Source organism: Epinephelus lanceolatus, chromosome 1 (assembly GCF_041903045.1).
Source record: "Epinephelus lanceolatus isolate andai-2023 chromosome 1, ASM4190304v1, whole genome shotgun sequence".
Taxonomy (NCBI): Eukaryota; Metazoa; Chordata; class Actinopteri; order Perciformes; family Serranidae; genus Epinephelus; species Epinephelus lanceolatus.
The window spans coordinates 51,320,559-51,392,647 of record NC_135734.1 but is presented as its reverse complement, the minus strand read 5'-3'; the positions used below and the strand labels follow the sequence as shown (position 1 = coordinate 51,392,647).

The 72,089-nt window shown below is 42.8% G+C and overlaps 1 protein-coding gene across 1 annotated transcript; it reads right to left on the bottom strand.

Annotated features, from left to right (window-relative positions):
* Window positions 1-54,737: 54,737 nt before the first annotated feature.
* Window positions 54,738-63,314, bottom strand: LOC117257266 (uncharacterized). The gene is made up of 10 exons (XM_033627313.2): window positions 63,236-63,314; window positions 63,039-63,129; window positions 62,713-62,898; window positions 61,493-61,645; window positions 60,285-60,328; window positions 59,484-60,155; window positions 59,274-59,370; window positions 57,771-57,962; window positions 57,405-57,557; window positions 54,738-55,687 (listed from the first exon to the last, which is right to left on the bottom strand). Exons 1-10 carry the CDS (start codon window positions 63,270-63,272, stop codon window positions 55,648-55,650), a joined length of 1,665 nt encoding a protein of 554 aa, XP_033483204.1. The 5' UTR covers window positions 63,273-63,314; the 3' UTR covers window positions 54,738-55,647.
* Window positions 63,315-72,089: the final 8,775 nt, after the last annotated feature.

Here is a 72,089-nt window from a genome sequence, read left to right as displayed (position 1 = left end):
GCAGACCAAATGTGGTGAAATTCTGACCACTGGTTCTTGAGGAACGTATTTTTCGTTGGCCTCTTCCCAGCCCCACTCTTAATATACCTACCAAAATGTATGATGATAAAATACTTTGTTAATAAGTTACGGGCATTTTTGCGATAAGCCCTGCCCTTTCAAATTTTCATTTGTTGATTACGGCCTTGTTTTTGGACCAGTTTTGCTCATTTATGACAGAAAGTTGTGTATTCATTCTAAGATGGTTCATACCAGTTTTGGTGTTGATACAAAATTTATCAAGTTCTATTACTTTAACTGTTTTTCAACAGTTTCAAAATGGTGGAAAATCTGGTCAGGCAGAGCTTAACGGTCAAAGAAGCTTTTCTGTAGAGCACGTCGAGCTGCATATGTGTGCCAGATTTTGAGTCAGTTGGAGTTATGGTGTAAGGGGCGTGGCCTTTTGTAAAAATATAAGTTTCTGACCTAACCTACACTGGACCCTACGCCTTAACCCGACATGCACCCCCCCAGAAATATAACCACACATCACAGTGACGCAGACCTCCTGTCTGTCTCTGTAAAATGTTTTTATTTACTTTAATTTCACAGATAAGAAACAATAAATTGTGAAGACAATAAAGCCTCCACAAAAATAGCATTTAAAGTCTTGTGTGTGATTTATCCTGGCTTCATATGAGCAGAGGAAATCTCTGCTCGTCGCTAGGCTAATTAATACAATGTAAAATGCCATAGACTTGTGCTAATAACATTAGCATGTTGTATTTGTGGGGAAAATGTGTCCAGATAAAGACAAGTGTTTGTCTGTGAATGCTGCGAGTTATAGTGAAGCTGGTTTGTGTTTGAGACTGTCTCTATGAAGCCATGTTTAATGTGTGTTTAATGTGTGTTTAATCTGTGATTAATGTGTGATTTGAATCAACAAAACGTTACAGCACTTCACAGAAACACCACCACTGGCTAGTGTGTTAGAGGTGTAACTGCAGAGTGACACAGACACACCAATGCACAAGTATAAATGCTCACAACGGCGAATGTGCGGAGGCTCTGCTGAGAGCTGTAGAAGTATAAATCTGCATTACGCAAAATAATAATAATAACAACAAATCAGCACAAACTCAATATGGTTGTAGCTCTTCAAGCTTCAACCCTAAAAAAATGAAATTAAGTACAAAGTCCTGTAAAATTCTTTTACATTTTAAATGAATAAACTGTACACTGTGGAAGACCTGCTACACACCTACAGTTATTCTGATCCTCCCAGGCTTTCTCCACATAACACGCTAATCTGAAGGTCTCATATGTTTAATATCAAGTATGTGAAGCCAGCGTCGACAAAACTGCAAGAGTGAAGACTTTCTGGAAGCGAGGATGGCGTGGACGGGATATGTGTAAGTGAGTCAAGAGATTTGGGGAGGTGAAGTCAGGGAGCTGAATGCTGGACTCTGTGGCGTTTATACTCTCCCCTCTTAAACACACACACACACACACCCTTAGACCACCCATACTGCAGTGGCCGGCCTGGAGGCTAGTCCTGTTGGCACCTGGTGTCACCTTCCTTCTCCACCACGTCTCCTTCTAAACACGTATTTAACACCCTGAAGCCCCTCCCACCTCCACACATTCTGCCACACAGCATGTGCAACACACCCGCTCATGCACATACATGGATGCACACCAGTGTACACAAATGCAAAAATACAAGCAAGTATTACACACACACACACACACACACACACACACACACACAGAGTCTCTGCAGTGGACTTTAATGAGCACCGCAGTCAGACAGCAGTTAATAGTCATGCTAATCTCTAAGCCGCTGCCTCCATCCCTCCATTCATTCAGTCTCTTCATCTTTTGTGTTGTCTCCCTGCCTCTCTGCCCTCTCCCTCTCTCTCCCCCTCTGTCACTCTCTGCTCACCCCTTCACTCTCGCTTTCCTCCTTCTCCCTGCAGTTATTTCTATGTCTCCCCCTCTCAGGACTCCTGCCTCCCCCTCTGTCTCCACCTCCTTTCCTTCAGCTGATGTCCTCCCTCCCTCTCCCTCCTTTGTTTGCTTTCCCTCTCTCTCATTCACTTTCGCTCTCCGTCTCCTCTGACGCGTTTCTCCCTCCACTCTTTTTTCATTTTCCTCTCCCCTCTTCGTCTCTCATCTCCTTATAGACAAGCACTCCTCAGAGGCCTCTCTGAAACACAGCCTCAGCTCTTCAGCACAGACACTGTGTGTAAATATGAGTGTGCATAAAACACACAGCTTGGCTGGACTGTTAATTGTGTGTAGCTCGTATACAAACCACTTACTGACCTCATCCGAGGCAATCTGGAGAGAAGAAGAAAGGGTAACGAGACTGGTGGAAGGAGAGATGTAAAGCACTGGGAGGAACAGATGGATTGACACAGAGGGGAGTAAATAAGGAAAGAAGAGAGGAAGAGATTGAACATTAATGACAAGTGATCAGTATGAAAGGAACAGAGAGGGGTTAATTATAATGCATACTAACGGGGCTTCTCAAGGGCTTCATACATATTAAAGTCAACATTGACAAAGCGCGTCACATGTTGTGCTTTTGTTTCCTGTTGGAGCAGCTCATGCAGAGTGGAGGAACAACACTGGAACAGCTTTTCACTCAGGTTAAATCACTGTGCTTTAAACAATCAACATGTTTTAATGGATCCTCACACTCCTGATGCTGTGGTGGTACAAAGGCCACATAAACATGGGCGGATTATGAGACAATGGGCCCCTGGGCACAGATATACAAAGGGCCCCACCACCTCTACCACACAGGAGCACGACACATTGTTTTGTGTCTCTTTGTAGTTGTTAATGCTTTTATTTGTTGGTTTGTGTCTCTCTGTTGAAACTTTGAGTCCCTTCCTTGTCAGTACATGTTAATTTGACTTTTGACATTTTGCAAGTGATCACCAGGGGGCCCGACACTTTGGGCCCCCTGGGTATGTGCCCAGTAATCCATCCACGCATATACATGTAGCTCCTCACACACTAGAGACAAGAGGATACGTTCACACCGACAGCTAACGTTGCCAGGTGGGAAATGTAGCATTATCGTACCAGAGACTCAAAATTATCGTATTTTGAGGGAAGTTATCGTACATCCGTCATAACCAAAATAACAATCCTACTGATGTGCTATAGGAAAATATAGTCACTGTAGTGTTTACTTTTTTGTTTTACTTTTTTTCCATTTTCCTTGCTTCTGTTTTACCTCTTCTTCTTCTGTTTTGAATCTCATTCTCGCTCGACTTCCTGACGGGTCCTAGCGCCTCGTTGGGCGGGTACAGCTGACCATTCAGCCAATCATGCTCATTGTTCAGAGACAAACATCACCCGTATCTCACGCTAAGCAAAGTGCGATTCGCTGGAAACATGTCACATGGGAACAGATGCCTTCAGGGCCAACAAAAAAACTCTGGCATACTGAATACAACCACACATTCATGAAATGGTCAAATTATCGTACATTTGGCCTTTTTTGGGATTATTGATCGTACAGAGGGCCAAATTATCGTACAAATACGATAATTATCGTACACCTGGCAACGCTGCCGACAGCCTCAGTGTTCAGTTCAGATTTATTCCTCAGATCTGATTTTTTTTTGACTGTTCATATCATTTTTTAAACGTGGCAAAAATCAGATTGTAGCGTGAACTGGTCACAGGAAAGAACAATAAGTGAAGCCCTGTCTATACATGTCCAGATGTTTTTGTAAACTGATATTTTCCTCTACGTTTGGGCTTCTCGTCCACACAAACAGTTTCACGAATCTAAAAGATATTTTTTAAAAAGCCCCCTGAGGCAAAGATTTATCAAAACTCAAACTGTGTGGACGTGTAAAACGCAGCGTTTGTGGTTCTGTTTATAGAAACTACATCTTGTTATATCGCGCGATTATGCGTAAATTTGCAAGATCTCGTGGGTCCTCATGACTCCCACTGTCTGGCGGAGCTGCACCGCGCACAGCAAACACAGTCAGTGGGTGTTGATGGACGCTGGAGCACGCAGTGGATAACCAGCACAGCTGTTCCACAACAGACACGCATCCAGTGGAATTCCGGCTTTAAACTCACCACAAACAGAAACATCTCTTTTTACTCCACCTCAGCATCTGTGATTTAAAGTCCACCAGAACCGACAGGTTTTCAGGACTGGTGGGACCAGCTGTTGACGAGGAGTGACACAGTTTCTCAGCAGCAAATAGACAGTTTTGATGATCATATTGACATCGTACCATCTTTCACTACAGTTTCAATGTTTATATCTGTCACAGACACAAAAAGTATTTAATTTTGACTCAACACTTTCCGTTTCTGTTTCAAAATCAGATTGGCCTCAGACATCACATGCAGTACGCTGTCGTACACGGTCAACGAGTAAACACGGAGGCCTTTTTGGGATTATTGAGGCTGAAATGTTTGATTTCATGACTGCTTTTCAAATACATAACAATGCATGCTGCAGTGATTTAAGGTGAGTTTTTCTGCAATGAAATTGTGGGGGCAAATGAAAATTACAAAAATAGTTATAATCCTTTCTTGGACTCGCAGCCTATCATTATTTTGAACAAACAAGTCTTAAAAATATACAAGGAAAAACTCTCTAGTTGAAACCCATTGTTTTATCCATAGTATTTTTAACTATAGTCAGAGTGCCTTTGATGCATTTTCAGACTCCCTGCCTGAACCATAGACTTCAACACTGAGTGAACTGGCCAGCCGTTGTTTTTATCTTTATGTGACTATTCAGCTTTGTACAGTCATCATGAATGTTGAAATTAGCTACAGATACCAAAACAGTTTTTTGCACCAGGCTGTAAACATGTTTGTTTCTGCTGTAAAGTTGGACATTTTAACATGGAGGTCTGTGGAGACTGACTCGCTTTTGGAGCCAGCCTCAAATGGACATTAGAGGAACTGCAGCTTTTGGCATTAAATCCTAGCTCACATTACACAATTTTCACCGCAATTTTGATGTCGCAGAGGATCTTGAGAGCCATCTTGGGTCGGAGGTGAGTCGGCAGAGTCTGCCACGACAAGTCCTCATGTGTGAACAAGCCTACGAGCAAGTCGCCCCCTCGTCTGTGACTGGGACTGGATATCTGGCATGCTAGAAAACTGGAGAAGTCTGACATGACTGACAAAGAGCATCAGCCAATGAGAGGTGGGATACGTCCCACGTCAGCACGCAGGAGGACGGAAGAAATGTGAGGAGGACAAGCCGCAGGGTTGCCAGGTCCACTTATTAGCCACGACTTTGGGCTTGTTTCTAAAGTGGAGCTGTTTATTTGGGCTTGCTCTCTAAACGTCACATTTCTCTATATATATCCGTCGCTTCTTTTGGGCTTGTTTCCATAGCCCTGGTTGCTTGTTTCTCTCCCAAGATCTGGCAACACTGACAAGCCAGCAAGCCAAGTTAAAAAACGTAGTTTGGTGACGTCACCACGTTATCTGGGGCTCTGTCGGCGAGGGCTCAGCGGAGAAATCTTGTGGTGTGCACACACAGGTCGCAACACAGTTGGCGAGACTGCTGATGACAGACAACACGTCGCCAGGTATGAACACTCAAAAGATTACGATAGTCTCCGCGACGCAAAATCTGGGTGAAAATCGTGTAATGTGAACTAGACTTTACCCTTCATTTCTCAGCCCTTGAGGTTGCCGCTTGCTCTTACGGCAGATAAAGGAACAGGGGAGGAACTGCCATTTTTGGCTTTTTCACATTGGCTTCATTTTTCAACCCTGGAGGTGACAACCTGTGACAAACACCATCCAGGAAACACCATCCAGGCAGAAATGTAAGCAGCAAAACCATCCAGTAGCACATAAATAGAATCTCTAGGAGGCAGCGTTGGTGGTCATTGCCTGCTTTGTACCTGTCACTGTAAAAACAACTTTGAACTACATGTAATCAGATTACATCTACTTTTGGAAAACTTTCACAGCATCCATTTTTCATGTGAATAAACACATGCATCCCTTTCCTGTCACCTCCTCTGCCTCCTGCTCCTCTTCTCTCCTCCTCGCAGTCACATTAAATAACTGAGTCAGCACAGGGAAGTCGCTCTCCTCTCTATCTCTCTCTTCCTACACTTACATGCATAAAAAGACTCGTCAGAGGGGGGGTGCACAGTTATGACATTTGTTGGAAGCTTTAATCCAAAGTGCCTTACAACACTTAGACTGTCACTATACAGAACATCTGAACTGGAGTTTGGTTCTCTCTGCTGCCACACTCTTATCACTGAGCTCCACAAGGCCACGGGGAGCATCACTGTCTCCTCATCAAAAAAATAAAACAACTTAACTCAACTATTGGCCTTTTTTTTCTCCACAGAACAAAGCAGCCTAATTACTGGCCTGAGCTCGCTCCCTCCGTCTCATCCCCCTGGAACAGACTCAACATTTGACTTTAATCTCTCCAGAAATCAGCGCCAGTAGTTGTGACTGAAGCCAATATTGCTCTTTAAAGCCTACAGCCCTCGGTGTAACCTCAGCTTTAATAGGTAGTGAGTGTTGACAGCTGGAGGGATTTGGTGCTTGGTCTGAATGGTTATAGTCTGGGGAGAGATCAGTCTCTGTGATGAAGCTAAACGGGGTTCCTATTACGATAAAACCCGTTAAGTAGCGCTGACGACAAAATAAATGAGGCCATATGGATTGATTTTGGTTGTGTAATTCCCGACCCCTCACATGAATTAAACAGAGAGTTGAGTATAGGAGGGGACCAATACAACTCCCACTAAATGGCCTTTGCTGTGATTTAAGTTTGATTAACAGCAGAGTAATGACTGGGGAGAAACCTGTTTGCTGTTGGAGGAGATCGTCACAGGTTTTCTGATGGTTCCTGCGCTGCTCTGCTTTGGTGTAGAGTTAAGATGCTCCAGCAGCTATTTAAGGGTTATATCCAGGTCTAAAGGTGAAGCTAAAGTGTCTTAAACCTGCATTCTGTCTAGTGGCCAGCAGGGGTGACTACACTGGGTGCCAAAAGAAATCCGACTGTTTAGAAGTCTAAGGATGTGTTCAGTAGGGTGACCATATTTTGATTTCCAAAAAAGAGGACACTCGGCCGGCCACGACATAGCCTACTTAAATGATACTCGCAGTTTACTCAAAGATGCCTTATCATTTTAATATATTTAAAGTTTATATGTATGGATAGAAAATTCAGTTATATTACAAAATAATATCTCTCAAAGACAGAAATTCAGATAGGCCCCAATAGGGGACACATACACACACTAGAGTGTGGCTACCCGATCCGAGCCCGACGGGTCCCGATGGTAGGCCTACCCGACGGGTCGGGCCGGGTTCGGTCAAAAATGTATAAATTGTATTCAGGCTGGGGTCGGATTCGGTCAGCTTTCAGTGAAAATGTAGTGTAAAAATAAATAAAATCCTATTGTCTGTCCTGTTTATTGCTTGGGCACTGTTATTTACGTGACAACACCTGAACACAACACACACACATTGGCTGTTTGTTTCTACCTCTCCCCTCGCTGGAGGCATCGGACCTCCAGCCGCCCGCTCCCGTCTCAAACACGGAGGTCTCCCTCTCTGCGGAGCACGCACGGTGCACGTCCGGCCTGTTAAATAGCCTGTAACCGTGACAACTGTGTGACACAAACTCAGTGCTTTAGTCATTAAATAATGTCGGGCTCGGGTCGGTTTCAGACATAACAAAACAGAATGACTGTCAGGTTCGGACAGAAATATGCAGCCCGTGCCGCACACACACACACACACACACACACACACACGGAAAACCGGACATTATCATCAATTTATAAACACCCCCCGGACGCCCCGGACAGGACGTGAAAAGTAGACATGTCTGGGCAAAAGAGGACGTTTGGTCAGCCTAGGTTCAGAGATACTCACTGCAAGTGCTGGAGTACAGTTTGTAAAATGGGAGCGCTGTTGGTATACTGTTCGGTGATTTAACACTCACACTCTTGGAGCAACAGAGCGCCAAGCGGAGTCAATGTGAGATTAACTTAATGGCTAAATGACGTGGAAATAAAACACTGTTTCCTCAAACAACAGTATTCTCATCCTAGTTTAGAGCATCAGACTGAATTTACAAACGCACTGTATGACTTCATTTATGTCAGCTTCAGTTCATTTTGCTTTCAGCTCAGCACCCATTGACCGCTAACCAACAAGTTACTTTTTAAGTCATTTTCGATGTTTTGAATGTCTCTGATTTTAGTTTTTGTTGGCTTTGCCAACAGACGGGTAGCCCAACCCAGTCTCACTTGGTCTGTGACTTCCATCATCAGACACCGATGAAAAAGCCGTCTTTGGTGTCAGCATGATACGCGACTGGTCATGGTTATTCTGAAATAATAATAATAATAATAATAATAATAATAATAATAATAATAGTAATCATAATAATAATAATAATAATATTATTCGGCAGAAGTCCGAGTAGGGTGGGAGGGGTGTTGGATCCAACAGCCACCGACTTTCACCCAGGAGGCTGGTGTTTGTTTACTATAAGATTGTAAAGCCAAACCCTGTTCTTCTGTCCTAAACCCAACCACGTGCATGTGTTGCCTGAACATAACCACGTGTAATTGTTGTTGAAGGAAAAAAACAGAAATTCATGGTGTTGTATCGACGTAGTGCTTTTATTTTGAAAGAGACTGTATGCAAACTGTACATTTCCTGTGAACAAGTCCATGACCAAAAGTCAATATGTGGAGAGGTCGGAGTGAGAATATGTTGGCCAGCTGTGATGCTGAAACACTGCCCACAGTCCACTCTCTGCTCTCCGCAGGGTAGTTAGCCTTGGCTGCTCCGCACTGCACACCGCATGGGCTCGGGTGGGAGCTAGCGAGCAGTTCCACTAATTACATGATTACTGCTGGTAATGCCGTCCTGACCCATGGTGGTGGAACAGTGTTGCTGCTGAAACATGGTGGCCACCCTACAGTCTCCCTGCAGACTGTTTAAACTCCATGTAAACATGTTAGTCGGACTGAAATTGTACTGAATCGCTGTAAAGTTGTCCACCATGGTAGCAGTTAGCTGCTAGCTAACCGTAGCTAACTTGTTTGTCCATTGTTTGGTCTGTGACGTAATAGGTCAACAGGAAAAAGGTCCTAACAAGCTGAAAGGGGGCATATCTCCACCTATCGTAGAGGAGTCGCACATACTTGGCTCAATAAATGGATTAGTTACTATGAGCTAATTACCTGCAGGTGCGATGCTCACAGAAGTGAAATAAAAATAACATTCGGCTAAATCCTGACAAAGTATGGTACAGAGCAGAGAAGTAAAGAGCTCATCAGGAGAAATAAAAACATTTTTCTTCACCTTCACTCCTCCCTGCGTCTCTCCCTCACTTCCTCTTCCTTTATCCTTTCTCTCCAAATATCCTTTTTAAAATTTAGTGAAGTTAATGTCTTTTTTTTTTTCACGTTTACGCTCTTAATTATCAATGCTGTCTGCCGGTGCTCATCCCCTGCAGTGTACTGAGAAGTTGGGCCATTACACTCAGAGATGGAGGGTGACAGAAAGAGAGATGGCGAGAGAAAATGAGGAGGATGATGCAGAGCGAGGAAGAGAGGGAAATGGGGAAGGTAAGAATGGACAGGGAGGAGGGAGGACAGGAAGACAGAGAGAGAACATGCCGTGTGCTTTACTGCATGGATGGGAGCTGGATGTGCTGGAAAATTCCCAGAACAGCCCTGCAACACACACACACACACACACACACACACACAGGTGGCAAGGGAAGGAGAATGTAATTAATAATCACAGTGGGAAGCGTTTCACAGCTAAGTGAATGCATTTCCTCCCTCGACTCTGCATGTGAATGTGTGTGTGTTTTGTGTGTGTGTGTGTGTGTGTGTGTGTCAGCTGTGCACACAGTAAAATGTTAATATGTGTGCATACTTGTGAATGTGGGCTCTCCATGTATGACATTTAATTCACGCCAGTCAGCGTGTTCTCAGCTCTCTAACTGGTCCCAGGTGTTGCAGCAGACGCAGAGGGAACCAATTACTTATAGCTTATTAAAAAATACTCCCTCAGGGACTGTAATATAGTGTCCTACAAACTAGATTTAGTTTGGTGGATGGTGGATCCTCTTGTCAGATTTGCCCAGAGTATCAACAGCTGGTCACCATGGTAACCAGAGGAGGAGGAGTTATCCGCAGCTCCATCAAATGAATTATTATGAAATTTTAGGACAACACAAAATTAAACTGATAAGAAAGACATCATTCGATTTTCTTTGAAGGTACTGTATGTCACTCTGTACATGTACTCATCATTATTATTGCCAATATGGAAACAGGTTGTATCATAACTTAAAAACTGAGACCTTCCCCAACATCTGCTGCCTCGCAGCCCGTGGATAGCCTCACCTCTCCTTTACTCCACTATAGTGCTAAAAGTGTGCAACACTAGCTAACCTAGCTAACAAATGCACACACACACACACACACACACTGTGTTTCTGTTTTATACATTTGGCAGTGGTAACCCGGCGGAGATAAACCTTTACATTGCGTCCTGTTGCAACTCGAATTCAGTCAGAGAAAGACCGAGCGCTGTGGGTCTGACATCAGTCTGCCCTTCTGACTGCCACGAGTCCTCAAAGCTCCTCGTTCAGCAAACTCTCTGTAGCTGCCGACTACAAACTGATTTTAAACTCCATTTTAAATAATCTTTTTATCTTTGCATGTTGCACTTTTGTTATCTTTAATGGTGATTTTTAAAAAAAAAATCATAAATCAATCAGGAATTAATGATGTTTTATATTTTTTTTCTTGTCTCTTCTTTATTGTAAATTTGTGTCCTTTATCATGCTTTATATTCTATTGCTCTGTAAAGCACTTTGCATGAAATGTGCTGTTCAAATCAAGCTGCCTGCCTGCTGCCGTTACACAGGTTAGACCCAGCACTGCCGAGGCTGGAGTTTGTGTTGGCTGTATCTGAGTTGCTGCAGCAGCTAATGGAGGCTTTCGTCTGCTCTCCTCTTGAGAAAGTAGTGTCCTCGTGGCGGGGAGTGAGGCGGAGGGTCCAAGGGCTGCACTAGCTTGCTAATTCATGTTTTATTTGTGGTCTGAAACAGTAAATCTGTCACATTCACTGCCCCATATCACAACTTCAGAGCCCCAAGGACAAAAAAATATCCCAACGTTAGAAGAAACACTGATGTGAAATAAATTGTGGTTTAGCTGGCTAATGTTAGCTAATGTTAGCTTGCTTGGTAACCTGGACAAACTGCTGGCTAGCTAACGTAGCAAATTACTGTCTTGAGTAAGTCCAGGGCTGATCTGACTGGTACGAGTTCCTGCAGCTTAAGGCCAGTTAGATTAAGACTTCTAAAGACTTTTAATGCCACTCAGAATAAAATTTAACACCAGATTTACAAAAACCAAAATTGAAAAAGATTAAAAGTTGAACAGACATCAATTACTGAGCAACAGGCACAATGTTTGATTCCCATCGTACTGTTCACATAAGGCAAAGTGCCTTCTATGCATTACTTTGTCCTGATTTCAGCCATGACACCAAATCTCTTTCTGTTGCTGCTCTGAAACTTTGGAACGACCTACCTTTGCACATCAGACAAGCCCCTCACTGTCCATTTTTAAAACGTTGGTAAATTGGCTAGCTTGCTGTTTTCAAATTACTTCATCAGCGAACGTTACGAAGCAACCAACACCAGATCAATACTGCGTAGCTTAGTTACAGTAGTTGTACAGTAGTGTGAATAGGTGAATGTGAGTCATCATGTAAGGGCTCATTTATGCTCAATGTTAAATACTGATCTGGATACGGACGGAGCCTTCTGTCCGTGCTCTGCGTTCATTTCGTCCGTATTTCTGCACGTTTCCATAAAGCTTACGGATACGGGCCAAACGGAGCAGTACCACCGGGAACCGTGGGGGCAGTGTTGCTGTCACTACCCGATACGTAGCTCTAGTGAGACACGAAGAAGAAATAACAATTCAGTTTCTCTCATCGGCAGTACTAGAGAAAAGAATTCTCCGTCCTCCAGTCGCGATGTATTTAACGGCCTCACCGACCACCGCCTCCTACAACGCTGCCTCTGTTTTCGTCTTTTATGCAAGAGGTACATTATCAAAATCTCCTCCACAGTCGCCATGTTTGTTTTTGAGTTTGTTGTTGTCATAAACTTTTGACGCTGGGCTGCCCCCTGGTGGATATATTGGTTAACATCCATGCCAACGTAAAGGGCGCGTGGAAGTATGTGGGCAGTGACGGTAACATCGTTTGAAACAGACGTATACATGTTCGTACGTAAAGGGAGCATAAATGAGCCCTAAAAAGTGCTTTGAGTGGTCAGAAGACTAGAACGGCGCTGTACAAGTACAAGTCCAAAAGTATGGATTCTCTGAAAATTACAAAAAGAACCTGAAATGTTTCAAACAGGGGAGAAGGAGGAACTTATTCTTATTTGAGTACAATTATGTGAGTAAAACTACTTTTAAAACTGGGACTGTCGTTTGACCATTTTGAATATTCATCATTGCCAAGAGGTGTAAACACAGTCAGTCCGACCCAGCTCAGGAACGTTTCTCACACAGTAAAGCCAGAGATGCTTCAGGGATGATGTCACCAAGATGATGGAAATGGAATTAAATGCAACTTTTCTGTATCGTGATCTGAATAAATTAAATGAAATTCAGTGATAATTTTGGCCTGCTATCATGGTGGCAAACAATAATCTGCAAAACAAAAAAAAAAAAAAAATCCCATTTTGGGATCTGGCTGCTGTTTCAGCTGGCACGCCCGACGCTAACCAATAAACAAACTGACACAGCAACGACAGCTAGCAGCCAATTTGGCAACTGCACGGCTGCTGGCTGCTTAACGAAATGAGGTTTCAACAGTTGATCACATACGTGAGGTGACTCTGGTCATCTAGCATCGACTAACTTTAAATGTTGTCTGTGCATCAGTGGATTGTGGGAAATGGTGTATAGTCTTTTTGTAGTAGTTGATAACCTTTTAAGAGAAGCATGATAAAAATAAAAGTTTCTTATGGAGCCTTGTTTAAATATGTCTTTCAGACCAATGTGGTGAGGCAGGTCATCTGAGCTTTGCAGCGCAGCTCTTAACCCAAATTTAACACGGGTCTGACAGAGCTGGACGCTCACATGAAAAGCTGAGCACTGACTTCTTTATGGGACTACTGTTATTTTACTGTGGAGTCATTACAGGATTATAGAATCTTTTATAGATCATTTGTGGTGACTTTTAGCCTCTCACAACCACGAGTGCCGCTTTTAAAAACACTTCTTGTTAATAATCATAATGTAATAACCATTACATGAGAGTTCATTGGCCGACTAAATAAAGAAAGTTCCCATTAAACACTCTGCGACAGTTAAACCTTCAGCCCTGTTGAATCTTCACTATATCAACTCAGTAATGAACTGAGAGCTGAAATCTCTGTTAAACAAATATATGTCAGTCTGGAAACTGGGTCACGCCCAGAGATGACCTCATGGCAGCAGTCTGGTATGAATGGATGAATGTGCTGAATGTGCTCACTATCTCATATCTATAATGTCTTTATAATGACATCAAACACATACAGACCACAGACAGCCAGATGGATGGATGGCTTCCTGTTTGACTGACCAACCCACCTGTCAAAATAAATATTTTAATAAATATAAATAATAAATATACACTATATTTTGCATGTTATTATGTAGTGAATATGTTGATACTTTACGTTTTAACAAGACTCATGTTTAGGCACAAAAACCACGTGGTTATGTTCAGAAAAAGTCATGTTTTGGCTTAGGCCTAAAAAGAAAAAAAGAAATGGACCTCCTGCAGACGGCTGTTGTTTTCATGATCTTTTTAAAATTGATCTAAAATAAAAAAACCCACTGTAATAGAGAATTTCTTTCTTTTGCTAAAGAAAGCTAAGACTTCTGTCTTTCCTGCCATCATGTTGTCCATGTGCAACAACGTGATTACGTGATGCTACAGGTGGTCCAAAAGACGGTAAAAATGCATAGTAACACCACAATATTGTCCCATCATGAGCACGGAGATCGTTGTTTAAATGATCCTGTTTAAAATCGATCTAAAATAAAAACTATTACAGTTACAGCATTTATTCTTTTTGTAGCAAAAAGCTAAGACTCACACTGTCCACTAGCGATGGCGTCATTACGTTTTGCGACATGTGTTCCACAAGATGGTGAAAACAACGCGGTGGCGCCAGAGGAGCAGAGAAACAGGTCGATAGGAATGTCTGTTGTATTGTTTTTTAATTCATGACACAGTTTCAATACTTTTATCAATCATTATATTTTATTGACGTACATACGTTTTAGCTCTTAGGTTGTACAGATTTTAGGGGAACTTGGGAAACATTTCTACTGCAGATGAAACTATCAAAACGCCTTTGCACTCTGCTCATAGAAATGAGCATTTCTCAAAAACTAAAAAATGTTCTCGTTCATGTTTTGGATCAATATGTTAATTATTTTTTCTAAATTTATGACGTAATTTCAATACTTTAGGTAATTATTATAGTTTGACTCACGTAACCTTTTAGCTTTTAGCTTGTACAGATTTTAGGGATATGAAGCATTTGAAAATACTCCAAGAAATTACATCACAATGGAGGAGCTGAAAGGGTTAAAATACCTGGTTTTGTAGGCACAATCCCGGCTGGAAGAACAGTGACAGATCCCTAAATGTCGCCCACATTTGTACCAAGAAGCCGCAGGAAGCAAAGTGTAAACTCACTTTTTGTTGTTTGTTAGTCTGAACAGTGCTCTGCAGCTTGGTGGGTGTTTCACATCAGTGATGCACCATCTTCCATCCCCTCCACCTTCTGATGACAAAGTCAGCTCATATACTACATCACTTTAGAAACGCTGATACGGTGCAATGCCATATGATAAGGTAAGACAAGACAAGACAAGACACGATACGGTCAGCTCATGGACCCAAATGCAGGACAGCAGACAGGTGAGATCAGAAGAGACACTTTTAACTGCAGATAAGAGACTTACAGGCAGACGAGATGAATACCAGGTGGGGAGGCAAACAAGCAGGAAAACCAAGAATTCAGGGAACCCCAAGGGAACATGAGCACATGATCCAACAAAGAACAAAAGGAACTGGGCAGGTATGAGCACAGGACACTGATTAGGGAAGTGACAACAGGTGAGTCGACAGCAGGACCAGTGAGGGACAGGTGAAACTAATCAGGGCGCGCCACATAATCAGAAAGGCGGGAAAACACACACAGACAGGAAGTAAAAGCAGACATGACACTGAGGGACAATGAGGGTGAACCTACAAAATAAAACTGGAAACAGAGTGAACATAAAAGAATGTTTGAAACAAAGAAAAACAGGAGTCCACCAGAGAAGAACCAGGATCCTGACAGCTCAGATACGACGTCACTTTAGAAACACTGATATGAGACATTTGACTGACACAGTTCGAAGTGCACAGCAAGTTTGACTCTTAGCGCTGTGTTTTCATGAACTTGTCGGACATATTTTTTCACCTCTTCTACAGCCAGCATTGACTGGACTTGTGGAGGAAATACAAAACGAGGAATGCGGTATGAGAGGGTTTGTTGAGTGTGCTCAGAGCCACAGCACAGGACTCCACTTGGTTTTACTATAATTGGTCACTTTACAGAAAAAAAACTTTTTTTTCTCATCATGAGAACTCCTTAGTTAAATGTTTCTCAATTTTAGAAATTGCCTGGTGCTTCAGTCGCTCTGTGCTGTGCCTTTTAACAGTGGCCACTTTCCATCAGCCTCTACAATGACTGTCATTAAAAACAGTGCCAGCAATTTGAAAACACGTGGATGAGTGTGAACAAACTCAGTCTGTTGTTGTCTTTCTTTCTCTCTACATGCAGACGTTATGGCGTTGGAATGGAGTGGTCTGTTGATGACGTGTTGGTGTGAGACATTAGAGGAGAACGACAGCAGGTTCCTGCTCTGAGCGCCGGTGGTTGTTGGATCCGTCCACCACCCCTCCTGCCTGCTCTACTCGGACTTCTGCAGCCTTAACTTTTGTTTTTGTCCTGCCGTGATCACCCCTGATGCTGCCGGGCACCATCCATCCATCCATCCATCCATCCATCCATCCATCCATCTACATCCGATTATCTGAGACTGTCGCAGGGGCCAAGCAAAGCACCCCAGACGTCCCTCTCCCCAGCAGCACTTTCCAGCTCCTCCTGGTGGACCCCGAGGTGTTCCCGGGCCAGATGAGATATGTAATCCCTCCAGTGTGTTCTGGGTCTGCCCCGGGGCCTCCTACCAGTGGGACGTGCCCAGAACACCTCCAGTGGGAGGCGTCCAGGAGGATCCTGATCAGATGTTGAACCACCTCAACATGAAGGAGCAGCGGCTCTACTCCGAGCTCCCTCCAGATGTCTGACTCCTCCCCCTATCTCTAAGGCTGAGCCCAGACACCCTACAGAGGAAACTCATTTCAGACGCCTGTATCTGTGATCTTATTTTTTCAAACACTTCCCAGAGCTCATGACCATAGGTGAGGGTTGGGACATAGATGGACCAGTAAATCGAAAGCAGTTACACAATAACGGCGACTATCAAGTATCATGCAAAGGTGAAAAGACGGCTTTTTTCATTGGTGTCTGACGCCAGAAGTCACTGACCAAGTGCTGGATTTCAGTGACTTCAGAGTGAGACCAGGTTGGAAAGGCCTTCTGTTTGCTCTCTATAAACCGTATGAAGAACTGTACTCTATACACAGTCGGGTATTTAATGATGTTTTTTATGTCATAGAACGAAGCATGAAAGTTTCTTCAGCTTAGGTTAATCACAGACCTCATTTCAGACATTTAACCAAAAACCCATTAAAAAAACCCACTGACTTCAAGTTGAGGGAACCAGTAGTGCTAACATGCTAACTCATTCCAGGGTTTTAGGACTCATTCCTGGTGCACTCTGTATTATTATTATGATCTTCATCCCAACTACTCCTGTTGACATTTTTCCCGTCCTGTCCCGGTCACGTGATGCATGGTGAAATTGATTCTGACACTGTGGGAACCCCTCAGCCTCTGCTGTCAACAAGTCAATGAAAAAGTCACGTGCATGTTTCAACCAGTCAAATCCACAGATCTAACAAACCTGCTTCATTGTTCATTTCTTGCTCCTTGCCTTAGAAAAAACCTTGATGCAGTTTTTGGTCTCACTGTTCTGACCTTTGCTGTTTAGGGAAAACAAGGCGAATACAAAAAAAGAGAAACTCTTCCAGAAAAATTCAGTTTACTCTGAATTCAGCAAAATGTTGGAAATATACCCCAGTGTAAAGTTCCTGCAAAACTTTCACACCATCACTTTGCTAAAAAGCAGGACTTGGCACTTTTTTATGACCCTGCCCAACAGGCAGAGGCGGTGCGCACGTGCGTGCGTGCGTGTGTGTGTGTGAGAGAGAACGAGAGAGAAACCATGCAGATTAAAGAGCCAGTTTATATGTTGTAGTTACTGAGCATGCAGGTGTGCATTAAGGATGGTTTGTGTGAGACGGATACACAGTTGCCTTGGTGGTTTTGCACTGCACTGCACTCAACGTGTGTGTGTGTGTGTGTGTGTGTGTGTGTGTGTGTGTGCACATGTGTGTGTGTGTGTGCGTGCGTGAGTTAGAGCAAGAGCTGCAGCTGAAGAGTAATGCCTTCTATCTCTGGAGGCAGACTGTCTGAACAGTGAATATCTCTGCAGGTATACACAGCCTGCTCTGCTCTGTCTGCACAAAATACACACACACACACACACACACACACACACACACACACAGGCCAGACACCACACTCAACACACAACACACACCCTCTCTTGCTCTGTTACATCTTTACAACTACACACACATTCCCCTTCACTCTGCCTCCCAAACTGTTTTACATCTGTGTCTCTACACACACACACACACACACACACACACACACACACAGACTGTACATGTATGTCCGGCTGAAACATGGCGGCAGCCTGAGGCAGTGAGCGCTGTACAGCACGAGCGAGGCCGAAACAGAGGCGGGGCCGGACAGACTCTAGTGCAGAGTTAGGACGACTTTATTGTCTCTGGACAGAGTGTTATTGATGAGGTCTTCCTGTTCGGCCTCGTGAAGCGCCCAAAGACTCAAAGACGGAGTCCAGAAACCACTAAACCTGAGCTCCAGCATCAACAGCCATTTTCAGACCTTCAGTTTTTTACATGGTTTAGTTACATAAACGTTTCTCAGAGGCAGAGCTCTCCTGGAGGCACAAATGATCTCATCTGTTGTTTAAATCTCAACAGGTGATGTTATCTCATGTTAAGGACGCTATTCTGCACAGTCAACAGACACTGTCGACAGAAACACAATCAACTACCAGCACTTAATAAATCAATAAAACCCTCAGTTCATGTTCTTCTGGTGCAGTGTGAAGCTTGGTGAGACAACAGCGACAGGTTGCTAAAAAACACCCACGTTTGGTGAATAAAAAGCCACAGGAAACAAAGCAATGACTCACTGAAACTAGGAATGTAGGGGCATCGGTGGCTTAGTGGATAGAGCAGGCACCCCATGTACAAGGCTGTTGCCGCAGCGGCCCAGGTTCGACTCCAGCCTGTGGCCCTTTGCTGCATGTCACTCCCTCTCTCTCCCCCCTTCACGCTCATCTGTCCTATCGATTAAAGGCTTAAAAATGCCCGAAAAAATATCTTAAAAAAAAAAGAAACTAGGAATGTAAACGGTTAACCATAAATCCGCCACAGAAATGGCGTTTACAGCTGTAATCACCGAATGAGCAGCGCAGCTAGCTAGCTAACGTTAGCTCCCTCCTGACTGGAGTGAGCCAATATACCAGTGGTGTTTGGGCAGTGGGCATGTTTCCAGATGTTAATGAGTTAGCCTCACTGGGTTAGTTTAAAGAGAAAAACAGATAGAAAACATCAGGACTAAAAGTTTAAACTCTTATTAACTAAAACTAATGAACATTTTCAACTCAGGTTGAGGAGGAGCAATGTGGTTTTCGTCACAGACGCGGAACCGTGGACCAGCTCTTTACCCTCGCCAGGGTGCTGGAGGGGGCGTGGGAGTTCGCCCAACCAGTCCACATGTGTTTTGTGGATTTGGAGAAGGCTTACGACCGTGTCCCCAGGGGCATCCTGTGGGGGGTGCTCCAGGAGTATGGGGTTGGTGGCCCCTTGCTAAGGGCCATCCAGTCCCTGTACCGAAGGAGCATGAGTCTGGTTCGCGTGACCGGCAGTAAGTCGGACTTGTTCCCGGTGAGGGTTGGACTCCGCCAGGGCTGCCCTTTGTCACCGGTTCTGTTCATTACTTTCATGGACAGAATTTCTAGGCGCAGCAGAGTGGTGGAGGGTGTCAGGTTTGGTGACAGGAGGATCTCGTCCCTGCTTTTTGCGGATGACGTGGTCCTCCTAGCTCCATCGAACAGTGACCTCCAGCTCTCGCTGGGATGGTTCGCAGCCGAGTGTGAAGCGGCTGGGATGAGAATCAGCACCTCCAAGTCTGAGGCCATGGTCCTCAGCCGGAAAAGGGTGGATTGCCCACTCCAGGTCGGGGGGGAGGTCCTTCCTCAGGTGGAGGAGTTTAAGTATCTCAGGATGTTGTTCACGAGTGAGGGTAGGATGGAGCGGGAGATTGACAGGCGGATTGGGGCGGCGTCAGCAGTGATGCAGGCGCTTAACCGGTCCGTTGTGGTGAAGAGGGAACTTAGCCAGAAAGCGGAGCTCTCGATTTACCGGTCGATCTACGTTCCGACCCTCACCTATGGTCACGAGCTCTGGGTAGTGACTGAAAGAATGAGATCGCGAGTACAAGTGGCTAAAATGAGTTTCGTCCGCAGGGTGGCTGGGCTCAGCCTTAGAGATAGGGTGAGGAGCTCGGACATCCGGGAGGGACTCGGAGTAGAGCCGCTGCTCCTCCACATCAAGAGGAGCCAGTTGAGGTGGTTCGGGCATCTGGTAAGGATGCCTTCCGGACGCCTCCTTTGGGAGGTGTTTCGGGCGTGTCCAACCGGGAGGAGACCTTGGGACCGCCCCAGGACACGCTGGAGGGATTACATCACCCGGCTTGCCTGGGAATGCCTCAGGGTTCCCGCGGAAGAGCTGACGGAAGTGGCTGGGGAGAGGACTGTCTGGGCTTCTTTGCTGAGGCTGCTGCCCCTGCGACCCGGACCCAGATAAGCGGAGGACTACAAGTATGAGTAATGAACATTTTCATCTCAAGACTCAGACTAAATCTAAAATAGCTGTCAGCATTAACACTGATCCTTCTCAGTCTCATGAACGCCAGAATATCCTCAAATTTGGCACAAACGTCCACTTGGACTCGAGTGTGAGCTGATTAGTAGCTGGTGGTCAAACATCAAGGTCACTGTGACCTCACAAAACATGTTTTTAGAAGTAATTCAGGAGTACATATGCTAATCATACGGGATGAAAAGATGAAGTGATGACATTTTATATCTAAAGGTCAAAGGTCAACCTCTCTTCACAGTTTGACATCATTCCCGAGAGAAAGCAGATCTCACAAAGACAAAACCACAAAGACAACACTGATCAACTCGGCTGTAGACGTCTGCAGCTCACAACAATAATTAACTCTGAATGTTGTTGATAAAGACATGAAATGACAGGTACCACAATATGTGTGTTAGAGTTAACCAATCAGCACAGTCTCAACAACCACAATTACACAACAGGAACAATGACAATTAAAGTACAAGTTACAATTATACGACCGCAAAAACTGCACACCTGATGGAGGACAAAGACCGAGGCTGGCGTGAGAGAGTTTGTGTTGTATTGATTTTCAGGGGGACCACCCCTGCTACAAATTTATTTAGGGAAAGTCATGACGGCGCTCATCAGATCAAAGCCTGGACCACATGTTATAATTATGTTCTCATGCTCTGAGGAGTCTGGTCTCAGACGGTGTGTCCTGGGAGCCGAGGAGGAAACAGAGACACTGATGTTTCTGTGCTGACTCAGTTATTTTACCTGACGTCAGTAAGGGATGAAAGGTAAGAAGAAAATAGATTAACAAATATGGAGAGTGACGTGACTGTGCTGTGTGACAAGCATTTAACTTCAGAGGCGATCTGTCCCTGTTGTCTGTGCTGTGATACTTTAGAGACACAAGTTAATACCCTGCATGTTGAAGTTTAATGTCAAGAACGACAGGTAGGTTTATGACAGTGGAGACTCATTGAAGGGGAGCTCAGAATCAGAATCAGAAAATAATTCATTGCTAACCAGGTTTTCACTGACAAGACATTAGATTTGTTTTTGGTGCCTACGTTAAAGATGCAAAAACATGAAGAGCAATAAAACAACTTTTTAATGAACATCAGTAAAACCCAGACTCTGTCCCGCAGGACTCTGGTGCTTCATGTTGATCTGTTTTCTGACCTGGACAGTTGATATATATATATGTATATCTCAGTATGTTCCACCTCACACGAGCTTCTGTGATATCATAATGTTCTGCTGGTGTCACATACAGTCGTCTGTGGTTTTTAACAGGTCCAGTGAGTTAATCCAGAACTAAAGTCCAGTCAGACTTCACCTCTGGGGCTCTGATCAATTATTAGGTACACCTGTTCAACTGCTCATTAACACAAACAGCCAGTCATGTTGCAGCAACTCGTTAACATTTAGTCATGTAGACATGGTGAAGACGAGCTGCTGAAGTTCAAACGGAGCATCAGAATGAGGAAGAAAAGTGATTGAAGTGACTTTGAACGTGGCATGGTTGTTGGTGCCAGACGGGCTGGTCTGAGTATTTACTGGGATTTTCAGCACAACCATCTCTAGGGTTTACAGAGGATGGTCCCAAAAAGAGCAAATATCCAGTGAGCCAAAATGCCTTGTTGATGCCAGAGGTCAGAGGAGAATGGCCAGACTGGTTCAAGATGATAGAAAGGCAACAGGAAGTCAAATAAGCACTGGTTCCAACCAAGGTGTGCAGAAGAGCATCTCTGAAGCAACAACACCTTGTCCAACCTTGAAGCAGATGGGCTACAGCAGCAGAAGACCACACCAGGTGCCACTCCTGTCAGCTAACAACAGGAAACTGAGGCTACAATTCACCAAAACTGGACAATAGAAGATTGGAAAAACCACATTCAGATGGAAGCATGGATCCATCCTGCCTTGTATCAGCGCTTCAGGCTGCTGCTGGTGGTGTAATGGTGTGGGGGAGATTTTCTTAGTACCAACTGAGCATGGTTTAAACACCACAGCCTACCTGAGTATTGTTGCTGAGCGTGTCCATCCCTTTATGACCACAGTGTACCCATCTTCTGATGGCTACTTCCAGCAGGATAACGCACCATGTCACAAAGCTCACATCATCTCAAACATGACAATGAGTTCACTGTACTCCAATGGCCTCCACAGTCACCAGATCTCAGTCCAATAGAGCACCTTTGGGATGTGCTGGAACGGGAGATTCTCATCATGGATCAACTGTGTGATGTCATCATGTCAATATGGACCAACATCTCTGAGGAATGTTTCCAGCACCTTGTTGAGTCTGTGACACCAAGGATTAAGAAGGGGGTCCAACCTGGTACCAGCAAGGTGTCCCTAATAAAGTGGCCAGTGAGTGTATGTTTTGTCTTTTTTATCAGTAAAAGTTGAATCACACAGACAACGTGTCTCTTGCTGTATTTTGTGTTATCTTTTCTTTGAGGGGCCATTTTAATAATAGCGCATGCCTTCAAATGCACAAATGTTCCACCAAAACAAGTTCCCCTGTCACTTTTTTGCGAGAGCACCGTCGCTGCATTCTGGGCTTAGTGCTGCCCAAGATGGTGATTGGTTCAAGAAAATACAAACGAGCCAGAGTGTTTATTTCCCCTGTTGATGGCATCAGGGCTGGCCTTATTTTTGTTGGCCTATGCGGAAGGGTATCGTAATCCTGGTTCATCAAAGAGCCAGTGGGATTTTTACATTGGATTTTGTATTATTGCAGAAAATAATCTGTGTGGCGAACAAACGTTTACGATACTTGATAATCTTCACAAATAAACACCACCTTTATGATTTTTGAAGTCTTAATGCAATTGGCAGAAGTAACAAGGTAACGTTAGGCTGTAAACAAACTACACTACAGTCACACGACTTAACGTCGCCCCCACAGCACGGCTGTAAAACCGTGTTCAGCATGATGATGCTCTGTAGTCTCATTTAGCCACTTTTTTTAAGATACATAAAGGCTTCTAAATTCACAGCGGGGTATCTGCTGACATATTTTATGTCGTAGAACAAAACCTGAAAGTCTCTTCAGCTCTTGTTAACCACAGACCTTATTTCAGGCATCTAAACAAAAACCCATTCAAAAAACTCTTTGACTTCAAGACAAGGGAACTTATTTCCGGGTTTGAGGACTCGGTCCTGCACCACGCTACGGCAGAATGATCATTTGTGCTTCCAGACCTTTCTCTGGTGTTGACAAATGGAGAAAGGTCTGGCTGTGTGAGGCTAATAATGAGATGATCAACTGAGCATGTTCAGATTCTATTTCACAAATGAAAATAATTTTGTGCATTGGAAATAATGAATTGTTCTGCACATCACAACGTGCTCGGAGCTGCAGATTTGGAAACTATGAGCCAGCGTCAGAGTGAAGAAATGAAAGTGACACCCGCCCAGGTTACAGAGGGATTACTGTTTTATATGAAGCAGAATGAAAGCAGAATAGATATTGTCTCTGTGACTGTCTCGCTGCGATGACCCTAATCTTGTCATTAGAGTAATAATAGTAACTGAAGCAGCACAGTTGGACTTTAATCAGAGGAAATCTCTCCTGGTTCCCTCTCTCTCTCCGTCCTCCCTCTTTTTTCTGTCTTAAACTCTTTTCCATTCTCCATTGATGTTTCCCTCATAATGCTAATCCCTCTATGATCCAATTCACTTTGTCTTAAATTAAAGCCCCCCCCCCCCCACTGCATGTCTGTGTGTACGGCATCCCACCCGTCTCCTCCCTTATTGTAATTCCACACCACCGTCTCATCCCCACTCACCATTTACATTTCTCTGATAATGACAGCGCATGTCCGGTGTGCCACATCAGGTCGACTTCACTTGGCGAGGCAAAAAAATAAAAAAAAAATGCGGCGAGCACATGTGTCTGTGCGCAAGAGAATCTCAATTAATGGAAAGGAACGCGGGTATGGACAGGAAGAGCAAAATTGGGAATTAGTGGCTCTCAGTAGAGGAGTGGAAGCAAATCAGATTTTATGACCTCACGCGTATTAGAGCAGAGAAGATTAGCTGAGAGGGCAAGCGATGGAGAGACAGCATGTGTGAGATGAATGCTCAAGAAGCTGCAATTTGTTTTATTTTTCTAATTTCCATTTCCTCCCGAGGTATCAGGGGATGCACTTAATAACCTTTATTTATCTGGGGAAGGCTTTTGCTGAGCATTATTGCCTCATTTTTCCACCATCCTATTTCACATTCCTGTAGTTACATATATTACATCAGCACTATAGTTACATAGATTCACACCCAGCAGCTGCAGCCACATGTTTCTGCAGCCGGCTGCTGTGTGTGATGGCATTTCTGCAGCAGCTCTTGCAGGACAAAACATTATTGATTGCTTATTTTTCTTGGTCTTATACTTTAACAGACAGCGTGTGGATGCAGCACGGTGGCCTTTTCAAAATGACATCTGTAATTATTGGTCATGACAGAGGGCCAGTGTTTATATTTCTGAAAGGGACTGTTTGGTCATTTAAAGGTGGCTCTTTTCTCATCACAAAACTGACAAGATGAGCCTAAAAATAAAATATTTATTATAAAATCAAAGTTAAAAAAGCACTTACGGAACATCTTTGTTTTATTTTGTAGGAAAAACAGCAAATATTTTGTGACATTGAGAATGTAACCACATAAACATGCAGTGATGTTTATGAATAATTTGTTCTATGAATATGTAAACAGTATATACATCAAACTAAAGAAGAGACCTTCTGTTTTTAAACACAAAAAACATTTATTCAATCTTATTTCTAATCAATACTTGAATTTGTGCATTTTCATAAAAAAATTTTCAAAAAAAAAAAAAAAGCTGAGAAGATTTTTGACAAAGAGTCATTTTCAGTTTAAAATCAACCAGGGCTCTTCCGCTCTTCTTCCGGAGGCAAGATCTCCGGGGTTTGCCTACAGACTCTACATTCACTGAATGTAGAGTCTGTATATAGAGACTACAAGATGTGTAACAGCGCCCCCTGTCTTATAACACAGATTGCCGAAATATCTCGTCAATGGCAGGGAAAGAGTTTATAGATTTATAGAAAAATATGGTAAATCAAAATCTAGGTCAGACTCCAAAAGAAAATGTTTGCATGTACATTTGTTCAAAGCATGAATACGTGACATTTGTACGTTTCATATGTAACATCAATGTTTCTAAAGTGATGTAGTTTATGAGCTGACGTCATCATCTGGAGGTGGAGGGGATGGTGGATGGTGTGACACATCGGCAAGACACCTGCCAAGTTGCAGACGACTCTTTAAGACCAACAAACTTGGCTAAACTGTGTCTGCCTCCGATGACTCGTCATGACTCTCTCAGCGGTCTAACTGTAATCAGTGTTTATCTTGTTCTACTCGTCTTAGAAATGGCTTCTAATTATCACTCCTCTCCTACCAGAAACCTTTTCATTCATGAATCATGTCACTTCGTCTCACCAAGGAACAGGAACAGAGGGGCGGCTGTGGCTCAGGAGGTACAACAGGTCAACCCCGAGTGTGTCCTTGAGACAGTGAACCACAGATTGCCTCCAATGATCAGGTCCAATGGCCCGACACCTGGGAACCACCAGCACATCTGTGTGTGAGTGTGTGTGTCTGAATGGTGAGCGACAGGCAACATTTCTGATATGCTTTAGAACCCTCTGAAGCAACTAATGCCGGCCCTTTTTACACACAGGTGGCGCTATAGAGCTGCTACAAAGTCCCTTCTTTTTGCTGCCTTTGCATTTTTACACAGAGCCAAATGACAGCAGCACCATGTCGCTCCAGTGTGTGACTGTACACTACATTCTGACATTGTGCAACCTAAAGAGGCACGACAAGTGTGATATGCAACACCGCAGTGTCGACCTCTAGTGTGACATATAACAGACACTTTGGCAGTGCTTTATAGATGATAAAGACAGAATAACATGGCAATAATAGTAATTAACCATCGCTGTCATATGGCAGCTGATCTCGTCCTCTGCTCGGAGGGTAAGGAGCTCCTGAATCTCACTGTTTTCCCAATTTCTATGAGTTAGCCGCTAACTGCTAACAGCTACTTTTTAAAATCTGCTGCAGTGTGGTCGCACACATAACACGTCGTCAAAACATCACACTCGTCCTGCCGGATGTCCTGTTTATACAGACACCGTTTCGGCACTATCCCTGTGGTGGAATAAAGGCGAGACCACGTTGTCCGAGATCATACCTTACATACAGGACGGCGAAGTGGCATCATAGCGCCACACTCCCACCTTTAGGGACATAATCACAGAAAATAAAAAGCTGCAGTCAGTTTCTGAAAGCCTGAGATTCATTCATGTTCTTATTGTGATAGTAACACACACACACACACACACACACACACACACACACACACATCTACTCCCCCACAGCGAGGCATAAAATACCCTAAAAAGCAAAATACCAGGTGGTGAGCGGAGCAGTTGGAGTCTAATTATTGTTGTAATTTAAGCAATGAAACTGGTGATTTTTCCAAAAAGGAAAACAATTAGTTTTTCATTTAAGAAATCTTTCTTGTTTTTTTCTTTTATTCTTTGACTACTGCTCTTTAATAAAGCAAAAGTATTTCTAATACTCGATTATCTTTTAAATTTATTGATAGAATACTTGATCATTAAAATAATGGACAGCTGCAGCCCAACTTTCAGCTGAGCTTCTTATTTATTAAATGTTTGGTTCGAGCTCTGTATCTCAGGTTGTGTCTCTGGGCTGTTGGCTGAGGGCTCGTCTCCATGCAGCTTCTATCAGAGACACATTATATGTCTACATGCTGCACACACAACACAAAAGGAGCTAAAGGTGTTTAAAGTGTTTTAATTTTACATTCCCTCCTTTCTGACTCCCCACAGTCTCTGCTCACATTATTACAGCAGATATGCAAATGAATGGGAGTTGTGCCTGACAACAGAGCGGTTTCAAAGCAACATATGATTCAAAGGTGCCTTTGTAAAATAACAATGTGGTGAACAAGCAGATAAACGAGCAGAGACATCTCTACAGCAGTGTTTTACATGTTCTCCACCGAATTGTGTGGTGAGTTTTTCAAATCACAAGAACCAGGAGGCTTCTCTGAGTGACACCTGATATTGTATGAACCTGTCTTTATATTATTATATATCATAACACAGAATGTCAGCAATTCCCCCCAAAAGCTATGAACCTCGGGGAAACACTGGACAACCATTCACACTCACATTCACACCTACAGACAATTTAGAGTCACCAATTAACCCGCATGTCTTTGGACTGTGGGAGGAAGCTGGAGCACCTGGAGGAAACCCACGCTGACACAGGGAGAACATGTCAGAGCACCTGGAGGAAACCCACGCTGACACGGGGAGAACATGTCAGAGCACCTGGAGGAAACCCACGCTGACACGGGGAGAACATGTCGGAGCACCTGGAGGAAACCCACGCTGACACGGGGAGAACATGTCAGAGCACCTGGAGGAAACCCACGCTGACACGGGGAGAACATGTCAGAGCACCTGGAGGAAACCCACGCTGACATGGGGAGAACATGTCAGAGCACCTGGAGGAAACCCACGCTGACACGGGGAGAACATGTCAGAGCACCTGGAGGAAACCCACGCTGACACGGGGAGAACATGTCAGAGCACCTGGAGGAAACCCACGCTGACACGGGGAGAACATGTCAGAGCACCTGGAGGAAACCCACGCTGACATGGGGAGAACATGTCAGAGCACCTGGAGGAAACCCACGCTGACACGGGGAGAACATGTCAGAGCACCTGGAGGAAACCCACGCTGACATGGGGAGAACATGTCAGAGCACCTGGAGGAAACCCACGCTGACACGGGGAGAACATGTCAGAGCACCTGGAGGAAACCCACGCTGACACGGGGAGAACATGTCAGAGCACCTGGAGGAAACCCACGCTGACATGGGGAGAACATGTCAGAGCACCTGGAGGAAACCCACGCTGACATGGGGAGAACATGTCAGAGCACCTGGAGGAAACCCACGCTGACACAGGGAGAACATGTCAGAGCACCTGGAGGAAACCCATGCTGACACGGGGAGAACATGTCGGAGCACCTGGAGGAAACCCACGCTGACACGGGGAGAACATGTCAGAGCACCTGGAGGAAACCCATGCTGACACGGGGAGAACATGTCGGAGTACCTGGAGGAAACCCACGCAGACACAGGGAGAACATGTCAGAGCACCTGGAGGAAACCCACGCTGACACAGGGAGAACATGTGAAAGCACCTGGAGGAAACCCACGCTGACACGGGGAGAACATGTCAGAGCACCTGGAGGAAAGCTGTATAGTCAAACACTCAAGAAGGTTTGAGACGCAGCATAGGTCTTGATTTTGTCTTTTTGACATCAATCACCTCATTCACTGTCTCTCATCAACCTTCTGCTCCAAGAAATAATCCACATTTTGTTTAAAACAACAGTGTCACTGCCTTCTTATCGTATATCTCACCCACCGTTTGATACAAGCTCTTTACACCTGTAGCAAGGTGGGCCTGTTGGTGCGTTTAATTCTTGTGGCAGTATTGGCAGCTTGTTGTGAGTTAACAGACAGAACTTGACAGTCAGCATGGTGGAGGCCAATTTGGCTGATTGGACAAAGTAAAGAGTGCCACTTAGAGAAGTGTGGAAACACCAAAGCAATGAGCACTTACCACCAAAGATGTACAAAATCAATTGGAAAGTGGTATCCCACAGATTACCACTTTCATTTCCTACTGCTGTTTATTTTTAGTGTTCCCCTCTCTCCTCATTACCATTGCCTGCACTCTTCTAAATCAAAGTCACTCTCCTCCTCTCCCTCCCTCTTCCTCCGCACGGTGCCACTGCTACTACTCCTGCTGGCAGAGGTACGTTCTACAGTTCCACACTGGAAGAAGTAGGGCAGGCAGCTCCTTAATTACTTCATTAATTCTAATCTGATCCAATTAATTACATCTTTTCAAGCTCCCCCTGCTCTTCGTTCTAGTAGGTTGGAAGTTCCCTCGGACGTCAAGTGCCACTGTGGGAGACCTTGCACGTCCTCTGGTGCGTTACAAAAAAAAAGGGGGGGGGGGGAATTTGGGAATTTCTGCCGCCCCTCCCCTTCTAAATTAATTATTTTCCTCTCCTGGCCAAACAAAGACCCCCTTTCCCTTGTTATTCTATAATTATTCAGCCTGGTGCTCTGTCCAATTTTGTGCCTTGACAGCACTTAAGTAGCTTGTGAGTTTAACCCCTCTCAACCTCCAACAGCCAGCAGCGGCAGCCAGGCGAGTCGGTGCTGCTCTGTGGCGCTGCCTTTTGTCAGAACACACAGGGGGGGAAACTATGCTGTGTGGGCAAAATATTTTAGGGCAATCAGCGGGAGATGGCTCGGAGTTTTGTTGCTGGAGGGCACACTTCACCGTCACACTGCTAAATTGCTGAGTTATTCGCTGTCATTTTCTAATCAGCCTTAAATTTATTGGTTATACAGGCTAATTATCTGCCCTGACAGTTATTTTTTTGCATTCATCAGCTTCGCCTTTTGGTGAACGCTTGGAGCATATTGATACTGGTATGATGTGCTTTGGGTTATTAGTGTGTGAAAGGAATGAGGGGGTGGTAGGTGGGTTTCTGTACGTGATGGGGGGCACGACTGCGTTGAGTTTAAAAACATGTAAATGCTGCGGTGAGTGACCTTTCGTTGCATCTAAAGGCAACTTTAAACCGTGTGACAACATAATGGTGTGGGTTTATTGCATGTCAAGCTGTGTGAGATGGTCTCATAAAATCTTGGCCGCAGTCCGCGTCAGATTGTATGATATCAGTTTGAGGCTGTCAGGTTGTCGATGAGTGCGTGGTGAATCATAGCGCTGCGACTGAAATAGAAAAAAGTGTAATGAGAGCACAGGCCCGTCATCAGCTCATCTCATCCATCTGTGGCACTCGTGTTTTGAAGATGCAGCTTCACAAGGTTTTACTCTTTGCCGAAGACTCGTGAGCTTCTTTTTTCAGTTTGCCTCCTTTCCTTGGTTTATGTGTCTCACACAGTGTAAAAGGTCCTTCAGAGAATCATGAAGCAAAAATGTTCATTTGTGGGTTAAAAAAACTACCACCTGCTTTGTGACAGGGACATACCGCAGTCACTATTACTGCAATACCCTCTGAAAGCCAATAACAAAAACAGTTTTGAGGAATGCTGGTTTAGGTGTTAGCTGCTGTCTGGGAACATGCCGTACCTGGCTACTGTGTCGCAGTGACTCCAGACATCTACACTGGACACCGCACTGAAACACACAAACAAACACACACTAAACCTCCTGATCGCTCACTAATTGGAATCCGTGTACCAATCACGTAACCGCCACCTGCTTCAGTGGAGCCACAAACTCTCCACCACCGACTCCATCACCAGTTCCAGGTGTCAGCAGTTACTCTTGTGTCCCTCACTACACTTGTAAATGCGCTCTTGGTCAGATGGTGGAGACGGAAAGTGTGCCACGTTACAATAAGTCATAGAATAAATGTTTCATTGACTTTAAAAAGGAGCGTCTAACACAGATACAGCTCCATGTCCATCATAAAAGGCCTGCAGCTTCAATTTTGCAGCTTATAACCAACAACTTCCTGTTCCAGTAACAACCCACTCTCCTGCAAAGGCTGGATTTATACTTGTGAGTTTGGAGCCCATCATTATCAAGCCTGTTTGTTACAGCTACAGCGGTTATGGAGATACACTGTAAGACCTGTGATTGGTTAATTTGATCTGCTTGTGTTTTCTCCTACAAATGTCTGATGTTAGCGGACTCAATGATAATAAAGACACAGGTCGTATTTTGTGATCAAGCAGAGCCAGTTTCACTTCAAACTTTCAGCTCATCATCATTTTCACTCTCTCACAGAAAACATGAACGGATATTAACGCACTCGGTTCTGCTGTTAAAAAGCACTTCACTGATTTAGCATTGTGCTTCTGTAACGCTGTCGCACTCACAATGGAGAGGTAGAAAATGTATCAAAATATATTCAGCAGAAGCAGCATTATTGTGTTTCTGATTCTACACATTCTTCTTTATTGTCAAACCATGCCCACATTACCCACAATGCATCTGGACTACTGACAGCTTGGAGATGGTGGTGTGACGGCTGATCTCACAACTTTATAGTATGTTTTCCTACGAAAAGCAATGCACTCAAATTAGGACCTGTTCCACGTATTTTTAAGGGCTGTAATGACGAGATCAATGTGCTGATGGCAGCAAACAAGGAAGCAGTCCTGAGTGCTTGTAAGGAGGCTGGTTGGGGGTGAAATCAAACTTTCACCCAGGACTTTCTCCTGGAATCGTGTGGTCAGATCTGTGTGAACTATGAGTGAACTTTGAGTCATTTAAAGTTCATCCTCCTCATGTTTCTTTTCCTAAACCCAACCTTTGTAACTTTATGTTAAGGACGTGACCTCATCTATGGGGCGAACATTCGTAGGATGTCATACAAATCGTTCTATGTGTATACGTTGTGGTGTGTTATGCTAGCAGCAGCTAATGTATCTTCCAGCAGAGATGAGCCGCGGCTACAGAAGTCTGGTAAGTTCACTTCTTCCTTACTCCACACCTTCAGATTTTTGATTTTCAAACTTATAGTCTTCAACCAATGCTGACTCAAGTGACATCACTTCAGGTCCATTCCTAACGCCGCAATTCCACTGGATGCGTGTCCGTTGCAGAACGGCTGCACTGGTTATACTCTGCGTGCTCCGCCGTCCGTCAACACCCACTGGCTGCGTTTGCTGTGCGGAGCAGTGCAGCTCCGCCGGACAGCGGGAGTCACAAGGACCCATGAGATCTCACGAATTCATGCATAATTGCGCGATATAACAAGATGTAGTTTCTATAAACAGAACCACAAAACCAGAGGAGTAGTAGGAAGACATCTGGGTGCACCTCCATGATTAACATCTCCTCGTCCATGGTGTCAACGGGGTGAAATGACGTCTGAAAACCTCTGACCTGTTGACTTCAGGCCTGCCTCCGCCCATTATGACATTTTCAAGGTGTAGTGCAGGGAAATATGATCCGCCGTGAACACTGTGTATTTTATTTTGAAAATTAACAGGATGTTTTATTTTGTTTCTGTGCACGACTTCCTGCCCCGCACGATCTGCTCTGTGCTGAATTGCTGCGTTGTGCTCCAGCAAAAATAGAAGTCCTGCGTATCTGTTGCGGAGGGTTCCGGAGCGCCGCAGCTGTGACGAAGCCGGAACGCAGCACAGCCGCAGCCGGTGGAAACACACACATTGACTAGTATTGAAATGTATCGGCTCTGCTGCCGTTTCGGAGCGCAGATGCAACCAACATGCATCTGGTGGAATTTGGGGGTAAGACTCAACACACGTCTCTCTCTAGAGACACTAAAGGCTTTGTACTCGTCTTTTTAGCATGCCACGTCACCTCTCCATCAGCTCCATTAAATTCTGCCAAATTTAAGCTCATATGTGTGTTTTGCAAGTCTTGGTGGTGCTTTTAAAAATGAAAAATACATTGGATTTATTTCAGCAATAATCCATAAGAAGGGAAACAATGCTGGGTGGGAGGGATTTCTTGAAGGTGAAGAGTGAGGGGGGAGTCTCTGATTTCTTTAAGGAGTGAGTTCCAGAGGGAGGGAGCAACAATGGAGACGGTTCGGTCCCCCGAGGTGCGGTGGTTAGTCCTGGTAGGGGGGCGGCAGGAGGTTGGCTTCAGCAGGCCTGAGAGTGTGGGAGTGAGTGTGCTGGTGGAGGAGCACAGACAGGTGGGGGGGCGGTGGTTAGTGTTGTGGCTTGTGGTTGCAAGTCACTCATCGTGATGAGGAAATCAACACACCAGTCTGTAAACTCTACTCCTACTGACTTCTCCTCGTTCAAATGTAAACATCAGCAAACATCGAGGAAAAGATGGAGGAGATGGAAACCAGCTGACCAAACATCCTGCTAGCCATCGTACAGGCGTGGGAAAGTAAAGCTGACGACCTCCTTACCTACATCAGTTTCCAACAGAGTATCAGTAAGTGTAATATCCTTTGTTTCACTGAAACTTGGCTACATCCTGGACGGCACCATTCAACCAGGTGACTCTTCTTCTGACGGAGCAGAGGAGGTGCAGCTGCAGGGTGGAGTCGCTGCCTGTGTTCAAGAGGAGCGACCATGTGTCCATCTTGTTGAGGTCAAGATGTATAAGCAAACTATGACGCACGCCTGCAGTGATGAGAGAGATGGAGCACGTTCCAGGACACCACCGCCGACGTCACCGATGACATCAGTGAAATAACTGAGCCTGTGGTGGATTTGATTAAAATAACAGAAGCAACTGAGACTAAAACTACAGTTAAATCATTCCACACCCGGAAAGCACGGATCACCAGAATCATCAGCGATGCCATAAACACACACACACTGCAGCTGACAATGTAAGATGAGGCACAAAAGGACTAAATTACACAGTTGATCAGGATCACATTTCACTGGAGTTGTACCTTATAAGACAAATAAATGATTAATTGATTGATTGCATGCTTCCTCTTAAAAAATTGCACAGTAATAGATTCTTTTTTGTCATTTGCTCGACAAGGAAAACATTCCCATCACACTTGATATGTCAAAAAGACAATTACGGAGTGTAAAGACAATCGGTTATGTTAGATTCGGCTTATAAACAGGTGAAATTCAACAGTTAATTGTAAATCAACTCGTGGGCCTGAGGCACCTGGAGCAGGACTGCCACACACTGTCCTGCAGAAGTCCACCTTGAGGCCCCGGTGAGGCTCAGAGCGGGCCCTCCTCCTCCTCCTCCTCCTCCTCCCCCTCCCCTTGATGATAGCAGGTACTTAGCATGAATTAGTGCTCAGGTCTTTATTCCACCACATAAGTTTTATGAAGTGAGTGAATAAACTACCCCTTATATAACAGAGTGCAACTAAACATAGCTTAACAGAGGCACTAAATTACTGAGACAAGCGAGCACTCATTCCAAACAGGCCGGCGTTATAAAAGACCTGGCAACAAAATGAGCTGGTGACGAAGGAGGGAGGAGAGAAGGTTATCTGTTTGAATAATTGTGTCCCATTCAGATGAGGACGGAAATGTAAGAGTGGTCAAGACAAGGAGGAAGGATATAATATAACCAAGAAATAACAGAACTGAGTGTGCATGTGATCTGCAGTAATCACATCACTACTACAATAATCAGCTTATTATTATGGGATGGTTGGGTTTAGGCAACTAAAACAAGGTTAAAGTCATGTTTTAACATTTTAGGAAATTCTCTTATTTGCTGTTTGGCAGTCGGATAAAAAGGTTGATGCCACTCATGTCTGTATAGTAGAAATGAAACTACATCCAACAGCTGGTTAGCTTAGCTTAACACAAAGACTGGAAACAGGGGGAAACAGCTAGCATGGCTCTGTCCAATGGTAGTGTGACTCAGTGGATGTAGACTGTAGTCTGGCCACCAGACAATCAGAGATCTCCGCCTTCTGATAGTCTGGGGACACTCCTTTCTAAAGTGTGTTTAACACACCGGAGAAAACGGCCGGCAACAAAGCAACGCCTCTTGCATTTTTGAAAAGGACACGCCTTCTCGGAAATGTGCGCTCCCCCTTTTCTCGTCCGCAAGGAAACAAACACACAGAGAGCTTGAAAATGGATGCCGAGAGATTAAACTCTGTTTTATCAAACATGTGCTCATCCGTAAAGAAAATATTTTTTCCAGCGGATGTCTTAGTTACAACATGATTGAGCTAACTGGAGTAGTTTCATGTCGTATCCGACAACGGGAGGCTTTTAACAGATGACGTCCTGATGTTAGCTTTGCTGCTGCTGTTAGCTGTCCCTGTCAGCTGCAGCCACTGATGCTTTCTAGACATCGTGATTTCCCAAAACTGAATAAATACCACACATAGCAACACAAAACTGCTTTGCTAGCTCAATCATGTTGTAACTAAGATATCCGCTGGAAAAGATTTTTTTTTTTTCACGGACCGTTTAATGAGTTATTACCTATTACAGACACCGCTAACGGCTAACAGGGCTAACAGCTAACGGTTAGCCCAGCTAAACATGCACACAGAAATAGTAATGTTTGTTCAATCATTGTTTATAGACTTTACGAACATCGGATTAGTCTAAACGGTGATACAGTGATGTGAAAAATGTGATATGTATATATATATATAGCTAAAAGCTCTGCTGGTTTTCTACCCGGACTATAGAGGGAATCGCCTTGTTGTTCACAAGGCGATTCCCTCTAACGTTATAGTCCGGCCGGACGGATGAGTCATGGCCTTGTAAAAGATTATGTTTGTTTCTTTTAGTTGGCGAGAATGTGTCGCCGCAAACACGACAAACATCCACTGAACTTTGACGGCGTTTTTTCTGCGAGCACGGCTGAGCCATTTTGTACCGCTACACGTGTTTCTAGTGGGACTATGTTTATGAGCACAAGAGTTCAGCGAGCCACCGAAGGACCGCCCTGCAGATTTACTATTGGTTCTGCAACGTAGGGAGTTTTTTAAACTCTGAAATTGTATCCGCCCATCTAAACACAAAATCAGCGAGAAAGTCATCAGTCTTTAGTTAAGCAAAGCGTCTAAAGACTGACTTGTGAGTCTATGTAGATTGTGGCTATAAACCTGCCATGATGTCACTGATATCTGCCGTCATTCTCCCGTCCTTAGTGATGGGATTTCTCGTTCACTTTGAAGAACCGGTTCAAAGATGTGGTTTGTTTGTTCGTTTTTTTTTGTTTGTTTGTTTTTTTGCTGTGTGTGTGTGTGTGTGTTAGTGGGTTCAGCGACGAATCACATCGCTGATTTATTGCATCACATGATCTGGTTATTGTAACGTGGACCCAGAATAGACTCTGCAGATATAAAGTTTGCTGTAGCCATAGCAACGCCCTTTATAAACAACAAGCCTGTCAATACAAGCAAGTGCTAGCGGATCGTGGGTTAGCTTCCTACCGTTCGTTTCTAACTGAGGGGGGTCATCAACACGACGTGAATTAGGAACTGACTCGTTCACTCTCAAGAGTCGGTTCACTCGTTCACTTCAAAGACTCGGCTCGTTGGTGAACGTCACATCACTACCCGTCCTTCTGCTGTCTGAGCTGCATTTTCCAAATCGGCGATTAAGGACCTTTTTCTAGCGCTAACACAGCGCTGTGGAAATAGGTGTGGCTAAACAAGACAAGTCCAATAGTGACAAAATTCACCTGCAGTACCAGCACTGCTAAAGTTCACTAATAAACACGTTATATTTCAGGTTTTTAATCTGTGCAAAAACAAAAATGTAGCCTGTGTTGGGCAATCAGCAGAAACTCCAGAAAGACACTAGACCTTAAAAAATTAGCCCCATACATGACCGTAAACTAAAATAAAGGACGTAGCCACCATGACGTCACCCATTGGTTTGTGGACTCCTGGTTTGAAGCGTCAGGTTTGGCATTTTGGACTTTTGGAGCCAGAAGTGACCATATTTGGATGAGAGGGTGGAGCTAACGTTAGCTGCTAGCTTGGTTAGCACAGTGCATTTACAGCTATGGTTAACTGTGATAATGCCAATACTAATTTTCGTTAGCTGATAACAGGCTTAAAATCTTTGAAACAAGATGTACTTACCCAAATAAATGGACATCAGACTCCTCACAGGGTCTTTGAGTTCTTTTTAAACGACCAAATGTTACAATCAACTTTCATGAACTAAAAACACACTGAAACAGCGACAGCATTGGAGCCAGCAGTGAATAAAACAAATTTGAAAAACAATTTGCCCTTTACTTTCGTATATTAAATATTTGACTCTTGAGGGAAAATACATTAACGGGAGCAGATTCAAAATAAATTCTGAGTCACTGAGCAATGATGCATCTCTCCAGCATAACCTTTATAATTATAAAGTATGAAAAATAAAATTGTGTAAGTATCTTTGTGGCATTTAGCTGATGCAAGGAGCTTATAATATACTAATTATAGTATGTGCGTCAACAATCATGAATCACTTATTGCTGATGCCTCAACAATGAAGTGCTGCAGATAAGAATGCAAATGCATGTTAATTCATTACAGAAGAACGATGGATGATAGAGTTTTCTGATTCTGGTGCAAAATGTCATTTGTCATATTTATAAATTTGGGGTTAAGGTGCAGAAAGAGGCGAGTGTCCGTCACACAACATGGAACATCATTAACTCCAACCTGAGAGGAACTGAAAGGAGCAAGGGGCAGAAAAAAAAAAAGATTTTAAGGGATTGCTCTTGCTCTTATCACGAGAGTCCATGTGGGCAGGAAGCAAACACAGGCTCTCAATAAAGTGGACAAAACCCAAACTGCCTCGTCAGATACACACCTGGTTGGTGCTAAAACAAAATGCCAAATTGAGAAACTGCTGCTCCAAGAAATTGCTTTCGAAATTGGTTTGCTTTTTTAATAGTTTCTGCACATTTTTCTCTCTGAAAGGGAACTGAGTCAACGTCACTGTAATGTGCTGCCAGAGAATACGACTGAAGATATTTACAGTGTTTACATTTTCTTTTCTCTAAATATGTTTTTCTCAATGACATCATTACTGAATGCTGAATAGCAGAGACAAACCAAGAAAACAGAAATCTGTTTCATTTATTTGTAAAACTGACATTATTAAATGGTAAATATGGGACTGACAAAACAACAAACGGCTCACAAGCACTGAAAGACGTGCACTCAGGTGTCGACTGCAGTTACCTTCACTGTTAGCCATTAGCATCCCCATCCACAGACACCTCTCTGAGATACACCTGCTCAGACAAGCTACACCAGCTCAAGAGTTGACAAGTGACACATTTTTAATAACAGCCAAGGGGAGCACACACACACACACACACACACACACACACAAACTGAGCACTTTGCTTGGTTCCCTCGTTTAACAGCAGCTACACTGTGCTGTGACAATGAGAGCGTCTCACTAACTTTCCTAACCCTGATTTCCCAGGCCTGTTAGAGGATTTAAACTGGCAGCCATCCGGTAACAAGCCCAGCTTTCTCACAATTAACCCCAAACGCACAGTGATGTGAATAGCAAACAGCAGCTGTAGCCACCTGTTTCACTCATGGACCTGCTCTCCTTTTCTCCCACCGCCAGATAAAGACAACCCAGGCTGCAGAAACATGTTGACATTTCACATGTCTGCAAACCACAGACATGTTACAGTTGCATGTTTTCATGTAGTGAATGTTGAAACTTTACATTTCTTTACATTTCAACAATGATACGGTCAACATGTGGTCAGGTTTCTGCACAAAAACCACTTGCTTATGGTTTGGAAGAGAATATGTTCTGGCTTAAAATACCTGGTGTTGGGAGCACGATCCCGACAGGAAACGCAGCCATGTCTCGGTAAACACTACCGCTTTTCATTGCACTATCCCAACAGAAAACAGAGTGATGTCTCGGTAAAAAGCAAACGCTTTTAGTGCCACTGCTCTCAGGAGGACACATGGCAATGTCTTGGTAAAAAACACGTTTGTTTCACTATCCTGAAATGCTATGCAGCAATGTCTCAGTTAAAACAACTGCTTTTCATGCCACTATCCCGACAGGAAACATTGCAATGTAGACAAAAAACAACCACTTTTTGTGGCACTATCCTGGCAGGAAATGCAGTAATGTCTTGGAAAAAACACTTGCTATTCGTACCTCTGTCCCAGCAGGAAATGCAGCTATGTTTCAGTGTAAAAAAAACTGCTTTTAGTGGCAGTAATCCTGTCAGGGATTTCTTGGTCAAAATCAAATGCTTTCATGCCACTAATCTCAGGAGGACACACAGCACTGTCTTGTTAAAAAAACATGCAAATTTTGTTTCACTATCCTGAAAGCCAATGCAGCAATGACTCAGTTAAAACAATTGCTTTTCATGCCACTGTCCCGACAGGAAACACTGCAATGTAGACAAAAAACAACCACTTTTTGTGGCACTATCCCAGCAGGAAATGCAGCGATGTTAAAAACAACCATTTTCAGTGGTAGTAATCCTGGCAGAAAATGCAGAGATTTCTTAATCAAAAGCAAATGCTTTCATGCCATTAATCTCAGGAGGAAACACGGCAATGTTTTTGTAGAAAAACAGCCCCTCTTTGTGCCTCTATCCCAGCAGAAAACAACCGCTTTTAGTGCCACTAATCTTGGGAGGAAACATGGCAATGTCTTGGTAAAAAAATCCATTTTTTTCTGGCACTATCCTGAAAGGAAGTGCTGCAATGTCTCGATTAAAAAAACAACTGCTTTTCATGCCACTGTCCCACTATACTATATTGGTAGAAAAACTGGTCCACAGCTTGGCAGATCTCGTGGAGGTGTCACGTCATCCACCATCCCCTTCACCTCTGGAGGACGGTCAGCTCATATATAACATCGCTTTAGAAATGTTGATACGATGTCTATTAAACATGTAAATATAACGTAGTTGTTGTTTGCAGAAACGTACAATAACAACATTTTCTTGACTCAACTGACAAACAAGCAATGAGACAAATTTCAGAAAAGGAAACTTTGTCTTGAGCACTGAGGGAACAGGAAGCTCCCGGCGCTTCTGCCCTTGCATTTCCGTCACGTTCCATTTCCCATTTTATTCAATCATTGTGTCAACCCACCAGTCAATCAGCTCGTCTCCTTGCCAATAACAAATAATAAAAACGTCAGACGGCAGGTAGTCCAGGGATTTCTGCATTGCTGTGACATTTTTAATGATATTCATGCAGTTATTGGGGGAAATTATTAAATAAACGCAGACGAGGAAGCGCGTGGGAGAGGGATTATGCATTTCAAATCGTCCTCGGTGCAACGTAATAAGTATATCCGACACCTTGAGGAGGAAACTGATTGCTTCTGTTCATGTGGGTAATATTTTCCATGTCGACCACGGCGTGGGGAAATAATTACAAAAAACTATCTTCTTCCACACCCAATTGCTTCCTCCGTGTTGCCCTTGTTGAATAAGTGTGTGTGTCAGCGAGTATATACGTTTGAGAGCAAGTGTACATGTTTGTGACGGCAGAGGGAGAGATAGGAAGGATGCTGCAGAAGCTCGTCTGCTTGCATGACTGTGTGTGGATCATTTAGCTGCATGGCTTTGCCCAAAACAGACGGTAGATGTTCAATTCTTCAGTGTCAAAGGATCAATTCATCCAATTACAAAAGCAGATTTTCTTTCTATCTGTCTCTTAGATTTCTGCACTCAGGTTGAATAAAATTTAATTTATAATGCTCACTGTGTTCAAAATGATAACATCACTCTAGATAAGCAGCAGAGCACGCTGTCAACTGTTTTCATACAGACTGTGTTTTGTTAGAAAGTGGTTCCAATTAAAACTTTACACTCATTCTGTTGTGCTCGCTTCACTTCTCCTGCACTTACAAAGTTTGCAAAGTTGGAAATCATTAAGCTCCCAAACATGTTTTTGGCATCAAAAGTGAAAGATTCTGGACAAGACTGGGAACATGTTACCATGGAGATTTTTATGAGACGTGTTTCTGTAAACATATCTTTAGCGAATTTTGAAGTATCGCTGTATCGGGTTGTGTTTGGACCCAATTGCAGCACTCTGGATACCAGATACAGTCGGTAATGACGCTTAATGCCACAGCACAGCAGGTACAGGACAGGCAGGTTATCAGCTCACAGTACAGTTCAACACTCCAGCAAAGTCTCTCCACAAAGTCCTGAGCAGCCCGGCTGGTTTGGCAGGCTGAATTGGGCTGAAAGGCAGGAGACTGAGCGGTGACTTTTGCCAACAAACACACAGTTCGGTTCAATAACAGGCAACTACACCGTGTAGGAACAGGGAGGAGTCCAAGCAAACAAACCTGTAGAGGACAGTCTGAACGTAGGTCGAGGCCAGGCGGAGGATCAAGAAGCCAGCAGATAAGTACTCACAGGACGCACACACAATGGTGGGTGTGGCAACACAAAGAAAATCTCTGGACTGCAGGAAATGTCAGGTAAGCAAGTAGGAACACTCGCACTGTAGCGTCACCATCAGACAGAAACACCAAGCAGCCACAGGCAGGAACCACGGACGCAGAAACAGGTCTCGTGGTCTGGGATAGAAGTCTGTTGCATCTACCGGGAATCAGACGAAGCAGGACGCTCAGAGGCAGGCTGGGTCTGCTCCGGGAAATTAGTCCAGAAAAAAGAAACAGGTGAACTGAGTTGCCTTGATGAGGTGGACGAGACTCAAGTTCAGGCGCGGGAAAAGCAAGGTGAATGGAAAATGACTGACTGGGAGCTGGTGATCAGGCAGGCAGAACTGTGTTAATCACATTAGAAAAGCTGTATGGAAACAGCAATTTAATTTTTTACGCTCGCTTAAAATTGTTTTGTGGTTTTTGTCTCTGCTGAAGATTAAATATGCTAAATGGGACAATGAAACACCGTTGCCGAATAAGTTTGGTTTTTATCTCATATATGGATTTGAAGGCCAAAGCAACTTGTTTCGTTTCCAACTGGGACTTTTTCCATTCCATTTATTGGTGGATTACAACCATGTGTTGACTATATCGCCAACTTCAGACCAAACAACTCTTTGCGGAGCCGAGTTTTTTTGCTCCAAAGCAGTTGATGGAAATGAGTCTAATTCACATTTATGTTTTCAGACATTGTAAAATTCATGTGTGTCAAAGTCATGTGTTTTCATAATTTGGGGTCCGAACGATCCTGCTGCTCCATGTAGTAATAATAATAATAACTGGACTTTGTTTTCCTTTCAGTATTACTTTTTTCTGCTCTAATAAAACCAAATATCTCAGTCGCTGAATCTGACTGGACGAAGAAACAAACAAGTTTGGTGGGATGAAACGGGATCTCCATGACACACGACCACAGAGGAGACGGAGACAACAGAACACTCAACGTGAACTGTTTTCATTATTATTATTATTTTTATTTTTTCATTTATACAATTCAAACTGATGCAGGGAAATGATAAAAAACAAAAAAATGTAAATGGGAAATTGAAAACGCGCAAATTCAAGTGTTGATAAAAAAAGAAATGGAATAAGAAAGAATAAAATGTTTCTTGTGTATTAAAACAGAAGATCTGTTCTCTAGTTTCATGTAAAGACTGTTTACACATAGAACAAATTATTCTGTGAGTCTTGAACAGATCAGTGAGTTTGATCAAAAATGCTGTTGGTGGCTGAGACTTCAAAATAATACTCTGGCAGGTAAAGGGTTAATTTTGACACAAACTGGACTGACAATTGGATGAAGATGAGTAAATACACAAATTACCATAAATGCTGTTATGTGTGAAATAAGAAAATACTCAGTAATTTGTATGTTTAATTGTTCATGCATAAACAAATATTATTTATCTTCCTTTTCTTTGCCACGACATCATCCACAGACAGATCTGTACAGTTCACAGTGTGTTCTCCTCCAGCATGACGTTATGTCTCTGTTACATCTCATTATAAACCAATCAGATATAAAACTCTAATCACAGAAATCCAAACAAACTTTATTTATAACGAGGGACAGGAAGTGCTGCATAAGAGGGACACTCAGCTCTGTCACCATATAAAAATCTCTTGCATGTATTATATGGGTCATCTGCCACTTTGGAAAGCAATAATGAAGTGTAATAATGTACCCCACCATTACGGCTAATTTTGTATTTAGTTCTGCTTTATTGCATCCTTTGTATTAAAGTCATCAATCATAAAGGGCCTGGCTCCTTCTGAAGGTTAGCTGCATGTGCCGGGGCACTCGGGACGCTTCTTGTCATTCCTCGTTAACACCACCCGACGTCTGCTGCGTACGCTGCGAGTGTTGTAACGGCGCTTTAAGTGGGATTGGTTCCTTAAAAAGTGTGTGTGTGTGTGTGGGCGGTGTGTATGTCCCTGCAGCACAGTGAAACTAGGTGGACATTTAAAATATAACACCGAGCTGAAAGCTAAGTACCTTGCTCAGGGGCACCTTAATCAATATCATTATTGATCAGTATTATTAAGCCTTCACAGTTCGGCTCCAGCAACAAACAGGCACACAAATTGAATTCACTGCAAAAGGTAACAGAGTGTGTACTTTCTGTAACACACACTGTGTGCGTGCACTGTCATTAGTGAGGACAGGCACCACTTTCTATTATGCTAATCTATTGTTTCAACTTAATATTCACTTCTTCTTCTCTACTGAGAGTCAGAAAGAGTAAAAACAAAATTCTTGCTGACAACAAACTTTATTGTTTATTAACCCTTTGAACTCTGCTTTAAAAAAAAAAAAAACAGTCTATGTTGGTGTTTTTGCTTACTGTGATGTCATTTCTTGGAGCATCTACAAATGCTCCAGATCCCTAAAATCTGTACAACCTAAGCTAAAACGTTGTGTAAGTAAATAAACCACAATCATAAGTAAAAGTGTCATAAGTAAAAAATATGACAGACATTCCTATCGACCTGCGTCTCTGCTCCTCTGGTGCCACTGCACATTCTCATGTAAAAAACAACCTCCTGCGACCACGATGGGACAATACTGTGGCATTACCGTGTGTTTTCACCATCTTTTGGACCGCTTGTGGCATAACATAATGACACCATCGCATGCGGACAACATGATGCCGCAAAAAATGTAAGTCTTACTGTACATTCACACCAAAAGCTGCCAGAGCTGCAAAATAGCTGAATTCGCTCTATCAGCGCCGCTGGTAAAATATTTGTGGCAGCGAAAGCAGCTCAAACGAGTCATAGCTAATTTGCATAAAGTTAACAGAAGTTAGCTCAATTCGCCGAACGCCGCCGCTCATCGCTTTTGCAGCTCAAACATCTCTGGTCACCACTATCCATTGAAAATGAATTAGACCTGACGCCTTTGCAGCTCTGGCAGCTTTTGGTGTGAACGCACAGTCAGCTTTCTGTTGGAAAAAGAATGAACGCTCTAGCTCTTATAGTTATTAATGAAAACGATGATCTCCTGCAGCCGCCTGTGTGAGGTCTGTTTCCAGAGGGTTCAGGTCCAAACATACGAGAGAGAGAGCATAAACCATGTGGGTCTACCTGGAGGGGCTGAACGGGCCGTGATCAGATCCATACAAAGGAAGAAGGTGGAATTTTGCTTGTGTCTTTCTGTGAGGCTTAATTAGAGCGAGCCCGTTGGTTAATTGTTTGGCTGATATGGGAGGAGGAGGAAGAGGAGGAGGAGGAGGAGGAGGAGGGGGCACTTGATTCATGACAGGGAACCACAAGTTTGAAGGGTGTCGACAGATAAGACTGCAAGGGTAATTAACAGAAAGAGAGAGGGATGATGAGAGAAAGGAGAGAGATGAGGAAGAGAAGTGCCAAGCAGAATAAATGTCATAAAACTGTCCGAGGATCCAATAATGACTTCAGAAAGAAAGGAAAAAATGAAGAGCTGGTGTGGAAGGAGGGAGATAAAGAGAGGAAGTGAATGAGAGCAGGAGCAGGAGCGAGGGCAATGATTAAGGGCATAATTCCATTTTATTACACAATGGTGCTTCAGCACCAGGATGCCAACTGGGCAGGAGCGCCGCTGAGTCCACGGACAATTAACTTTTATACAAAAACCCCCAAAATACAAGCTTTGATTCTTCTCAAGGTCGACTAATGTCAAGTGGAAGAAGGCGCACATAAACATTCCCACAGCAACAACAACCAGCACGTTTGGCACATTCCTGTCAGAGGGAGAGACGAGGGCCGAGTTAAAATGGCCCCTAGAAGCCGAGGGCGACTGCCAACTGGCCCAAGAAGGCACCTACCCCACAGCCCCGGGCCCCGAGAGGCCCCGAAGGCTGCAGGGTGCATGTGTGACAATTACTTTTTGGTAATCTGATTAATTTGTTGGACAACAGGCACCACGAATAGGCCATTAAAAACTATAACAGTAAGGCTCCTGCATTTTACCAACACGTTCTCATCACATGTCGCTGCTCTGTCAGTGGACTGTCATGTTCACATATTACACGCTACATGTGTCTGCTGTTGATGTTCCTGATTGCTGCTAACAACGCTAAGACGTCACCAAAAACATGTGGTTCGGTTCAGAGTATCCCAAACACACACCATGTGAAACTGTACGTGGGCCACTGCACTCAATGGGTATGGACTAGTATGTATATATATATATATATGTATATATAAAAGCAGGGACACAAATAGTCTTCAACCCCGCTAAGGAATGTGAATGTAATGTAAATTGCTGTCTTGTTATTGTGGCAACTCTATAACTACGTCTGCCGCTCAAAGGAAGGAGAACGTTTTGAGAGTTGTTTCCTAAATGCAAGAACCAAGCGTTCCCAGGGAGTCACAGCAGCCTTTGCACACATTGATAAGAGAGAGAAAGCAGCAGGTGAAAGGGAGATGGCCCAGACGTACACACAGACACCGAGAAAAGAAATCCAAAACAAAAAGACGGCCCTGAGCAGGACTCTTATCAGAAAAGGCCTCGCGCTGAGAAAATGACGAGAACAGAGAGAAGCCTCTTTTCTCTTCTCATGCACCTTGTCGTCTGTCCCCGGGGGCCGCGCATGCAGAGAGCTGGGGGCCAATATTGATTCTTGTGTTAACCAGCATAGTGTCTGTTGTCTTTGGGCTGTGTTTTGATCTCTGACCCAGACCTGCTGAGTTCACAGAGTCCCATGGGATTCAGGAGTATGGCGTCTGACCCTGAAGACAAAGCAGGGGCCGCACATTCCGCAGCCAAGGTCAAGGGAGCAGCGCTATTTGCGTTGAGTTTTATCACTCCGTCTGCTGGCGAGTCTTTAGTCTCATCTCTCTATGAAGTGCAAGCTTTCGACCTAGTGACCCGGGCCCTTTCATTTCAATAGCTGCTCCTCACTATATGAGCATTCATATAACCTGGAACCTTTTATTACTGTAGGCGTTTCCTTTATCACTTTAAATTCTTTGTTTTTCTGTCTGTCTTTCTCCACGGGGACGCAAGTCTTTGACCTAAACCTCCTTATTACCACAGGCACTCTCTCCTCCTCTCCTCTTTCTCAAGCTGTCTTTTCTCCTTTCATCATTTCCAAAGAGAATTCGAACTAATCTCTCTTTCTCTCTTTCCTTTGTGGCATCTAATCAATCAATCCCTCCTCTTCTCTTCTTCTAACCAATCACCTTTTTGTTCCTTTCCCACCATGGACCCCCCTCCCCCCACTGTGGGAGCCAATCATTGTGTTTGGAGGTTTGAGAATGTTTGGGATTCAGGAGCCAGGTCTTCTCAGCAAAACAGGTCAGGTTTGGGTTTCTGCGCTACAGACACAACTACAGACAGAGCTGAACACAGGTGCAACATGTCAACACAGGACATGGGGCAAAGTGCTTAAAGAACAATGTGGGAAACAAAGAACTCTTCAGATTGCAATGCAACAGAGAGAGAAAGTAAATCTGCTTCCTTTGCTCCAAATTGATTTAATATTCTGTGCGAGTACGAGCTTGTTAGTTTATATAACAAGGGCCGGACTGAACTTGCTATATGTTTACATGCATGTGAGTGCAGGAGGGCAGTTATGCGCCCTTGTGCAGCAACGCGTGTCGCATGGATATCAGCCGACGTGCCGAACAAACACCAAGGCCGTGTCTGAATAAACCCAGTCAGAGGGGCAGTAAATCAGTCATGTGTTTGAGACACGAGACAGCAGGTGTCTCAGACAATCAGCTGAGGACAACAGCATGAGACGACCAGGTCAAAGCGCCTCTTAAATGCTTGGAGTGCTCTGGATGAATGACAGCGGAGTGGTGTATTTGTTTAATAGACCATCTGATAGCTGGAAGGATACACGTCCCAAACTGCCGTGCATCCTGTCGAAGGAGCTTCAGCGGCTGATGAATTCAGTGTCACAATAATCATGGACAGAATGTGGGGCCTCTCTCCAACATGTGACGCATCATTTGAAAAGTACGCCATGCTATTATTATACCGTTAGAAAATGACAGATGATAGAAAACACATGAAAACAGGATTTCAGATTTAGAGACTGAAGTCCTGCCTTTCAACTGAAGTTTGAATAAAGAGCACGAGAAGAAAAACGGAGAAAGATAATTGTTCATATCTAATAACCTCAGAGCTGTACGAAACACTGGAACTGAACCCAGAATCTTTTTTTGAGTCTTGCCTTAAAGTAACTTTCTCTGTTATTAGATCTTTGTTCTACCTTTGACCTCACTATTAAAGCTCAGTGAAGGGTGGCAGACTTGACATTTACTTTGGTTTTCGACCTTCAGTGCAACTCTTACAAATGAAGCCTGAAGTCACGAATCTACTGGGCTTGATAGGGACTTTATTTTTTAAAGCTGGGGCTGGCAGAGATCGTGGAAAGGCAGAATTTAACTAGAATCACCACCCTGTGGTTGTATGACTCCGCCCACCAGTCCACCCTGTGGTTGTATGACTCCGCCCACCAGTCCAGTGTCTCTGACAGTCTCCATCCATGTCAGTGAAAACATGGACGCTTCACACACAGAAGATCTATACAATCAGCACAGTTTGAAGATTAGAGTCACCAATTCAGTATCTGACCAAATGTCTCCCCTTCTGTTCCTGAGATATGACGTTAAAACATGATGATGTCACAGTCAAGCTGACCTTTGACCTTTTGACCTTCATTATTTCATCCTGTTAGACATTTGTGTCAAGTTTGGTCATGATCAGAGTATGAATTCTTGAGTTATGGCCAACAGCTTCAGAAAGTCAATTTACTGTTATGTTAGATTACGTGGAGGGTAATCCACAGAAGACGACTGTAACAATGTCATGACACACAACAAAATTCCATGACAAATTCCAGGTCTGGAAAACGTGATTGTGAATTCTTTTCCAGGTTTTTCATGACCATGGCAAACACTGTTTCGCAACCTGGTCTCACTCTGAAGCCGTCAAAGGCAGGCGCTTAGGCAGTGACTTCTGGCGTCAGACACTGACGAAAAACTGTCCTTTCACGTCGGCATTATACACAGCCAGCCCGGCAGCATCAGGGGGAAACACAGCAGACAGCAACGCAAGTTACGGTATCAGAAGTCCGAGTAGGCAGGAGGGGTGGTGGACGGGTCCAACAACCAGAGTCTCTCACCCAGGAGGCCGGTGTTTGCTTTCCATGTGATTGTAAAGCCAAACCATTTTTTTTTCCTAAACCCAACCACGTGTGTGTTATGTTGAAGGAATAAAACAGAATTGGGGCTGTTGTACCAATGCGCAACACAGTGCTTTTATTTTGAAAGAGACTGTATGCAAACTGTACATTTCCTGTGAAAACAGAAGTGTATTTTGAAAACAGACAATGCATGTAACAGGCTGAAGTTGACACGGCGTCCCAGAACGTCGACAACCAACACACCCAGGGTACCTTGGACGTCATATGTGGACGTGGAAAGTCCATGACCAAACATCGGTTAGCAGAAGGCTAAACTGTTGGCAACATTTTCTCTCCATCTCTGAAACGCTTCACAGATATTTAAACGTGTTTCATTTCATTTATTATCAGTCTATCTTTTAGACTCACTGTTTGATAAGTCTGTCTTCCTTTTGTGGGTTGCTTTGCAGTGTAGGCAACTGTTGCTAAAGCTGAAGTAGCAAGTTTCTCTGCAGGTTTCTTTGCATTTGAATCAGACTTTCATCGAAGTTACATGCATGTGCATTTGTAAAACAGCCAATAGGAAATCTCTCTGAAATCACCTTCGAGTCTCCCGTCATGAGCTACATTTCCTACAGCCAAGAGGAGGTGCAGAGTTTTCTCTCACACCATTTCAATAACAATATGCTCAAAGTTTATGATGGAGTTCCTGCCCAGTGACGCCAAAACAAAACTTTGCTTTCAAAGAGTTTCACTGAAAACGTTTCGCAGACAGGTGTGTGGATAGTTGGTGACTGGGACACTGCTTCTGGAAAGAAATGTTCCAGTTCAGATTCCCAGTATTTGTAACGTGGGTGAAGTGAGTTTTGCAGCCGAACAGCCACTGACAGATGAAAAAGAAGAAAAAAAGATCCAGATAAGAGAATAATGACGACACAGTGAGTGAAGCAGGATCAAACCAATCAGGAAGCTGTAGCAGCAGCTTTCTGACTCAGCTGACTGTGTTTCCAGACGAAACGTTGACACTGGCTCATCCTGCAAAACATGAAAAGAACATGAAAAGTCCAATGTGCCACATGCCCACACACCACCTCCACCTCCATCTCCACACCTTCACTGTCAGCATCTCTACATATATCCCCACTGTCCGTTAAAACCCAAACTGTCCCACATCAGCCTCAGCTGAAGGTCTGAAACTTTAAAGTTGGGAGCAGACAGAAAATGAGCAGCGGGGGAAATGAGTGAAAGAGTGGAGAAGAAAAGGCAGAGAAAGGAAGCTGTCTTGTGGAGATTAGGGCTTATGTCTAAGGGTAGGTCTGAGTGATGTGAAGTGATTTGGAGAATGTTGCAGCGTGTAAAGCCCTCATCTCCAGGACTTAAATTTATTCTCATCGGGTTCTCCCTCATTGAGCACAGCATTACAGAGGAGTAATCTTCCCTTCTCACTATACCGTCGTCTTGCTTCAGAGCCCGGCCCTCTCATTCCCTCTCCTCTTCCCCACTTTGCCTTTTGCTTCCTCTTTTCTATTTTGCTCTTTTTTGTTCACTTGTTTTTTTTTCTTTGTTTATTTGATCTTCTTCCTTGTTATATCATTTAGAGCCTCCTGAAGACATCATCTGAAGCACCTTACTGACATGCTTCTATGTAACAATAACAACACTCAGGATATGATTATTACATGATAAGTATTCCTCTGTACGCAGACGATGTTGTTTAACTGTCACTGTCTGAAGACAAAATGCAGCAGACGCTCTTCAACATCAATGAGAGGTGTAATAAATGAGTTTTCATCGACTTAAACTATGAAGGATAAAAATGACTAAAACTAATAAGCATTTTCATCTCAAGACTCAGATTAAATCTAAAATATCTGTCAAAATGAACACTGCTTGTAATCAAATGTGGGATGGAACAAATTATTTAGCATTTTACAGAAATAAAAAATAATGAATGAAAGAAATAAAGTGATGTATTGTCATTAATGCAGGGAACTGTAGGTTTGTTTTTCCCAGCTTCAAAGCTGTAAAGTTATCTGTTGTACCAACTCCACAGTAGTTCATTTACATTCATATTCATAGAAGAAGCTATTTTGTTCAGTGCGGAGGAAGGCTGAACAAACTGCTTTGCATCACAGCTATTAAAAATGCTTCAGTTAATCTGCACTTGTGTTTGTGGTGCGTATCCAAAAGGAGCAGATCAGTGAGTCGAACATTCAGAGGATTTGCTGTAAATAGTGTGAAGGTGTCTTTTTAACATCTGACCGATGGCCTTCGACCTTTAAGGAAAACTTTTTTTCTATTGACCTGGAATTTCCGACTCTGTTCCCCACAAACGTCAGCACTGTCAAGACAGCTCGCTGTCCTCAGACTTGAACTTTCATCCCCTGTTATTGCTGCTAGTCATATGGAATTCATTATTTTTATTGTTTTAGATATAGGAATAGTTTGAAGGTGCACTGTGTAAGATAAGGCAAAATGTTTGTTTTAAACAATTATCAATATTATTAACAGAATATGAAGAAGTGACAGTTTGACGGTATGTCAAAGACGTCTATATTGTGAGGAAGAACTGAGTCAAAGAAAACTTTATTTCCATTTGCAGTATTGCCTGTGGATATTCTCATTTATCCAGGTCATTGTTATTTCAAGGCAATTGAATCGAACGCAACTGGACTTGGTTTTGTCTTAGAAGACGTTTCAACTAGTCAGACAAGCATGAACTGATGAAGCCTCTTGGATAAGAGGTGAAACGTCTTCTAAGACAAAACTAAGTCCAGTTGCGTTCAATTCAATTGCCTTGAGACTTTTGCAGTACTGTATTTGGCGGTATGGCTTTGTTCTGGGGCCTCTCTGCCTTTCCTTGGGCCTACGCAGAAAGCCTAAGGCGGAAAGAGCACACCAGATGAGATCTAAATCCCTCTAGTGTGTTCTGGGTCTGCCCCGGGGCCTCCTACCAGTGGGACATGTCCGGAACACCTCTGACAGGAGGCGCCAGGGAGGATCCTGATCAGATGCCTGAACTGACCGGGGTCGGACACAAAGGAGCAGCGGCTCTACTCTGAGACCAGACACCCAGACACCCTACAGAGGAAACTCATTTCTGCCGCTTGTATCTGTGATCTCATTCTTTCGGTCACTACCCAGAGCTCATGACCATAGGTGAGGGTTGGGATGGAGATGGACCAGGAAATTTAAGGCTTTGCTTTCAGGCTCAGCTCCCTCTCCACCATGACGGTCCGGAGCAGCACCCGCATCACTGCAGACACCGCAACAAACCACCGATCCATCTCGCGCTCCATTCTACCCTCAAAACAGGGGAATAGGAAATAATGTTGATGTTGAAATATGCAATAAATAAGACGTAGAGCAGCAGTGCTAGGTACTAACTGAAACATGCAGGGCAGAAGTAGACAGTACACAGATATAAAAGGTACAGATTCAGTATAAATACGTATAAAATACATGAACCGCTCTGGCACAATAAAGGCAGGTAAATGACGTGTATGCAGGTATGTCAAGACATTCACTTGTCTCCTACAGAAAATGAACAGGGACAAATTCTCCTCCTGCTTCACTGTGTTCAGTCTTCACTGTGATGCTCTGATTCAGGTGTAAACCTGTCTCTACCATCAGGTCCTGCTTGGTGCTATTTGAGGCAACAAACATGGACTGTTATGCAAGTTTAAAGGATCAGAATCAGAGGTTTCCAGAGTCCCTACATCGCTCAAACACCGGAGACGTCTTTTACTGAATGTAATCTCTCTCATCCACTGACTGTTTTTATCTCCATTTTTTTCCCAGCTCCCCCCCACCCTGAGAGCCCACTGCATCTCCCCGACTCACCCTCCTCATCCCTCTCTTTCTCTAAATCCCGCTGTATCCCAGGTAGGTAAGTAGAGCTCTGCTGTGGGCTTAATGAGCTGAGGAAGGGGCCCTGCTGGAGAATACCAGCGTGATCACTGCTACCTCTGTTCCCATTTAGGGCCAGGATTCGCTTCACAGGACACAGAGAGACAGAGGGGGGAGGGGAGGGGAGGGGGGGGAGATGGAGATAATAGGGCCGAAGAAAAAGGGAGAGGGAGTGACTTTAACAATGGCAAAGTAATACCATCCACCTGCTGCCGTGCTCATCTGTTCCCCTCTCTTTTTCCTCTGCCTTCATCACCCACAACTTCATCATAATTCATCTCCATCTCTCTCCCAGCACCCCCACCACAATCAATGCATCTCTGTTTTCTTATGTGGCTCTTCAGGATTGGACAAGCTTCATTACCCCCTCTTTGATGTATTTCTTTCTTTTTCCCATTTCTTCCCCGCCCGTCTCCATTTTCTCTGCTAGTTCGGTCTCTCAGGTTCACGACACTAGAAATCGTGTCTCCTCGTGAGAGCTGTGTTGTGTTGGTGTTTTTGTTTTATCTCATTTGTTGTAATGTGGCATGCCTTCACTTATTGTTGCAATATTTCAGATTCATTAACTTGGTCAAGTTCAGTCATACCTTTATGTTATCGTACATTATTCATACATATGTGACTGACAGGCTGATGAGACACCGTGAGCATGTCTGTTTGCACCGTTAAAAAACCTGCTGGCAATAAAGTTCAGCGTGGACATTAATCGTCATCTGAAAAAGACTCATCATCCTGTGTTTTACAAAAATGTGAACCTTCTGAGTTAGTTTTATTGTGCTGCATTCAGACGCCTTTCACAAGCAGTTCAACCTTTGAAACCTGAGAAAACTGGTTTGATTTCTCTTGAAAAAGTGCAAAAAAGCCACTTGGCAAGAAAAATAACATGAAAAGAGAGGGAAAGTTGTTAGATAATTACCAAGAAACTAAGAAAACAATGCTTCGAAAAATGTATCATCTTACTATATAATGATGAAAACTCTGTCTGTGTCTGTTCCACGTTTTTCTCCTCACTGACTTGGTCAATCCATGTGAAATTTGGCACAGTGGTAGAGGGTCATGGGAGGATGCCAATGAAGCAATATTACATCAATTGGCCAAAGGGGGGCGCTATAGCAACCCATTGAAATGTCAAACTTTGAATGGGCATATCTCATGCCCCGTATGTCGTAGAGACATGAAACTTTGCACAGAGATGCCTCTCCTCATGAGGAACACATTTGCCTCAAGAACCCATAACTTCCACTTATATAGATTTTCCGCCATTTTGAATGTTTTGAAAAACACTTCAAATGGATCTCTTCCTAGGAAGTTTGAGCGACCTGCATGAAACTGGGTGAACATAATCTAGGGACCAATATCTAAAGTTCCCTCTTGGCAAAAGTTGGAAAACTTACTAAAACTGAGCTTCTATAAGGCAATGAATATTGTGGAGGGCGTGGCTCATCACATAAAGGTGTATAACATCTCAAGGGTTTCACCCATCACCACGCAACTTTGTAGGCATATGACCACACATAATCTGAGGGGACCCCTCCATTATTGAGCCCATCAAACAAAATGGGGGCGCTAGAGAGCTCATTTCTTATCTAGGCCTAACCGCCATATGGATTTTTACTAAACTTGGTAGATATGTAGAACAGGACGCCTCAAGGTGACTGGAGAAATTTAACTCTAATTGGCAACTGGGTGGCGCTATAACAACAGAAAAATGCTTCAAAATGGCTAAAATGTGACCGATCGCTGTGGCTCCCCCTGTGGACCAATGTTGGTGTTTTCTAATGTTTGGTATGACTAAGTCATGGTATGGTATGCTGTACATAATCAGGGAAACTGTCAGTGTGTCATTCTGTCAGTCAGTCATTCTGTCTGTCCCACGTTTTTCTACTCACTGACGTGGTCAATCTATGTGAAACTGCACATAGGCATTGAGGACTGGCATAGGTAGAAGGTGACAAAGCCACCAATGGTTATGGACAAGTTATTATTATATTTTAAAAAATTATGTTACAGAAAAAAAAATCTCTCGTTCTCTCCCCCTCTACGTATATTTAGCACTTTTTTTTTAGGTCATTTCCTTGTTTGTTTGGTTTTTTTTAACAATTTTTCAGTTATTTTCCTGCAACTTTTACTAATTCTTGCTAATTTTTCTTGTTGTGTTCCTCATTGCCTTTTTCTTGAGTTCTTTAAAGGAATCAGGACAATTTGCTCAGGTTTTAAAGGGTTAATGTGCCCATTTTTACAGCAGCAGGTTGGGAGTCTGTTCCTGCCCTAAACACAGGAGTTCAAGTATCTCGGGGTCTTGTTCAGGAGTGAGGGTAGAATGGAGCGTGAGATGGATCGGCGGTTTAGCACAACGTCTGCAGTGATATGGGTGCTGTGTACCCGGCTTCGGATAAGCAGTTGAAAATGGTTGGACCTATGGGTTTGAATAAAAGAGCCCGTAAACTCAGATATTATAATTCATGTTGATTTTATTTCCAGTATAATAAAACACACCTCAGCAGTACAGCCCTTTGTCCATGTCCTCATATCTACGTTCATATATTTCAATACACTTCAGAATTAAAATCTACAGGCTAATGTTGTATATTTACACATATACACACACATCAAAGTATTCAAGTCATGTTTGGTTCACATTTCATCAGAGAAGCATATTTCACCCGACAGAGAATTACTTCTTGATCTCATCTACATTCATCAAATCCTTCATGTTACAAATCTAATAAAACATCAGGAAAGTGACTTTACAGAAGAAACACGACACATGTGCTCTGCCATTTCTGGTCAACACACACACAGCCCCTCCAACATGAGACAGTGTGTGAGAGCGGGACACATCTCCCAAGAAATCACTGAGCCTTTGCACCAACACAGTGTGAGCGCACTGTGGGTTTGTGTTCTTTGACGAGTGCAGCAGGAGTGCAGCTCTGAGACCAGTTTCTGTGTTCAGGTCATTATGAAAGAAGATGGCTGGGGGCACTTTCTTAATGATCTGACATCAGCACTTCTGATCTTTATAAATGCAGGATGGTGTTTCCCCACGAGTGATGGCTGCAAACTTACTGATATAATAAAGTGCAATGAGTCTCTTAAATCTCAGAGTCAGACCTGCAGGCGGCAGATGGACATCGAAAGCATTCTTTGAGCATTTTTTCCCCCATATTGTCCAATTAAATCACCTCCTATGACATCATACATCTTGTTACACATAACATGCTAAACTGAGATTCTGTCAATGACCTTTGGGGTCATGAGGGATTTCATCAGGGACGCCTTCAGACAGGCAAGATTTGACAGCAATCAGTTTGCTGCGTTATTGTGGCAGAGCAAAAAGTCTCGTCAGGCATCTTCTCGTTCATGGTGACTTCACTGCCTGTGGCAGTATGTGAAACTCCAACGACGGTCCCTGTCAACGAGAAACAAAAACATTTTAAGGGCATTTACAAACTGGTAGTTCAAGTTTTATTAAGAATATCTGGTAAAAAGGGTGATGTCCAAAGGCAGATTTATACAAGGGCGCAGGAAGGGGTGTGCTGTGGGTGCTGCAGCACCCCCTACTGACAAGGGGTGGAACAACCAAGTCTGTATAGTTGGCTATTTTACCATAACTCATGGATTGTTACTCTTCATATATTTTATTTTATCTCGTTTTAATATGCCTTCTTTTGCACCAAAGTGGACAGTATCCCAATTTCATTGTGCTGTGGTACACAAGCATGACTGCACAATGACAATAAATTAAAATAAAATTAAATAAATTTAAGCAAAAATACGATCCAGGTTTATGTATTTCTGGTTCTACGTAGGCTCTATGCTGCAGCCTACACAAGTGGTCTACGCTACGTCGTGTCTGCATCGCTCTACAATTACACCTCCAGAACCCTTGTTGGCGGTGGCACCTAAAACACACATAACAGATGAGTCACGGTGAATAAGCAGCTCCATTTTGACCCAAAAACCCCCTTTAGCATTGCTAACTACTGTTAGCTCTGTTGGCACTGTTAACAGTGTCAGCATGCCATCAGCCACAAGGACAGCTGTAATCACAGAATAAGCAGCGCCACCAGCTAGCTTCTATCCAGAATGGCCAAGGCTAACGTTAGCTAACCAGTGGAGACCGGAGGGTGGGCAGTGGGCACCATTAGGGCTGCAACTAACGATTATTTTCATTGTCGACTAATCTGTCGATTATTTTTTCGATTAGTCGACTAATCATTTCATCGAAAAATGTTGAAAATGTTGTCTGTCTGTCTCAAACCTCAAAATTATTACATCTAATGTCTTGTTTCGTACTCACGCCAAAGGCTTTTAGTTCACCGTCATGGGAGAGTGTGTAAAGCTGCCAATATCTGAACGTAAGAAGCTGCAATAAGAGTATTTTGGGTACTTTTATAGTATTTTTCAATGAAAAGTCGACTACTAAAATAGTCACCGATTATTTTAATAGTCGATTAGTCATCGATTAGTCAACTAATCGTTGCAGCCCTAGGCACCATGTTCACACATGTTAACGCAGCTGGCTGGTTGTCTGTCAGCAGAGCCAACAGAAAATAAAATAAAAGGCAAAACATTTACATCACAAAAAATTTAAATTTCACCACCTCTGAATGGACAGCGGTTTGAAATGAGGCGCTAAAGCTCACTTTGTCACTGGAGCTAAAAGGACAGGCCTTTTGTGCTTCACATCATTTTGCATTTTTTTTCTTTAAAATGAACTAGTTTGTTACTGGTTACTGGGTGTTGGGCTTTGGAGGGTAATTTTAACTGAAACTGACATCGCTGGCCAGGATAAATCACACACTATACTAATAATTCTATTTTGTGGAGGCTTTGTTGTCTTCACAATTTGTTGTTTCTTATCTGTGAAATAAAAGTAAATAAAAGTTTTGTTTCCACTGAGGGAAATGGGTTAAAGTTTTCAAAAATGAACAGGTCTGTGTCGCAGCAGCGTGTAATTACATTTCTTGGGAGGTGCACGTCAAGGCTACAGTGCAGGCTACAGAGTTGGGTACGCGTCTATGCTGAGCTTACGCTGTAGGTATGGTGTTGATTCAACCCAAACGTATAAAACCTGATGTAAGTGGGACGTGTGCCTGCGATAAAGAGTTTAGAAATGAACTTACCGTGATTCAATATTAAAGGAAGCTTTCACTCCTGTTAGGAAGTTGTCGCTGGCGACTGTCCAGGTGAAGGTTTCCCGCCAGTAGTTGACATACGGTGTTGTTTGGCAGTTGGACATGGTGAAACCTGGAACACTGCAGCAGTAAAACTTCCATCTGAAATAGAGGAATGACGCGTTCATTTACATGAGCTAAAAAACGACAATGTTCATTTGGACTGACTTTCAAATGTGTTAACACAGTAAACAACTGGATTCTTTGACTCAACTTAAACTCAAAGGTTCATTATTTTATATATCATATATTTTTTGTGGTGAAAATTAAGAGTTGGTTTATTTTTAGTAATGAAGGCAAAAACAAGTGACTCACTTCCTGTCTGCCAAGAAGCTCACAGTTGCGAATTCACTCATGGCTCCTGCAATCACTTCATTGTCTCTACATTTGAAGTTGATGCTTTCCCACGGAGCGTTCTGGTAATCTGTCCAGCGGCACGTTTCAGGTTTCTGGAAAGCCTTGCACGAAAATGCCCAGAGTCGATCTTTTTTGTCGTTGTTGAAGACACTATTGTTGAAACAAATCAGCATGTTAGAAAGCTTTATGATGTATAATGAACAAATGAATAAAGATTTAGATGAATGTGTTCATTATATCAATGAAAATATCTACGGGCCTTTGCTTAACAAACTCTAAACTACAGAAAGACGAAGGTTATTAAACAGGTGTACTTTTTAACATGTAGCCCAAATTTTAAGTTTCCAATCTTGAATCTTGCGCTCACATAACATAAATTTAACATTTGCTCCGACACTGATGGAGGTTAATATTCACATGTTTGACTTGACCAGTGGTATAAAGTTCGGGAAAAGGTGATCATACTCCACAATATCAAGTCAGTAGAATCTGGCCCTTCCAGCACTGACTACATTTACATGCACATCATATTCAGATTTTTTCCCTTATTCTGAAAAAGACAATATTCCTACATAAAATGAGCATTCCACTAATATTCCCGTTTACAAGTGCACACTGATTAACATGCCCTAACATGTCGTTTATCACGTCAAAATACGGAAAAGTGGAACAAGAGAATGGCCGTTGCTTGTTCCAGGACCTTTTGGACGGTGTGAAACAGATCCGGGGTCTTGGTTCATGTTTTTAGGAGTTACTTTTGGTTCTAAAGGTACTGTATCAAAAGTTTTGGGTGAAAACCAGGTTTTATTGTATCATTATTTTCTAATCTATATTTATATTTTTAAAGTTTTGCAGCCTTATTATTCTTCCTAATATGTCCACTGTATGTTTTACAGATGCACAAAAACCAAAGCAGATTTATTCTAAGTGAAAACTGACTTAGTAATAAATTTTATTCTGATTCTGATATTTGATGTTCTGATACCTCAGAAGCGGTTAATAACTAAGTCTTTCATAAAGTAGGTGTGTTTCTGTTCTGGCTGCTTTTCTTGTAGGCATGCATCTCGACCACAGCTTTCAAACTATTGGCTGGTTGGTGTGTGTACAACGGATCCATGAAAACACACAGAGCTGACTATAAGAAGCTGTATGTCGCAATAACCCCTCTGAGACGCAGATTCTGGATGTGTCTATATGTGTCCGAATAATGCTCCTGAAACATGAATAAAATCAGCATATCCCACGACCTAATCGGAAAATGCTACATTCTGCAAACGGCAAACTGGGATATCGAAACTGAAAACGCTGTTTACATGAACTGTAAAAAATTCGAAATATTGTCATATTTGGAATAATGGTGAATTATTTGTGTGCATGTAAATGTACCCACTGTTCATAAGGTAAAATATGAAATCATGATCGCTGATTAACAAAAAGATTGAACTTATTTGTACTGCTCACCTTGAGATTTCAGAAACAGCTTGGCCAAAAGGACACTGGCGAGTCATAGTGCCTAGCAACTGATTGTCCCAATCTCCGAATCTATGGAGGTAATCGTCTGTAAGAAAAACGTTTAGTTCACTGGGTGAGTTACAGGCACAGACCAGAGGTGGACTTAGAGACTGGAAAAGTTACATTTAGTCAGAAAGTAAAGTGCATTTGTTCACTTACTGCACTGGTAAAGTTTGTTGACCTTCAGGATGTCACTATCAGACATGCCTATCCTCTGGCCAATTTCCACTGGGGACATGAGGGGAGTGATGGTGTCTTTGTCATTCATTGAGAATTCCTTTGGCCCATAATGCATAACAGAGGTGTAGTCATATGGAACATCCAGGTTGTTTGTTTCATGTTGGTTGAAGTTGTGGTGATTGTCCTCCTTGATGTTTTCAAAGTTGATCCTGACGTAAACGTCCCTGTCACTTCTACTGTGCTCATGCCAGAAGCTGAGCACGTGAATGAGCTCATGCTGAATGATGCCGTTATTAATGCATCCTGTACCGAGAGATACTCGTTGAGCCCCAGATGTTCGTCCAACATAGGAGTAACATCCATTGTCTTTCACAATGCTGATGTAGTCAGTTTGGCTGCTAAGAGGAACAAAGCGGATGCAGGTGGCCATGTCGATGCCACTCATGGCATCGGTTATCGTGGTCCTCTCTGAGCTGGTAAAGGCACTATTTATGACATATGGCACTTCAACCACATCACTTGACTTTGGCCATAGGCAGCTACTGCAGATTCTTGCATTCCTTGAGTTTGGGAGGACAACGTCTCCTTCTGTTAAAAGGTCTAACATTTGTTCGTTTGCAGCAAGGATTTGGGAACTGACCAGCGGCATATCTAAAAAGAAATCAGAAATGGTTCAGCTGAATTAAATTTATCTGAAAAAATATGTTAATCTCTCTCATAGACAGTGTAAATACATATATATGGAATTCAAAGGCATTCATTTACAATAAAAGTATTTACTTTGTGTTGTTCCTTGGCAGTAATTGAAACTCCAGCGATGATCTCTGTCAATTCAAAAACAATGTAAGATAACGTAAGCTTTTTTGATCCCCAGCAGGGCAAGTCATCAATGTTACTGTGTGGTAACTATAGCTGAGGACGTATTTATTCATTTGATCAAATCAGCCCAACTCGACTGGCAGCAGTACTGCACACAATAAATTCATGAAGATCTTTGGTTTAAGGGCAGATTGTTTCATTTAAAGTAATACTTCACCAACAAAATGACCATTTCCATATAATTATTCACCGCGTGTCACCTTTTTGCTGATATCAATATGCCGATATGCAACAACTTATTTGTCTGATAAATGATACCAATAAATACTTTTTTCCCACCTAAGTTTAGTGATCATCAAGTCTCTTCTGTAGTGGAATTAACATCATATTTTATATGCATACTCTTATTGTGACAACCCACCAGCAGATGGAGACTTTTCAGTGTACTGTATGTAATATTCCTTCATTGTGCAGATTAAGAAACAACACATTGGCTGATGATTCCGAGTCTAGATCATTTTAAAGCCGATACTGGCAGATACCGATGAAGTGCATCAGTATTATCGTGCATCCCTCGTAGATAACTTTAATTTTCTATAATGTCTCCACAGAGAACTGAGAATCCAAGAACGGCAAACATTTCTGAGGAACTTCCCCAAACATGCATTTTCACTTCAGCATTACAATTTGTAACATGTTAATACACATGGTCTCACACACAGCTGAGTAACATGCCTGAGCGCATGTGTACATTTGAACTATGCTGCGGCAGAGCTCATACGTATGCATGTGTTAAGGCTCAGGGTGCGCTACTTGCAGGTGGAAGTGTTTTATATGATAATTTTTTTAGTGACATGGCATGTGTCTTTGGGAAGTACTGAGAATCTGACTGGATACATCAGACTTGGATTATACCTTGAGAGTTTGTGAAAGGATGTTTTGACGTAGTTTTGCTGTTGTTTAACATTGCGCCCCTGCAATTCATGAAGAACGCCATTTTTAGATACCCTGTTCCTCAGGTATTCACGTTAAGGTGGTAACTGATGTACAAATGGTCATTCTGCAGGTGAAATATTCTTTTAATGTATAGAGACTTGGTACATTTATAACTGTTACTGTAGAAGTAGAAATATGCACATAGAACCATCTGGTCTCATCAGTATATTTACCCATCCTCATTCTTGTTATGGGTCCTGACACCTGCGAGGAAGTGGCCTCCAGGGAGTTGCCAGTCGAAGTCTTCACTCCAGTAGTTGACCATTGTGGTTTCCCGGCGATTAAATGTGATCAAGTCTTGAAAAGCGCAGCAGCGGAAACTCCAGCTGAAGCAAGATCGGATGAAACAAAACCATTACATAATGTTAATTTTGCCTTGACGCAGAAACCATTGAGAGTTTAATATTTAAACAAGTAGAGAACAGTGTTAATTTCATTGACATAAACGATTAAAAAACTTTTCGTCAACAGCCTTTTTTCCATGACAAAAACGAGACGAGCTAAAAATAGATATTGATAATAAAAAACTAAGACGACATTTATGTTTCATGTTTCAATGAACCTGGGGACAAATCCTAGTTGGCTCACATTAGTTATTTGTTGAGAGCATAAATAGAGAGATGTTGAGCTTTTCAAATTATGATCAGTAAGTGTGTGCTCGTAAATCAGCCCTTAAACCTGTCACACACTGCTGGAGACATGACACGCACATTATTTTATACAACCTGTCACCTTGAATCTCATTTATGATCACTGTATTAGCCTCACTGGATTAGTTTAAAGAGAAAAAAACAGAAAATATAATGACTAAAAGTCAAATAAAATGTTGTGAATTTTCGACTACAATATTTTAAATTTTCATAGAGTAAAACTAGACTAATATTAATGTCAATTAAGGATAATGTGACTAAAATGTGACTAAAACTAATACCCATTTTCATCTCAAGACAAAAGCAACATCTAAAAAATCTGTCAAAATTAACACTGGCAGAGAAACTTGATTATGATGTGACTGTGAAGAGCAGGAACAGCATTTGCATTAATAACTGCATCAGACCGCCTTACAATACTGTCATAAAGGTGAACGCACCTCTCACCTTTACTTAAGTGTGTCATTTTTCAGCCTCAATTTTGTAAGATTACATTTATGCTTCTAAATGTAAAGTTATGGACACATTAATTAGTTTGATATTTACCTGTTAACACCTTTTAATTGATTCATTCATTCATTAAAAAGTGGAAAACAAAAACAAGTATGGATATGTAGCTGAAAATAAACCCATCATCTTAGTTGCAATAGAGTATATCTCTGCTTGTATATGAATTAAATTCAAATTAATTAATCATACAGTAGTGTTAACATTTCAATGAATAATTTCAACATGTTACCAACCTTCTGTCTTCGAATACTCTGTTGTAAAAGCTGTGCATGCCAGTGAGCACAGAATTGGCCGGGCAATGGAAGCCGAATTCTGCGTCATGTAAGCTGTATAAACTGGACCAGGAGCAGTTTAAGGTCCGTCCGAACTCTGTGCTCTCAATCTTCCATTGGCGATCCTTCTCGACGGAACTGTAGAGGCTTTGACATAAATCAGAATGATTTAATGGAAGGATCAGAAGTACCAGTGAAACATGCAGTGTTGTAAATAGTTAAACCTGCAGAATGATAATGAATCATACAGAAGCTGTGTAAATGTTTCATCTTCATGTGCAACTTACCTTTTAACTTGAGACACTACGTGTTTATCTGGAGAGACATAATGCAAAACACCTCTCAAAGTGTTCTGATACTCCTCTGCTCTGTGCTCAGCTGCAAACAACACGTGGTTACATGGATTAATAATCATCACCATCAACACAACACAGTTAATATTTTATTTAATGTCAATAACAAATAAGAGGTTTAATGTCCTCACCGGTCAAAAGGACGAAAACCACGATGAAGGTCCACATTGTGCGTGATGTGTCTAACCTGTGAGGAGACTGCCTTCACTGACTGCAGGTGCTGCAATTTATACCTTTGTGACAAGGAAGCATTGACACTGCATGCTCATCTGTGGGCGTGTAGGCACATGTTGGCATGAACACGTGTATTCATACCAGGCTGCAGAGCTATGCATCGTCACTTGTAAACAAAATAAAGAAAAAAATTCCCTCCTCGTTTTCTCCTGCCATAAGTACTTATTAAGTAATTATATCTATTGACTTAGACAATAATTCCAAAGTGTTTCTCATAGATGTCAGATCATTTACTAGAACTACTGTGTGGTATAATTAAGGCTTAGTCCACGTGTGCACAAGTATTTTTGAAAACTTTGTTTTGTTCTAAAAGGAAAAATCCGTACAGGCAGTGTGCAAACTACACCAGAATTTTTGGTGGAACGCCCTTATTCTATTTTATTTTATTTTATTTTATTTTTGTTTGGGGCTTAAGTATGCTTCAAAGAGTCGACTGACTGTGACTCTTGTTGCAAAGAAACATTCATAGCTGCAAGCATCTCTCTTCTCTTCATCTCTCTCTCTGAGGCATTCCCCAGGGGTCTATCCTGGGTCACCTCCTGTTCCCCATATACATGCTTCCCCTTGGGCAAATCACTCCCTTCAGGTCCAGCACTACTGCCTGTAACAATACCTCTTGTAGTCTGGATGTCCTATTTTATAACATCAAAACAGAAGCTCGCAACCTGAATGTCATCTTTGACTCAGCGCTGTCTTTTGATACCCAGGTGACTAAAGTGGTGCCTTGCCAAACTGAGACATCTAATGAATGTCAGGTCATTTTTGTCCTTTGCACATTTAGAAAAAGAGATCCATGGTTTTCATCTCCATTAGACTAAAGTACTGCACCACATTTTATTCTGGCATCAGCAGGCAAAACACCCAAGGACTCACACAAAAAGCTGCTTTCAGGCTTTTAACTTGTACCAAGAGAGGCGACCACATTTCACTCTTTTAAATCCCCTAAGACTCACTTTTACTATTCGTCTTTTTCTGATCTGATGGTTTTTACTGTTATTTCTTTGTACTATTCTATCCTGTTTTATATCTTGTATATGTTTTTTTTCATTGTAGAACACTTTGTAACTTTGTTATGAAAGGTGCTATATAAATAAAGTTTTTATTTTATGTCAACAGCACACCTACATAGGTGTCAAAACCGAGCATCACAGTACCCTATGATACAATACAGCCAACTAAGAAGTGGGTACTCTTCTGTAGTATATCGGAACGAATTATGGTGCAGCCCATTTACCTCAGATATCAGAGGTTGCAGCTGGGAATGACATTGCCCCCAAGTTGATTCCTCTTCGGTCCAACAAGTCAGAAAACCAAGATGCTAGTAGCACTACCAGTTCAAGCCAGGTTAGTCATTGTTAGCAATACTGGTTGATAACAACGCATTACACTGTATTTTGTGCATACAAACACTGTAGCAACATGTCCACAGATAGAAGCTGGACAAGACTGTGTGTGTGATTGTTTTAGTGAGACACAAGTAAGACAGAAGTGCTGCCAAACAATATATTACTACAGCTTTCACTACTGCAGCCATATTGGATTTTAAGGTCAGGGAAGAGAATGTTACTCTGACTTTCCGAGTTGGAAATCTGACTTTAGGGGGTGTTCCACTTAAAATTTTTGAGTGGGAACTTCCCAGCACAAACGGAACACACTATGAGACACAGGTAGGTCAAATAGTAAAACAGCCCATAAACACACACATGTATGAGCATTAAATCACAAACAGAGCACACCAAGCCGCCTACAAGAGATCAAGTCCTTATTAACAATAGTTAGTTACTTTATACAGATGAGCACAATACTTTCTTGATCATTATCATCACTGACTAATCATACATCAATAATAGCCTAATTCTATGCATGTTCCATGATAATGGAGATGTAAAAGCAATAAACATACATGGCAAAAATACCATACTGTCAATATTTTAGAGTCCCTCTAAAATTTCACAGATCTTGTTTATTGGAGAGCTCATGTCTAATTAAGAGAAGCCAAACTCCCCCTGGCTGTCCTGCAGACTGTCCAAACCCCCACACAAGCATTTCGCAGTTGTACGCCTCCGCAAACCAGTCATGTTCCACCACTAGTTTACATCCATGTCTGTGAGAACATGGATGTTGAATAATGGTCAGAAAAGAATTTTTCTGCAGAACATTATGATGTCACAGTGAAGTTGACCTTTGAGCTTTTGGATATAAAACATCATCACTTCATTTTTTCATCCAGTTAGACATTTGTATGAAGTTTTGTCATAATCAGTGTATGAACCCTTAGTTCTGGTGTTAAGGTCAAAGCATGTTTTGTGAGGTCACAGTGACCTTTGACCAATAAATTCTAATCAGTTCATTTTTGAGTCCAAGTGAATGTTCTTGAGATACTGAGTGCACGTGAATGAGACGGATGAGATCACAGTGACCTTTGACCACATCGTTGAGTCCAAGTGGCCGTTTGTGCCAAATTTGAAGAAACTCCCTTAAAGCATTCTTGAGATATTGCATTCACAAGAATGGGATGCACGGACCTACCAAATGTTGTACAGACAGACGGACATCCCGCAAACATAATGCCTTCGGCCACGGCGATCACCAGCACCAGTTTTACAATGATAAAGTTACTATTTAACTGAATGGTGTCTGGTAGGTTTCAGGTCTGTTTCTGGTTAAACAAAAAGAATCTAATGTCAGTGACACAAACTAGCATGTTATAGTGTGTTTTGTGCGCACATGCCCAAAGCCTGTTTTTATGGATGCTGCCTGCAGCGTTCTCAGTCAGTATGTTTACATGACATTAGAGAAAATCGATCTACCGTGTCCGAGTAAAACCAAACTTTTTAAATACACGTAAACATATTAGTCCGACTAAAATCATAAATAAATCGACTGTGAGAGACTAACACACCCAGATCATGTGACTCCTGCATGTATACAGTCAATCAGACCCAAACTGGCCGAGGCGCTCTGAGCATGCTCCACAGTTTCCGCCCCGGGCTTTGACCCAGAAGTCCAATAGCATTAAATGTGTAAGAGAAGAAGAAGCCGGTAACAACATGGAGAAATCTACATCCAGAGCCGTGACTTTTTGGACGGACCAAATGTACAGAGCTGTAAAGTTGTCCACCATGGTAGCAGTTAGCTGCTAGCTAACCGTAGCTAACTTGTTTGTCCATTGTTTGGTCTGTGACGTAATAGGTCAACAGGAAAAAGGTCCAATACTAACAAGCTGAAAGGGGGCATATCTCCACCTATCGTAGAGGAGTCGCACATACTTGGCTCAATAAATGGATTCCCCTCCCGTGCTTGTATACTGGGACAAGGACAGTAGGCCAGTTAGATGTCCTCGTCCAGCTGGGACTGCAGCTCCACTTCACTGTGACTGGAAACGTATTGACTCAATACTGGACCAATTTCAAAAGTTCCCATAAGTCACTTGGACACAAAATGATTGGAAAATAGGGTCCATGTTGCAAAAATAATTAGTTACCCTTTCAAGGTTCCTTAATGTGCAGCTGGATGCAGCGAAACACTGGAGTCCTTTATCAAAACCCTGCAACAAACTCTGTTTTTAGAAGCATATTTTTATTAATTACTTACAACAATCTCATCCCAACTCACACGTAAACTTCATGCCAGAGAACACATGACCTGAACATGTGAGCAAATATTTAAGATATATATTCATGTTAGAAGAATTTCCAGAGGGCCTTGTTTGTGGGAATTTACACAGGTGAGGCAGTTAATGATACACTTGGTTGTTAACTACTGGGTGATGTCTACACTCTAACAATTAAATGTCATTGTGGGTGTGATTGACATTTATCTGCAGGTGTTTACATGAGTAATCTGCTCCAACAGTGACGCATGCACTTGTTATTCTGCAGTGCTTTATTGTCTTCTAATTACTCTTGCAGCTTGAAATCTTTAATATTAGAGTTTAAAGGAAATTGAACCAAATAAAATTAAATAAACACTTCGCTGATGCATTCTGATTAAACAGCAGCAGCACAGTGACTGAGAGGAAGCCAATGTTTTATATTTGAGCTTCATTTAGATGAGCTGGAGAAATGTTTGCACACATAACTATTGATTAGTGACAAATATTTAAATATCCACTTCGAATCAAAGCATAAAACAGAAAACAGGTCTGGGACAGAGAAAACTTTATATAGGAGCTGTTGATCCAACATGTCCTTATTCTGAATCAAAAACTGCTGCTTGGTTGTTGATTTCCCCGAGGGTGCAGCAAAATACTGGTTTCAAGGTATACCGTGATATAAAAGTTGAAAAACAACATCGAAAAATAATTCAACTGGACAGAAAGTCTCCCCTTCATTTTACCTTCAAAGGGGAGACTTTTTATGGGTACTACTAAGTTTCAGTTACCATGACAATCTCATACCGTTGCAACCTTAATTTCTGCGTCAGAAACTGACAAGAAAAAAAAGCATCCTTTTGCAGCGTTATGAAACGCCATCTGGAACTGTCATGGTCACATGACCGGACTTTCACCTTGGAGACTGCTGTTTGCTTCCCGTATTAAAGGCTCTAAGCCTTCCTAAGCTTGAAAAGTTTTTGTCACATACAGCAAACATCTCCTCGCACTCCGCTAGCTACATGTCCTCTGAATATGCTGTGAAAAAGTCCGGTCTCTGTAGGCAGCCCAGGCTCCGCAAATGGCAACAAAAACATTGTGGTCCAGGGTGCGCCAACCAGCCAGCACAAGACCAGCGAAAGCAAGTACACACAAATGAACGCGGTGCCCATGTCTCGCAGTCTTGCGCAAGCATGCACACGTGAACAAGGTGCCCAGAGAGGCAGTTAGAGCTACTGGCTACACTGAGGCTAAAAGGCGAGCTAGCTCTGTTGTGTTTGATAACACTGCTGAACGTAAACAGAAGTGTTTTTGTTGCCATTTTCGGAGCCTGGGCTGCCTACAGAGACTGGACTTTTTCACAGCATATTCAGAGGACATGTAGCATGCACCACATGCATTTGTTGCACAAAGAAAAAAATGTAAATACGCTGTGTTTCACTAATGTTGTCAGATTATTTTGAAAATGACTGTTTGCATCTAAGAAGCAGAAACTGTGAGTGTCCTGTGAAAAGTTAATGCATGAAAAAGGTTTAATTCGACACAGCGTCCCAGAACGTTAACAGCAGATGCAGGAGGATACCTAGCACGTAAAATGGAGACATGAAAGTCCACTGACCAAGCGGTGACATGTGGTGAGTTAGAATGTGTTGGTTTATTGCCGCAGCTGCGCCAAAACAATCCCGCACACGTGGACAAAAACTGGGACTTTTCTAAATTGCTACCTCGGCGCCCCATGTCGTGCTGAATTACAATTAACAGATTTATTATCAATATTCCTTCTGCATCACAGCGAGTTTGAAAACTCCCCTCCACAAATCACAGCCATAAATTACAGTCAGACGTGTGAAAAAGCACCAAAAACTAAAGAGCCTGAACGAGGACACACAGGAATGCAAATAATAGCTTTGAAACACCGAGGAAGTCATCACCTGCTGCTGAGCATGATTCATGGTTAGTGGTAAGTCGCTCAGAGAGGAATCTGCTGCTGTAATTAGCTGAGAGTTACTTATTGGTATTAATTAGAAATATCTTTCTGACGTCTGTGCTCAAACTGGTTTTGTGAGATAATTAGGTCACAGTCACATTCAGAGTGCCTTTTACGGATAAACAAGAGGAACACAGCCGCAGGAAACTCATGCAACAGTTATTTAATAACAGCAGACCAGTGTCTCTTGAAACACTGAGCTGCTTACAAAGAAAACAAAAGAGATGGATGTCTGTGAGGTCACAACCTTCAGCTGCCTTCACGTTTAAAGGGGCAGTGTGTCAGATATAGCAGCATCTGGCAGTGAGGATTGCAGACTGCTGAAACTTCTCCTGGTTCAGTGTCTTCAGAGGTTTTAACCAGGAGCTGAATTATTCACAGAGGTCTCTTCCTCTCTGAAACAAACAGACCAGCTGATTTAAACCAGATGTTTCATGTTACAAATCAGTGTTTTTACGATGCTGTTTGGCAGGATTGAGACAGGCGGCTTGCCCAGCACCTGCTAATATGTGCTCACTGTTTTTCTCTGATAACTTAAGATCCAGATGTTCTGGAGGTTTTAACCAGGAGCTGAATTATCCACAGACATCTCTTCCTCTTCAAAACAGACAAGCTTTGAATTGATGCCGCACCAACAGCGTACGCTCTGCAAAGACACAAACTCTACACCATAGCCTGACGTGGAGAGGAGATGGGTGATGTTGTTCTCTGAATATTGTCAGTATTCACAAAGTCGACCTTCAGTTCAACAGCTGAGCAGTCACATAAATTGTTGTCACGTTAAAAAATAATATTTATTTATTCTTTTACAGGAAAGATAAATGTGACCGACATTTTGCATAAATAAAAAAAGATTCCCTTCAGTCATGCCATTTGGAAATTAAAATAAATGTTGCTATAAGAGCTCAATAAAACATTTACTACTGAAGCTTTTATTCTGAGAAGAAAGAGTATTTAATGTGGTGCTGCTGTAAATGGTTTCTAATTATTGCTCAATCGGACAGAAGGAGCGGCTGCCTGGAAAGTCCACTCAGTTGCGTGCACCAGGTCAGGTTTGACTCTGTTCACATGGTTGTGTGTGTGTGTGTGTGTGTGTGTGTGTGTGTGCAGAGAGAGAAAAGGCACTCCTGAATGCATGCATGCAAACACCTGCCTGCAGGCCCATGCATGACTGCGTGTCGTGTGCAGGCTCTGCTGGCTGCTGTGGCTCACACACTTTTCCACTGCGCACGTTTCTTTCACAGAGCAGAGGAAGAATGGGTGAGAAGGAGGATTTGGGGGTATTGGAATACCTAATACAATGAAAAGCCACTTTGCCTTTTGTTTGCCTTGCATGACAGGGGACAAAGCTCGCCACAAGTGGGGCTTAACATTCCATTTGGCTGAAGGAGAGGAAGGCAGCTGGCACGGCGGAAAGGCCACACTGTGGATCTGTGGACACACCAAAAGGGGTATATTGGGTTTCTGAGGCCACTAAGAATGCATGGGAACTAGTCTGGGGAGAAGAGTGGGGGGGTGTTGGTGATGGGGGAAGGTTAGTGAGTTGCTGGGGGAAAGGAAAGAGGATAGCCAGTTTCTCTTAACCCCTTTGGTCCTGAGGACGGCAAATAATGTACAGACACAACCTAAACTGGACATCATATGGTGCTCAAATACAAATAACATCACCTAAAAAAAAGTTATCTGAAGGTCCAGTGTTTAGGATTACGGGGGGATAAACAGGCAGAAATTGAATATAATATTCATAACTATGTTTTCATTAGTTTAAAATCAACTACAGGGCTTGACGCTAACTTTTTTTTCATGTTTTCCAGGCGTTAAAGACGCAGCATGTGTACGGCCCCTAATTTCCAGGGCTGGTACCTGCGGTTATTCCACAGGCTAGTTAATAACATGTCGGGCAGGAAATCCAAAGTGTGGGATCATTTTGAGAAGGTGAAGGACGAACTCGATGTATCTATTTCCGTAAGTAAATAAGAGTATAAACGAGCCTTAAGACAGATGATAGGCCAGAAATCAAATCTCAAGTCCTTTAGTTGAGTTCATAGCATTTTCTGTTTAAAGTTGTGTTACTGTAAAAGTGTATTTGTTGAATGTATTTTTCATTTTATTAGCTTCTATTCAAATTTTCAAATAACCATAAGGCCCTGCATACCTGTCACTGCCACCTGCAGGGATTAGCACTGGAGCCAGAGACCCGGGCGTGCTGACCCCTGGTATTGCAAACTGGCTCTGGGGACGTCAAACGTCAGCTTTAATTATGCGTAACGTTAAGCCTTAATAAAATGTAAACAGGTGAGTTATAGAAAAGTTCAGCTCTGTACAGTTGTCATGAATGTTGAAATTAGCGTTAGAGACCAAAACTCTTTTTTTTGTACCAGGCTGTAAACATGTTTATTTCTACATTTTAACATGGAGGTCTGTGGGGACTGACTCGCTCTTGGAGCCAGCCTCAAGTGGACATTAGAGGAACTGCAGTTTTTGGCACTTCAGCACTGGATTCATTTTTCAGCTGACACTTGGATTGTCCAAGACAGTATTTAATTACATACACACAAAAAAGAAAGCATAAAGTGTTTGTTTTTACATCTGCTGGCTCTGTAACATTTACCAGAAGGTCAAAGTTCATAATCAGAATACAGAGTGTGGCTGGTCCTTCAGAGTTCTGGGTGCACGTTTGACTCCAGTCAGATGTAACGATCACACTGCTGTTCAACTCTCTCAGAGAAATGATGTTAAACACAACTAATATGCAACAGCAAATATGTTTTACAGAAAATGTAATGCAGCTTGGATTACATATTTAATCACCATAATGAGGGGATGTTATTAATTAAAATCAGTGAAACGTTCACTGACAGTGTAATTCATTTGTTTTATGCCCAAATGTCAGCCTGCAGTGCAACATCTCCTCACAGCAACTAAAGCATCCAGTTGTTTATGTTCAGCAGCACTTGGTTAAGGTGAGGGAGAGATGTTGTCTAGTTTAGTCCAGGAAAAATCTGCACCAACATGAACCACAGTGCTTTAGTTGCCTAAACTGAACCACACGAGGGGATGTAAAACCAAGACTCCTGCTCTTTCTACGCCCACCATCCATCCATCCATCCATCCATCCATCCATCCATCCATCCATCCATCCATCCAACATTTCCCCAAAAAATGATTGTCA

Bases quoted from the DNA above. Each gene is read 5' to 3' on its own strand.
- LOC117257266 (XM_033627313.2), bottom strand. From the start codon at position 63,272: ATGTGGACCTTCATCGTGGTTTTCGTCCTTTTGACCG. The intron at 60,329-61,492 runs GTAAATATACTG...TTGAATTGACAG, and splicing joins CATAACAAGAATGAGGATGG to AGATCATCGCTGGAGTTTCA. The intron at 55,688-57,404 runs GTAAGTTCATTT...TCTCGTTGACAG, and splicing joins TCCTTTAATATTGAATCACG to GGACCGTCGTTGGAGTTTCA.